The sequence below is a fragment of the Artemia franciscana genome, chromosome 6, assembly GCF_032884065.1.
Source record: "Artemia franciscana chromosome 6, ASM3288406v1, whole genome shotgun sequence".
In the NCBI taxonomy this organism is placed as follows: Eukaryota; Metazoa; Arthropoda; class Branchiopoda; order Anostraca; family Artemiidae; genus Artemia; species Artemia franciscana.
In genome coordinates, this window is record NC_088868.1 from 1560095 (window position 1) to 1612959 (window position 52865).

Here is a 52865-nt window from a genome sequence, read left to right on the forward strand (position 1 = left end):
GAACAGCGGTCCAACAAGCCACGGCTTGAAGGCATCCGTACTTTAAGCGGTGAACCTAGGCACCTTGATATGTGTGTAGCGGAGGGTTATTACCACTTGAGCAATGGTCTAACCATAGAATGTTATAGAGCGTTGGTATTTGCTTAGAGCAATGGGTTACCGCTATAGCGACGGTCTAAATAGCCTCTAACTTAAGCGGTGGACATAAGCTAGATGGGATGACTCTGTGTCTGTCTGGTATATATTAGCAAGCAGCGGTCTAAGTAGCCTCGGCTTGAAAGCATCCGTGCTTTAAGCGGTGAATATAGTGTTGGTATATGCTTTGAGCAATGGTTTACCGCTAAAGCAACGGTCTAAGAGCAACTAGGGTAAATTGTCAATTATAAATGACATTTAAGCTTGAAAGGAATATAGCGTTGGTATCACCCGATTGGACACATTTTATGACAAATTTCGCCCCCCCCCCGCTAAAAATACGCTAGTGTGTTGAATTGCACGAAGTTGCTCATCTTTTGTATGTGACTAAAAGGATTTAACAAGAAGATGTTTTCTTTCCTATTAGAAATAGAAGAAGTAAGGAAAAACAGCTGTTAAAACAGCTGTTTTTTATTTTAAAAAAGCTGTTTTCTGTTTTTTCGAAAAACAGAACAGATTACAGAAACAGGTCACCTGTTTTTGTTTGACCTGTTTCTGTTTCTGCTCTGTTTTTTTTCTAACTGTTTTTTTCTGTTTCTGTTTTTCTCAAAAACAGAAACAGTGCCGATGCTTAATTTGAATCTACTCTAAACTGAATTTATCACATAGTTACACAAGGCTTACGAATTTTATCACCAGCATTAAACTAGAAATCAAAAGTACAGAGGCAAAACGCAATTGCAATAATCGGTGATAACAAAACATACAAAACAATGTTGCCAACAACGACAAATAAAATAACGGGCTTCTCAGATTTGGCGTTCTTTTTGAGGCACTGCTGAGCAATAAGTCACCTTGACACTTTACTACTACTACTAACAATTCACGGTATCTACTACTGACAATTCACCGTAGCATCAAGCTGCATGAGGCCAATATAGCTATGCGCGCTACTCCTCCATCTCAATATTTTCAAAGCCTCCCTATTTTCACCCTCACTGGAAGTCCCTATTTCACCTAAATTTTCCTGCTTTCCGTTTAGCCCTTGTCGGTTTCTGAAAAAGGACAATGTTCGGTAATCTGCTCCTCTTCATCTGCTAAACTTGCCCAAGCAACCTCAATTTCTCTCTCATTGTAGCCACAGAAATTGGAATTGAACCACGCTTTTTGTACAGCCTACTGTTTGAAATACGGTTATTCAGTCGGGTAAGAACACCTTGGGCCTTTGGTTATTCTACTTTAAACAACTTTACTGCTCCCGCCGTCTTTGCTAATAAAGCCCCCAAGGTAAGTAAACCTGTCCACTTCATCGATCTTTTCGCTACCCAACGTCACTTTTTCATCTTCACTTATTCCTAGCCTTAGCGATAGTGACTTAGTCTTCTTAATGTTAATTTCGAAACCCAAATTTTAAGGTTTTCGCCTATTAAGAAATGAGTTTTTGGGTTTTTTCTGGTTGTTTTGTGGGGAAGGGAGTCTTGTTCTAAGTTGCACCTCATTTTTAGCTGGAATTTTTTTTTCTATTCGATTATGCTTGTAAATCTCCCTCCGTTGAAGATTTTTCCCAAAAAATTCCTGCCCTAGAAAATTTCCCTCCTGAAAATTTTTCTCGCATAACCCCTCTCCCCAGACAATTCCCTCCTTGCTGAAAATCATCCTGGAAAATTTTCCCGGGACAACACTACGTGAAAATTCTCCTTAGTTTTATTTGAAAAATATTTTTGTTTGTTTAATTTCTGATCGTCTTCAAATCATACCACTCATGTACTCAGCAATACACAGGGGACGGACAACGTCGACGTACTTCTTCGAATTACGGTCCCAGCGTTTGCAGTTATCTGAAGGTTCGGCGCCGACAAATGACGAAGCAATGCAGACGCTCTTGTTGTCGAACCACTTCGTAACCACTATACCGCTATTGGTCTCAACTCTGTAGTCAAAACTTCCTCTTCCCTTTTTTTCAGTAAATCGTCAGCTTCGATATTGCAACCTTTCAGTCTGTTTGTCCTGACGGTGCCAGCTGAATGAATCCCGTGTAAAAGGAGCTCGCGAATCAGTGGTATACTTGTGTAATAATTGTCAAAAAAGAGCTTGAAGTTTTTGTCTCTTGGAATCTACTCTGCTAGTCTGAGCACAACCTCTGATTTGCTCGCAGTCCGTCTATAACCGGCCGAAGTTTAAAAAGAGAGTCATAGCCGTCTTGACCTTTTGGAACAGCAAGATGGTTATCGTTTGCATGAAAAAATCTTCGAAGGGTTTTGAACCTGTCTCTGGGCATGACATCTGCAATGAGGGGAAACCTTGTAGCTCTATTCCAGTGTTGAGACATTGTGGGCTGTTTTATTAGGCCCATGAGCATGTGGATTCCCAGGAACTGTCCCATCTCTTTATTGGTGACTTTCAGTTGGACACCCTCCTTCTGCATCGCATACAAATTGAACTGAAAAACAAGGCGTTCGACCATGTCATCGTCGAACATCTGCTTGAAATATTCAATAGGGATTGGAATTTCCGGAGGAGGTGGAGGAAGAGAAGACTTCCAGGTTACATCGGGGGATTCAAAGTTTTGTTTTCTCCATCGAAATTCTCTGGAAGATGAAGATTGGAAAGGTGTTGCTGTACCAGAGGTAGATGGGTCACTAATGACAGAGGCAACCAAAGGGTATGGTGGTGGAGATGCACTTCGGTTGACGATGTGTACGTGAGTCAGTGACGATAAAGGTAAATCATCTTCATCAACGTTGTATTCAAGGGAGGGGTCGACAGGGGGGTTCCAGTCAGGATCGTTATCATCTTCCTCGTGGTCAAGGTCCTCATCGTCTTCTATTTCCAGATCAGACAGTTCTCCATCTGGTTCAAGAATATACTGAACAGCTTCGTCCCGTGAAAAGATGTGGTTCGCATTTCGTGTAGTCTGGCTTCTGAATAATCTTTCCTCCCTCTTTGACATGATAGCACTAAAAATAAAAAAATCATTAATTGTTGAAATTAATTTAAATTGTTGTTTGATATAATGCATGTCAATAAAAAAGTAGGTGTAATATTTATCATTTTATTGAAATTTACAAATATCAGGCCGGTCTCCATCAAATTTGACCAAATATTTGGATAAGTATGGTTTCTTGGACAAAAGAATTGTTTAGGTTTTCTTAGCTTTCTCTATATCAAACACTATATCTTTATATCTTTCATCAGATTCAGCACACAGATAATAAAACAACAGAAAAGAATCCAACTTTTTTGCTTTTCTGCATCCAGACATTTTCCTTCAAGTCAAAAGTTTGATAACATTTAGTCTTCTTAGCTTTCAGTAACGTTTTGACTAAAATATCCCTTATCCTATAATTAGATTCAGGGCTAATCTATTTCACTAAATTTTTTATGCTTTACCATTAAAAATTACCAGAATCATGAAAAATCACTTGTTTTTTGAAAAATAATCACTAAAAGTCACAAACTAGGTAGCACAACTACAAAGCTACCACAACTAAAAATTCTAAGGTTACAAAGAAATAACAAAAACATGCGAACAAAATGATAGCCCCCGTAACACAAAACCGACTATTAAAACGTTTGTTTTACCTTCATGGCCGGTTGATGCCTTATGGGATCAAGACAAATGAGTGGCCCTACCGGTAAACCAGAGACCCCCCACCTCAAATAATTAGTCTTATTTGATATTCTAATCATTCTTTATCTGCCCAATTTTTTCTTTAACTGTAACGCTCCAAACAAAGAAAATAAAAAATAAAATATTTCCCTTACCTTCAGTAGTTCCTTCAATTACAAAACAAAGAACTGAAATGACCCGGGTAAAGCCCAACAGATGTTTGTGCGTCTAAACGGGTATTTATTCGAAAGAACTCGATGTCCGCTATCTGATGGTATAATTTACGATTCAATTTCTTATAACTAGATGGCACTTATGCTGCAGCAAAGACTGTGATTCCAATTGTAATCACACGCCATGAAAGAAAGCCCTTCGATCAAAGTATAAGGAAAGAAGAAGAAATGACACGTTCAGACAAGCGTTATTCATTTAAGAACGGAAACATCTTGCCTGAGAAAGAATGGGGCTGAATGTGAGAAGATTCAGGCGGAACTTAGACTCTCATGTGTAAGTTATCAACTGGCCATTATTAAGTTAGCCTAGTGTTTTAGATTAAAACGTTACTCAATTTGTTAGTAGCATGTGATTGGAGCCTAAAGAAATGTAGTCACCACCTTTTGACATGGAAAAAGAATAGTATATAGGCTTATATAAAAAGGTACTATCCAATCTCCCTAGAAAGACAAATAGGGCAAATTTTCTTGTCAACTAGTTGACAAATTTGATTATTGCTAGCCTATAGGACTGACCAAATTATCCAACTAAATGGCAAAAATATTTTTCTTTATAGGGAGATTAAATAGTACCTTTTATATAAGCCTATATGCTTTGTTATCCATTTGTCAAAGGATAGACATCCAAAAAATAGACCTATAACCCAAGATAGGGTAAAATTCTAGTTTAGCTACTTTTTGCCATCTATTTATAAGCAGATAAAATCCATTAATTTTTATAAATAAATAAAACAAATGTTTTATCCAATTTATATGTCTTAAACTAAGGTTAAAATTATGACAGTTCATATAACTGTCATGTGTACTTACCAATAAAGTGAACATACCACTTGATGCCTTTTTTATGCTCTTTACAAATATAATAATTGTTTCTATTGTAAATTTGAATTGAAGCACCTTTTGGGCTCTTAAAAATGACAAATTTTGTATTAAAGTATAAGCTATTGCTTGTTTTCCACAAAATAATGCTACATTTTCTCAGCACCTTCTTTTTCCATTGTCATAAAAAAAATGATGCTACATTTTCTCTGTGCTAAAACTATTTAGAATAAGATTAGTTAGGGTTAAAAAGTGTTTAAATTTGAATTTATGGTAGAAGCAATTATTATATTTGTTAAGAACATTAAAAAAGGCATTAAGTGGTAATTTCACTATATTGGTAAGTCAGTTATATGAACTGTCATAAATTTACCAAACTAAGTAAGCTGCTATTTTAACAAAGCTTGATTTCATTTACAGTAAGAAAATTTGTACCTATTAGTTTTCTAGATAGAGGAGGGGTATTACCTTTTTAAGCCTAGGAAGGTCAAAATTGTTGAAAATTTGATTAGAAGCTTAAAAAATGTTTAACAAAAAAAAATGCTCAGTTGATATTCTAACTACAGGGCAACTCTAAAACAGTATCTGGTATATCTTTACCATTTTTTGTAACTTTTAAGCTTAAAAAAAAGATATCCTTATATCTAAGCTTATTTATACCCACAGTAACATTCAAGTTTCACAGCACTTTTTTTTTTATTAAGCTGTTTAGTGCTGTAGATGGTTGAAATATTCAAGCTAATCATATACTTATTCCAATAAATAGCTTGCCCTATGAAAGACTTTTTTATGTACAATAAACAGGTGTAAATTCTAAAAATACAAAAAATTATTGATATAACTAGCCTATTTGTGATCACTCTTAGCAAGTGATATTTACAGCTCTAAGACAAAGAAAAAAATCTCATAAGAAAATCAGTAGAGAGGAAAAATATGCTGAACCCTAAGTGTAACTGTTAGAATTTAACAACTTATGAAGGTCTCTTAAAGTATATTGATGTAGAATGTGGATATTGAATATTGATGCAGATATTTGTGAACATGATGCAGAACATGATATAGGTATCAAGAACATTGATGAGGGTATTTCAGCAAAGATATAGAATGTGCAGATTAATGCATAGATTAGGCAAAACATAAATAGCATTGGATATTTCCTATGTCAAGAATATGAACTTGAAATATCTGTCTCTGCATGAATATGTATTTTTGAAATTAATAAGATTTATCAAAAAAGGCATTTTCTAGGCTAAACCAAAGACAACAATAAACATGAAGAATATGCACATCATCTGTGTAGTAATAGCTTGCTACATTGCTTATATATATGCATATGACAAGCTGCTGGAAGGAACAATTTTGCCACCAAATATCTCTGATCCTATCCTCACTGTGCTCCTGGTATTGGTTCTTCTCAGTTTTAGAAGAGAACAATTTCGGCTTAAACTAACAATACATCTTGTACTACATCTTTCCTTTGGTAAGTGTTGCCATTTTTTACCTTGATGAAAAAAAAATTAGGGCTTGTCTGCCATTTCCTTCTGTTTATTAGCAATAATGCCAAATTCAGATTCATGTATTCCCTATTATTCTACTTTTCAACTGATCTACTACAAAAATAAAAAGTGGCATTTTAAAAAGAATTAAAAGTCCTTCCCTTTCTTCAGTTCAAATTTCCTTCTATTTTTTTGCAGTAAACATGTTAAAAATGCTTATGGTTATTGATGCTAAAGTTCAAGGAGTACATACAGGGCTACACTAATCTGCAGCAAAACACCAACTGGTATAGATCTGCTAAACATATGTAAACTCAATGATCTGTAGGACCATTGGTGGATTATTCCATGGGGAATACATGGGATATTTGCTCAGAAAATCTGCTGGGTCTTATCCATGGATATCACCCAGAGCTCAGCTTTTTGAATCTACTGGAGCTTGGCTGAGGAAATAAGAATTTGAATTGGAAAATCAACTGGGATTTGAGTAAAGAATATACCAGGTGCCAGCCACTTGGGCTTTGTTCAGGGAATCTATAAAATTTTCTCTCAGAAATCTAAAAAAGCCTGTTAGCATTGCACTGTTAGCTGAGTATTATCAGTAATCTCAAGGGATGCAACAAATACAAGACTCCCTGTTCTGTCCCTGATTCCACATTATATTCTGAAACAATTCCTGATTACAGGAATACAAAGTAGGAATTACTTTTTTTGGTATCCATAAGATTTACCAGACTATAAATAGCCATGTCATATAATCAATTAATCATGTGTTCTTTTTAAATGTTTCTGGTGCATTTTTGAATATCAATAATTTGCTGATTCTGAATTTTAGGGTTTAAAAACAAATAACAAAAAAAATTCAAACTTAAATCAAATGTCAGCAATTTAATCATCGTTTTCATCACTGGTATAAAGAGAAATACGACAAAAAAAAAATAATGTATACCTTCTAAATGACCTTACCTTTTGCAATATTTTTCTCTCCAGTAAATTTGCTTGTATTTTTTGCTGAAATTTGCTGTGACTCAAGGCTATTCAAATGGTTTATAATGTGTGTTCAATAGTTATAATTGATTCCAAGGATAAATTTATTATATTTTAAATACCAGAGGGGTTTGGCAATACTTACCTCAAATATGAACAATTTGCAGAATAGTTCATAGAACTATGTTTTCTAGTGTGGAGCTTGAGATTCTGAAGTGTAAGTTGATCCCCAGCTTCCTTTCATTGGATAGATATGACTCTGTTGACTGGACCATTGTGTGTGCAATAGCCTTATAGATCCAGTGATTTCAGAGAGACCAGTCCCAAGCCCCTCTCCTGACTACCCTGAGTGTCAATAGACACTTTTATTTTGGATGATTTTGCTGGCTTTTTTCAGCCTAAGAAAGTTTTATTAGTCACTCACATATACTTTAATTATATACTATTTTTTATATACATTATATACATATACTATATTTTAATTCCAATAAATTCTCTCAATTTTATGAAAATACAATATCTGCCACAATTCTCCAATATATTTTTATACATTCAGGCTTGTTTATATGAACCCTAAATTAATCTTAAATCTGGTGAATTACTTAGAAGAGCAGTATTTATGGAAAATATATTATTCTAATCATTTAAGACTGCAATAATTGGTCCTTCAGCTTTGGAAGCCTTAGGCCATAGCAATGGTGATTCTGGCCCCTCTTATGTCTGGGCAAAATCTTGATTAGCCCCCTCCCCTGTCTCCCACAAAATTTTGAGGCCGAACAAAAAAGAATTATCAACAAAATTATTTTCAATTTATTAATCAATTAATATTTTTTTTTATTTGTTATTTATATTATTCAATTATTTTTAGTTTAATTTTATTTTGCTAATTAATTAATTATTTATTATTAAATTTCATTTATTAACTACATCCTCTTTTTTATTAATAAAATTTCAAAATTAAAAAGTGATTATAATCATTAAATTATTTCTTTGAAATTTTGCACCCCTAAAATGTCGGTCCCCAGGGCAATTGCTGCTTCTGTCCGTTTCCGGAAACTGTTTCTGGGCTGTAGCTATAAGTATATGCAAAACTTTTTGTACAGACAAGGGGGCAAATTAAAAGAATACAATATATTATAAATATGAACAATCAGTGAAATTCCAAAAAAACTTCAAGATATGTTAAGAGCCTTTTCCTAAAGACCCCTTACATATGTCTAATGTCAAAATTAAATAATACCAAAAGAAGAAAATCAAGAATGTTAGGTTGATTAATGTCACTTTTTTCACTTGTTGGTGCTATATAACACAAGGCTTTAAAAGTGACAGAAATCAAAGTAAACTCAAAATGTACATTCACACATTGGTAAAATGAGGCAAAAAAGTGAAACAAAATTAGTCTCTATACCAAGACTTGTCATCTGGCTGATTAATAGTGAATCAGGAACACATGAAAGGATGCTGAGGCATGTGGTCCCATGAATATTGAGTTGTTTTTTTTTTTATTTAATCTTTAATATCTTAAATTGTCTGTGCAGTTACCCATTTTTCAAAACTGAATTCCCGCAAAAAAAAAAAAATGGTGTTTGTGCCTGTTCACGGTTGTGGATTTTTCAATTATTGAAACCAAATCCAACAATAAAATATGTATTTTCCAACCTATGTAAATGACTGATTTGCTATCTACCTGCTTCTACAGCAAGTTTATATTGTATTACACTTCTAGTTTCTAAAATGATAAATGTTCTATCAGTTTCCTTGAATAAGTGAGTAATTTAGATAAATGTTTTAATATTCTATATAAACCTCTTCCCCATCCATATTATTTTCTCAACAAAATGTCAAAAACGTACTTTAAAATGAGAGATTTAGTAATTCAATATACTGTTTCTACACCACTCTCCCTCCCTGCCTCTCGTCTCTCTATCTTCTTCTTTTCTCTTTCTCTCTGCTACTTATTGATATTCTGGCTTGTTAAAATTTTGTGCTCTTATTAACTCTTTTAAGGTGCGGTTACCCTGATTGTTTTGCTGTTCAATGATCCCTTTTCAATTGCAACACCTCTAGGAAAACCTCTTTCAACCTGTCTCGTATCAGTAACTTTGGCGAGACTCTTCATGGGAGGAATCATGGAAATTGAGGTATGTTTATCTTACAAATTGGTAATCAGATCTTAATAAAACTTGATATGTAGAAAGATCTCATGTCTGAGATGCTCAGTTTTCAATTTAGATTGAATTTCGGGGACATTGGGGAGTGGGGCTGGGGAAATGAAAATGTTGGGAAACGCTTAGATTGGAGAGATCAGGATGAAACTTTATTGGAAGAATAAGCACAAGTTCTAAATATGTGAATGACATAACCGGACTGGATCCGATCTCTTTGGGGGAGCTGGAGGGATTTCTAGTGCTTTAGCAAGTTTGGTGCTTCTAAACGTGTTGATGATTAAAACAGAACAGCAAAATCGTAAACTCTAGTACAGAGTCTAATTTTAGGTTCGGACCTCATCACAAGTGCCATATGAGCTCTTGGCTCTTGTTTGTTTAAGAAAAGTTTCAGCATTGACAATTAATTTGTTTGATTCTTGATTATGGCTTATGTTCCCTGTGCAAATTTTGACATGGAAATTTCTGCTCTCCTACAGTTTCAATGCATCAAGAAAAGACAACAGTTTTGCCGTCATTTTATATCTAATACTCAGCCCTGTTCATTCACCAAATTATGTTTTTCATTTTAATGCTAATGTTTTTTTTTTTTTTAAATATGTCAAGTGCTCTTTTGTGAATATTTTGAAAAGTCTCAGTTTTCCTATTTTAGATCAATATTAGCTCTTATTTCATACTCTTGTACACTATCAGAAAATATTTATGAAATCTCATTATACTATGATTCTATATCAACCTATCACTGCTCTGTGGTGAATTGGAACGATTTTGATGTTCTAACCTTTGGGAAGACCTATTGTTGCAGCTATCTTTATATTTGAAGTAAGGATTAATTAATTAGTCGTTTTCCCAATTTGACCATCTGGGGGGGGGGGCAGTGGGGGGCCGGTTAATTCGGAAAAAATAGAAAAAATGAAGTAATTTTATCTTATGAATGGGTGGATGAAATTTGATATTTAGAAGGATCTTGTGCTTTAAAATTCTCATTTTAAATTCCGACCAGATCCTGTGACGTTGGGGGGAGTTGGAGGGGGAAACCGGAATTCTTGGAAAACGTGAAAATTGGGGTATTTTTATCTTACGAATAGATGATCGGATCTTAATGAAATTTGATTTTTAGAAAGAATTCATGTCTCAGAGCTCTTATTTCAAATCCCGACCAGATGGTTTGACATTGGGTGGAGTTGGAGGGGGAAATCTTGGAAAAACACTTGGAGTGTAGGAATCGGGATGAAGCTTGGTGGATAGAATAAACAAATGTCCTTGATGCGTGATTGACAGAATCGTACTGGATTCGCTTTCTTTGGGGGAGTTGGGGGGAGGGGTTCAGTGATTTGGCGAGTTTGGTGCTTCTGGACGTGCTAGGACGATGAAGATTGATAGGCGTGTCAGGAAGCTGCACAATTTGACTTGATAAAGTCGTTTCCCCAGATTCGACCATCTGGGGGGCTAAAAGGGGAGGAAAAAATTAGGTATTTATAACTTACGAGTGGGTGATCGGATCTTAATGAATTTTGATATTTAGAAGGACATCGTGACTCAGAACTCTTATTTTAAATCCTGACCGGCATTAAGCCTCTTATTTTCCTTTTTAAATCAATCTATTGATTCATAGAATTTTGTTAGAGCTCATACCATATGATCTCTTGGCTCTTAGCTCTTCTCGCCTCGTCACAAGTGCCATATGAGCTCTTAGCTCTTGTTTCTTTGTCACTAAGAATATATCTGTTATTAATACATATATCGTATTTCCTATCATCAATAGGTTTATTAGAACCATTCAGTAGGCTGATATAATGGTGGACTTTTGCTAAGGCTGTTTGGGAGTCAATCTGGGAGCGAAACCTATCCCATGCTATCTTTTTTTACTTTCTGCATATTCTTTTGAGCTTTGCTATTGCATGTTTATACTCATGATGTGTGGTAGGTGAGGGATGTTTCTGGAAATGCTTTCTGGCTTTTTTTTCTTGTTTTTTTGTTGTTGCTAATTCAGTCATCATCCCACCATGTCTTAGGCAGCCTCTTAAGATTTAGCTTTTTCTTATTACGTTATTTTGGAATGGCTGCATCAGCAGCAGCAACCAACCATGATGATAATTTCTCAACTTTTTTAGCTATATTTAGAAGGTTATATACCTCTGAGTAATCAAAAGATACAAGTATATCTTGGAAAAGTGACCAGTTTGCTTTTTTGGTATTATACTTTGGCTTGGGATTTGTGGACATAACTTGTGCGTTACTTAATGAAGTAAGAATGGTTCTATGATCTGTTTACAGTTCAGGGACCTTTGAAATTTTAATCATTGCATAAAGATATGTGGGACCAATCTGGAGATCAATTGTAGACGAACTATTATTACGAGAATCAAATCTGGTCTAAAAGTTATAAGGAGTAAAAAAAGAGAGATTAGTATCATTTATCAGAAGTCGTTCTATACTTTTTCCAGCCTTATTTTCATAGGTAGTTAATTCCCATAATGGACTCTGAGCATTAAAATCACCAAGTATAAGAGTTTTTCCTCCAACTGTTTCTTTCCCAAGAATATTAAGAATATTCACCTCGTGTTTTATAAAAGGATTTGATATTGATATGCTTACCAGTATTTAAGTTTACAGATACTCCAATCACATCTATTTCAAAATCGTTGCAAACTGTAGGCAAAGGGAAATGGATAATATTATTATCTATAAAAATTGCTTCAGCACCGAATTTCCTATTTGTACCCTTGTCTTTACGATAGCACTTATAACCAGCCAGGGTAATCTTTTTTTAGTCTGTGTAGATTAGTTTCTTGAAGACACACAATATTAACATTATTCTGTGTTATGTAATCAAATAAGTCCACTAGTTTCATTGTATTAATTGATGCACAATTCCATTGGAGTATCTTTAAAGGGACAGAAATATCATTAGTCATATATTTTTGTCAGATAATGGAGAGCCTGACATTGGTTGAGGATATTAATAACCTCACTCTGTTTCTTCAACAACAGATTTAGAAAATAGTGTACTGCTATTTCTATCAAAATGGTGGCCTTCAGATGTTTTGGTATATCTATTTGGGGAATAAAGGTGACTGAGATGAGGTACTGTATCAGCTTGGATAGAGCAATATGATCCTTGGCAGATATTGCAGACTTGGGCAGTAGACTAGGCATGGGGGTAGTGTTTTCCTTTTTTGAGGCTTGTAGTCATTATTTTTAGATTTGTTACTTCTTCCTGGAGGGGTAAAATTTAAATCAGCCAGAAGAGGTTTAGGGCTAGTCAATGGAGATGCCATACTACTTGTTGGGGATCTTTGCTGTGGTGTACTACTTATACTAGGGCCCCATTTCCATGGAAGAGTCTTAGGACTTTCCTTTAAAGTAGGAATGTTTTCCTTGAGAATACTGCCGTATGATTTTGCAACTATTCCCACTGGTAGGTTTTCTTTCCTGGCAATTTTCAAAACTTGATGCCTTTCCAAATATTTGGGTGTTGTGATCGCACGATCACAATGAGTTGTGATCTCCTTTACAATTGGCACACTTAGGCTTAGACCTGCAGGATTGGTGTGAGTGCTCTTCAAGACAAATATTATATTGGGTCTTGGTGGACTTGTAGTTTTTAGAGACATGACCTAACTTCATGTATTTGGTGCACCGTATAGGCTTTTCTTGGTATAATCTAAATGGCTTTGGCTGGCCAAAGAGAAAATTTTTTTCCACCATTGTTGAGAGAGTTAAAATAAACAAGACACTTTCCTCAGTACAATTCCAGCTTCATTTGGCCTACCCAGTCGGAAAGCCTCTAGCACTGGTATTTCTTCACCTTTGGAGTTCATTAGACCTTCTTTAAGATCTGCTAGTGGGATTTCAGTGGGGACATTGTAAATCACAATTTTTTGTTGTTGATTTTATGTTGATTTTAATGTGTATTTTAAACTAGCTGATTTAATAATGTTGATTTTAAACTAGCTGTGACATATATATTATTGATGCAGCTAATTTCTAGGGCTTTTTTGGTGTCTTTACCATCCAGTAACAAAACATCTAGGGCTCCATTTCTTGTAATATTTGCAATAAAGTTGCATTTCAATATTTTGTAAAGGTGTATCCTGATCTTTAAAATTTCTTTAGTTGTGAACATCTCTGATTTATTAGTTGGGGTCAAATGCACAAGAGGTTTTGGTAGAGGGGATCTTGTAGCTTGTTTCAGGTTTATTCTCAGTCCTTCTGGCTCAGGGGTAATTTCAGGAGGAGTATTGGAGATTTTCTTTCTCTTTCTGCTTTCAACTAGTTGAAAATTATCATTGGAGTCTGATTGACTACTAGTACAAGGTGAAACATCTTCAACAGCTAACATCATCAGAGGTCATCACCATCATCAGAGGTCAAACAACATCACCAGGTTTCATCATCATCAGAGGGATGTACATCCCCCCAGGGCTGGCCCCCTTCCAGAAGGGGGCCAGACACATCTAATTTTGACATTCAGTCAAGGAAGGAAAAAGGAGAGTAAACTATGTATAAGGCACTATAACTTATATACAGAGCTAGAAAATACTCGACCAAAAAGGATATTTGGTCAGCTTCTTCCTCCCTGTACTACAAGATTAAAAAAATTTCTCTAGTTCTGTAAACCGGTTTTAAACAGAGTCTGAAGAATTACCAAGAATTAGAGTAGTGTGGAGACATCAAACTCTGCCGGTTGATAAATATATAAAAGAAGATAAATAAATATATAAGAAGTGCTAAAAATAACCCGTACCTAATACTTGAGATAAAGTGAACGCAACACAAGAGTTAAAAAAGAGCAAAGGTTTTATTTTTAAAAGAAGTTTAGTTTTTGGATTTAATAGTATCGTTTTAAAAAGATAATCAAGTAAATCAAAAGAGTTTTACAATTTGTAATATAAGTACAATCTTGCATAGTCTTCGTACTGAAATAAGAATTTAAAGATATTAAAATAAACTAACTAATATGTGAGCAAACAAAATGTTCCAAGGTATTTAAATTATTTCAGCGAGACTGATGTCACGCTGTAAAAACTAGTAAAATAACATTATGAGATTGAGAAGCAAAAATGTATTGTACTCGCATCTAAGCAAAGCTACCCACACTCGCGAAGCTCCCAGCACCAACTACCCTCTTCCTAAACCCTTTTCGTCCTTCTATACAATCCTTATTTACAATTCGCACTTGTTATTTAACATGATCAATTCGTACAAATAAAAACATTTCCAAGGCTATACCAAGAAGAGGTTTAATCCCTGGTAAACAACTCATAAATCTAATAACAAGATTCTTACAGTACAATGATTGGAAGCACGTGTTGAAATTTTGAAAATGAACCGAAAGGAAAATATAGTTCGCAAAAATTGTAATTACTGATGATGGTGAGGAAATTTAGGGAAGTTATTCAAAAACTGCAAGTGGTTCAGCACTTGTGTATGGCTAGTTTGATGCAAACATCAAAGATACAAAAAAGAAGCGGATAAGGAAAAAAGAAAAGGACCAACCAAATTTCATTGGAATTTGTGACCAATTTTTCTTTTAAAGCTAAAAGGGACACATGTGAACCAACCCAGTAATTGGATTTTAGGCAATATGACAAGTAATCAAGGGTCAAAACCCTTCTAGCAATAATCCAGAGACTACGAAAAATGTCCTACAAATATAATTTCCAACTAACAGAAAATACAGAATGGATCCAAACAGCCGTTAATAATGCTAATAAAATAAAGGATATTTATTTTAAAGCCTCGAAAGGCTGAATTTGTGTTTCAGGATAAAAAAAGTTTAGAAACAAGAAAACGCTTGGAAACGTTATATTTATCTTATTTGTGTATTCATTTAGGCTGCAATGGACTTGAGCCTTGGTTTCATCTGTGCTTACATTTTGTATGAGACTCAGCTGATAATTGAGAAGAAACGCACAGAAGACACGGATTTTTTGTCTCACTGTCTGATGCTATTCGTTGACCTCTTGTATGGCTTCATCGAACTGCTCCGTATATTGCTAGAGCAAGGTAATTGTTTAATCTTTCATCTGTTGAACCAAGATTTTTTCGTTTGTATTCAGATATCTGATCTTGCTCCCTTTCCATCACTAAGAAATTGTTCAGGGCGGTTTTTTTTGCAGCTTTTTTCTACTTTCAGCCAGTAGACACATACTTTACCTTTGTCTATTGTAAAGAAGCATTTGCCTCTCGTATGTTTTTTCAAGGTCACTTCATTTGGAAGGAGTGGTTGTGGAGATTCTGGAAGGGGTTCATTCAGTTAGAGCATATAGTCTCTGTTCCTGGTTTAGTTGGTAATAGATTTCTTTTTTAAGCTCGTAAGAATTCAAAACAATTTTTTTTCATAATATACAAGTTTAGAAGTATTGCCTCCCATAAGAGGTGAAAGTCTAAAAATGTAAACTAATAAATGATAATGATTATACTTCTGTAAAAATAAATTGAATTTGACTGCACAGATCGTAGGATGATGTATTCTATGATTAGCATTATATATGACTAATTTTGTTTTATAAATTGTTTGGTTCTGTTTATTATTCAGCTTCTCGGGCAATGATTAGGTATATATGATAATTTCAACTGGTTCAGCATAAGCTTAATTTTCAGCTCCCATCAAAGTTCGAAAAGCAATTACTTCTTCAAGACATGCTAATGATAGCTCCGGCTATTGTAGTGAATAAATATATTCTATTCTATTACAAGTTGTATTTATTATTTTATTTATTGCTGTATATAATCTTCAACCAATTAATGATTGTCTATGGAAGTCCTGGATCAAGTTTTGATATTCGATGTTTTTACTTTCCTTGGGCTCAGAAATAAATTAATACAAAAATAGGTGTTCTTGCTGAACGTGTTAGATTCCCCCTTCTTTTTTATGGCACTTGGTATTAACCAAGTGACATATAGCAATCGCCAATTCTGTCGGTCTCGGTTTTGCTACTTTAGGCACTTCCAGGTAAGCTAGGACGATGAAATTTGGCAGGCGTATCAGGGACCGGACCAGATTAAATTAGAAACAGTATTTTTCCCGATTTGACCATCTGGGGGGGGGGAGTGGGGGTCGATTAATTCGGAAAAATAGAAAAAATGAAGTATTTTCAACTTATGAGCGGGTGATTGGATCTTAATGAAATTTGATGTTTGGAATGATATTGTGTCTCAGAGCTCTTATTTTAAATCCCGACCGGATCTGATGACATTGGGGGGAGTTGGATGGGGGGAAACCTAAAGTCCCGGTTTTGCTACTTTAGGTACTTCCAGGTAAGCTAGGACCATGAAATTTGGCGAGAGTATCTGGGACCGGACCAAATTAAATTAGAAATAGTTGTTTTCCTGATTTGACCATATGGGGGGGGGGGTTTCCGGTTAATTCGGAAAAAATAGAAAAAATGAAGTATTTTTAACTTATGAGCGGGTGATTGGATCTTGATGTTTTGAATGATATTGTGTATCAGAGCTCTATTTTTAAATCCCGACCGGATCTGATGACATTGGGGGGAGTTGGAGGGGGGAAACCTAAAATCTTGGAAAACACTTAGAGTGGAGGGATCGGAATGAAACTTAATGGGAAAAATAAACACAAGTCCCAGATACATGATTGACATAATCGGAACGGATCCGCTCTCTTTGGGGTAGTTGGGAGGGGGGGGGGGTAATTCTGAAAAATTAGAAAAAATGAGGTATTTTTAACTTACGAACGGGTGATCGGATCTCAATGAAATTTGATGTTTATAAGGATACCGTGTCTTAGAGCTCTCATTTTAAATCCCGACCGGATCTGGTGACGGGGGGGGGTTAGGAGGGGGAAACCTAAAACTTGGAAAACACTTGGAGTGGAGGGATCGGGATGAAATATGGTGGGAAAAATAAACACAAGTCCTAGATAGATGATTGACATAAACGGAACGGGTCCGCTCTCTTTGGGTTAGTTGGGGGGGGGGTTATTTCTGAAAAATTGGAAAAAATTAGGTATTTTTAACTCACGAACGGGTGATCGGAGATCAATGAAATTTCATATTTAGAAGGATATCGTGGCTCAGAGCTCTTATTTAAAACCCGACCGGATCTGGTGACATTGGGGGGGGGGGTTGGGAGGGTGAAACCTAAAACTTGGAAAACACTTAGAGTGGAGGGATCGGGGTGAAACTTGGTGGGAAAAATAATCAAGAGTCCTAGATACAGGATTGACATAACCAGAGTGGATCCGCTCTCTTTGGGGTAGTTGGGGGAGGGGGTAATTCTGAAAAATAAGAAAAAATGACGTATTTTTAACTTACGAAGGAGTGATCGGATCTTCATGAAACTTCATATTTAGAAGGACCTCGTAACTTAGATCTCTTATTTTAAATCTCAACCGGATCAAGCGTAATTGCGGGGGGGTAGTTGGGGGGGACCGGAAATCTTAGAAAATACTTAAAGCGGTGAGATCAGGATGAAACTGGATGGGAAGAATAGAAACCTGTCTAAGATACGTGACTGACATAACTGGACCGGATCTACTCTCTTTGGTGGAATTGGGGGGGGGGGGGTAATTTTGAAAATTGAGGTATTTGTAACTTACGAAAGGGTGACCAGATCTTAATGAAATTTGATATTTAGAAGGATCTTGTGCTTTAAAGTTCTAATATCAAATTCTGACCTGATCCTGTGACATTCGGGAGAGTTGGAGGGGGAAACCGGAATTTTTGGAAATTGGGGTATTTTTATCTTACGAATAGATGATCGGATCTTAATGAAATTTGATTTTTAGAAGGAATTCATGTCTCAGAGCTCTTATTTCAAATCCCGACCAGATCTTTTGACATTGGGGGGAGTTGGAGGGGGAAATCTTGGAAAAACACTTGGAGTGGAGGAATCGGGATGAAGCTTGGTGGATAGAATAAACAAATGTCCTTGATACGTGATTGACAGAATCGTACTGGATTCGCTCTCTTTGGGGGAGGGGTTCAGTGATTTGGCGAGTTTGGTGCTTCTGGACGTGCTAGGACGATGAAAATTGGTAGGCGTGTCAGGGAGCTGCACAATTTGACTTGATAAAGTCGTTTTCCCAGATTCGACCATCTGGGGGGCTAAAGGGAGAGTAAAAATTAGAAAAAGTTAGGTATTTATAACTTACGAGTGGGTGATCGGATCTTAATAAATTTTTATATTTAGAAGGACTTCGTGACTCAGAGCTCTTATTTTAAATCTTGACCGGCATTAAGCCTCTTATTTTCCTTTTTAAATCAATCTATTGATTCATAGAATTTTGTTAGAGCTCATACCATATGATCTCTTGGCTCTTAGCTCTTCTCGCCTCGTCACAAGTGCCATATGAGCTCTTAGCTCTTGTTTCTTTTTTTTATCACAGACTTATGCCTCATGCTGCTTTACTGGTTTTTCGTAATATTTTAACTCTGATGCTGAAAAACGCATTGGTTCTGAAGAATAGAGAGAGAGAGAGAGTTTATTATTAAATACAAGACAATACAAAATGCAATTCAAAATTGAATCACAATACACTTACTCCCTCTCGAAAGGCTGAATGGCCAGGGATACAAGGGGGATTAAAATACAAGCAACAGCAACAATGTAAGTAATATATATAAGGGGAATACAATATAAGAAATCAACTACCAAAAAAAAAGGTTATTCTATTATATTCTTTATTAAATAATCCTTAAGACACCTTTTAAAAGTCCCAAACGAGTGGCATCTATTTACTGAAGAAGGTAGCGAATTTCAGACCTGTTGACAAGCAATGAGGGGATTGAAATCTGATTCAATAGTAGGGGTAGGTGGAATGTAGATATCATTTGAAGAGCGAAGGCTGTATGGAGCTAAATCAGAAATAAACATTGGAGTTTTCCGAAGAGATTTTGGAAGATTGCCGTGAAGCTGATGAAAGACAAAAGAAGCACAAGAAATAATGTAAATAGGCTGTAGACTTCAGACCGGTGTTGGTGAGGAACGGTTGTTTTCCATAACCAGACGGTGTGCTTTATTATACATGACAGAAAGTCACCGCAGCGTAGACGGAAAAGTAGATATCCATACAATGGGGCAGTAAGAAACATATGACTGGACAAGACAAGAAAAAAGAAGTTTCAGAATAGATCCAGGAAATGTGTGTAAGTTTTTGAATGATACCTAAACTCTGTGACACCTTAACCTTAATCACGGCTATATGGCTTCTGAATGCAAGATTCTCATCAGGTAGGATACCAAGAAACCGGACCACCCGATTCTCTGGTCTACACAAGGAGCCTTGTGACACCTGAAGTTGTATAAAATGAGGGAAAGCTATACCAATTTGAGAAAATATAAGAAAATCTGACTTACCAACATTCAAGACCAAGTAATTTGCAATAAACCATGAAGTAACTCTCTCGAATAATGCGACAAGATTAGACTTTATATCACATTCCGTCTTCCCAAGGGTCCTAAGAGTGGTATCATCAGCAAAAGCAACAAGAAAATCTTTGTTAGGAATAATACTGGAACACGAAGCAGCATCCGGATGACACAGCTTGCAGCATTCCAGAGGCCTGGTGTTTTTCACCGCCGAAATCAGATCATTAACATAAATCAGAAATAAAATGGGTCCAAGAACAGATCCCTGAGGGATGCCAAAATATACTTCAAAAGGGCTCCGGTAAATCGGATAAATTGAAATAATTCTACCAGAAAGATATGAATCAAACCAAGGCAAAGCGTTTGATCTTCCAATACGCGGTAGTTTACAAAAAAGAATGCGATGAGTCACGGAATCAAAAGCTTTACGAACATCTAAAAATAAAGCTGCCGGGATAGGACCAGAATCTATTGCCGAATGAATGAAATTCGAGAAAGCTACGCAAGCATGCTCTGAAGAGTGACTCGCTTGGAATCCAAACTGGAAATCATGCAAAAATTCTTTTGCATCCAGAAAACTAAGAAGCCTGGACAGCATAGCCTTCTCAAAAATTTTGCTGAAAACAGATAGGAGAGAAATTGGTCTATAATTAGCAGGATCACTCCAAGAACCACCTTTATAAAGCACTATAACCTTAGCTCGCTTGAGAGATTCAGGTAAAATTTCATCCTCGAAAGAGAGATTGACAAGCTTAGTCAATGGTGGCATGATAGCAGGCAGAATGGCACGGATAACCCTTGTAGGAATTTTGTCTGATCTTGAAGAGGATGATCCTTTAAGAGCATTCACCATACGAGCTACCTCAAATTCAGAAAAAAATTCAAGACCATCGACTTTAAACATGATGGTCCAAGATAGGCTCTGAAATCGCAACGAAAAGTTGTAGAGCTTGCAGAGGAAGCAGTTGCCTTCCCTATATTAGTAAAATAAGAGGTAAGCTTTAGTTGAACATTTGTATCTCCTTGGATGGTTTTACCATCGAGTATCAGCATTGATGGAACTGAAGGCAGAGGAGGAGTAGGTCTAAGAACTGAATTAATTAAATGCCATGTCTTCCTAACATCCTTCCCACATTCAGAAAATTTCCTATGATAATACTGAGACTTTGCCTTCCGACACAGAGAATTAAATATACTCCTATTGGCCTTGAATCGTTCAAACTACAGATGATGAAGCCTTGTAAAGTTTCCAAAAATTATTTTTCCTTTTCCAGCTTTTATGGAGACCTCAAGTCATTTTTGGATTCAGTGGTGCTATCCTTTTCGGAGTATGGGGCGCTGGACCCTGATTGCAAATTTCCAGGATTCCTTCTTCTACTAAATCATAAAAGGAATCAAAAGAGCGGTTAAAATCTGAATAAGAAACCAAACTATCCCATGGTAAATCAGCCAGATGAGAATTAAGTAGACTTAGGTCAGTATCACCATAAGGGAAAAATTGGAGAATAGATGGTGATGCTATACACTGCGCTTGATCAGCACTCTTATATCGGGAAATAGTGGGAAAGCTAGACCTACGTTGCCCGGGCAACGTGAAGTGTTGCGGCAACCTTTGTCCGGCTTCGCCGACTAAAGTGTTGCAAGAGCAACATTTTGGTTTTGCTTCTTCGCTATCGATCAGTAATCACATGATCAAAGGCTATTCCTCAGCGTTGAAAAAACAACAACAAAATAGTATCGAAAGAAGGGACTAAATTGACTTTGCAGCTAGTTGAACTTTATCCTTTTCAATCGTAGACATCGTGACGAATGAAAACTCGGAACAATATCTTATATAATCTAGTTGGTATCCTAGAGCTATCCGTAACTTTTCAGGATAAAAATACTGTAGGTGACACTAATTATTACGAAACTACCTCATTGTTTTACGTTATCGTTTGTACCCGTTGCGTAAACACTTAATTCTGCAGATCTATAAAGATCGAATACAATTTACACCAATTTGCACAAATTTCTAGCCCAAAGTGAACAAATTCTTACTTACAAGTCCCTCTCCCGTGATAGACATCAAGTTCACCGGAAACAAATAAATGGGTACACCAACTAGCATAGTTGCAAACCCCTCATCGCTGAAGTTGACTGTAGCCTAACAGCAGATTATTACTTACAAGTTTTCTACATGTCTTACCACTAGAAACAAATAATAGATACACCAACTAGCAAAAGTTGCTAACCCCTCATTGCCGAAGGTGATTATTACCTAACAGCCGACTGTTGCTTACAAGTCCTCTATATGTCTCAAAATCTGTATCGGCCTTGATTTCGTTTTAGTGGGTACCTTACTACTGAAGCTGTCAACCCCTTGAAACTTTCAAACTTATATAGCTCATGAAGGAATTTTTGTACCAAAAAATGGATGTCATATACTTTGATCAGCTCATCAAGAGCTATCGATTGCCGTCGAAAAAAAATTATATCTGTCTTAATTCGAAAGTTTTTTTTGCCGTAGGCCAACTTTCTAACGTCACCACTTAACTCGAAAGCAGCAAAGGATAAGCTCCAATTTCTTTAGCAATGAGAGAACTTTTAAAGTTTATTAGGCACATCTGATACCATTTCTCTACCGCAATCCCAAGTCCGGAAAACCGAATGATAAACTCAGCTGAAATCACGAACAGAAATGGGTAAAAACAATAGATGGCAGCACTTTCGGACCCGTGGGAAAATGCCACATTTTTGCTTCTGTAATTTTTTCTATTTATCACTCAAAGAAGATATATTGGCTGTGGGGCCGGGTAACTGCCGCATATATTTAACACTTATAGATTTTAGTCCATCTTCAATTTGAAAGTGGTGCCTGCCTGCTTGCCTGCTAGAATGGAGCTTTCCACTCGAAAGCAGAAACATGGTTTGAGGAAACGAAAGCTTGGCTGCACAACTTCAGATACTCCTCTCTGACGTAGGCTATATAACTCCATTTCACTTCGCACACCATAGGCTCTGGCGCGTGGACAAGCAAAAACCATCCTTTTTGGCCCCAGGCAAGAGTTCTGCGGAGCTTTCCAAAATGGAATGTCATATTCATCAATCCGGCCTGAGGTCCACACTTTCCCTAAAAACCGCACAGGTTGGACCCTTACCAGTTTCAAGGAATAAGCTGATTGGCGGCACAGAAAAAAAAAAGAAAAAAAAGGACAAAACCAAAGTGGTGTTCTCGCGACACAATGATCAGAAATATCACTAACCAGTACCACATTATTTAAAACATCTAGTGACGAAGAGACGCATTATTGATAACTAAAATCATTATTGATTATTTAAAACATCTAGTGACGAAGAGACCCATTATTGATAAGAGACGCATGTGTGTCAGTAACTCGGGTTGGTATACAAACTGAAGGTAGAGTACCTGAAGAGAGCATCATCGACAAAAAATCAATAGCTGAAGCAGAATTTTGATCCAGCAGGTTGAGGTTACAATCTCCCATAAGGATTAGTTCATAAGGATGTTTTTGGACTGAGTCCAAAATTTCTTCAAGAATTTTCATAAACGAAGGAATAGACCCATGGGGGGACCTATAAACCAAACCCACAGCCAAATACTTTCACATTGATTTAATATCAATAAAAAGGGATTCAAAGATTCCTTCCTCATTTCTGCTCAAATCACTTCGGACATTATATGCAAGACGATCAGCAATATAAAGGACAAGGCCACCTCTCGCCATCTGTTTCCTATTCAGCCTCTCTATCCAATATCCTGAAATATCTAAAAGGATATCCTTTTTTGAATCCAGGAAAGTTTTATGTAATCCTATAACATCAGGAGTTCCACCACTAATGATCCGTTTCAGCTCATCAAAAGACGAGCAAAGTCCCTGAATGTTAAGATGAAACTCAGAAAAAATATCATCTCGTTTAGAGGAGGCAGAACCATTTAATTGCGAAACATACCTACTTATATAAGCCAAATTAGAATCATTATTCTTCCGATTTCTACTTCCAATTGAATTATTAATTATATTTTCAATATCTAAAGGATTATTTTGTAATTCAAGTAAACGTTCCCCAAAAGAGTTGATACCTACCTGGCCACAAAATAGAAATCGTTGATAAACTCATGGTGGATTTTAGTTCCGCTCCATGACCAAACCCACCAAACCACAGGCATAAGGAAAAAATATCAGGAAAAAAAAATTAAAAAATAACATAATTAAGGTAAGGATAAATAAGAAGAAGCGGGGAAAGAGAAGGAAAATGAAACAAGGAAAAACTAAGAAATAAACAAATAATCAGCATTGGTAAATTAAACGCGAAAGAACCATATATTTCACTAACAGACATGAAACTTTCTAATAGGGGCATTTTATCAACAGCGCCACCGAATATTTAACAGGGATCGAATATGTTTCTACTGTCGTTAGACAGAAAGTGTTCTTGGAGACAAATAATTTCTTCGGTGTGGCATAGCTGTTCAAGCACGGTAATTTTGGTACTAAAACCATTATTCATATTCCAGGAGACGAAACGCTTGTCAATATAAAATTCATTCATTTTGGGCGTTTGAGGTCATTGATTTCTCTGACTTGTTAGATGGTCAGCTACCATGATAGCATGTGTGTTGGGTGCTTGTACAGCTTAGGCATCGCATTCTGGTAGGGATTCTCTTTCGTTGCACCATGTTTTTTGAGCACAATTGACACACTTCGATACGTTTTTACACTGGGTTGCTATGTGGCCAGATTCATGGCAGTTGTAGCAACGTTTCGGAAAAAAGACGAATTCTTGAATTCTGAAACTTTCAAAGCCCGCTTTCATTGACAATTTTGTGGCAGTATCGAAAGATTCACGACATGGAAAATACAGCTTGAATGCGTGTGATTTTCCACATTGTTCGGCATTCTCACATCCAGAAACTAGACTGAATGACCTCTGCGTCAAAGGGATCAGGAATCCCTTAAATCAGTCCTATGTACAAAGGGCTTTTTCTTTGGCATCGGATTCTGGATTTTATTTTTAATCGCTAGTGCTATTTTTTCCGCCGTAGCCTTGTGAGCTACAGCCATGCACCAACCGTTCATTACAGGCCTTAGTTCACTTTTGGTGGCGTCTAGAGTTTCGCCACATGCAGATTCGATAAAGTTCTTTTGTTCCAGTGGTGTTTTCAAGGGTGGAGGGTTTTATACAACGGAGTATGATACCCTTTGCGGAGCGTAAAGTTTACTAAAGTGGCTGGCATGGGTAGAAACGTGGAACTCACCGTAGTTAACACATTCCATAAAGCCATCAAAACTATGACACATGTCGTTTACTCTAGTAGTTATACAAGCATTTATCTCCTCTATACAATCCGGGACTTCTGCAGGTTCAAAATAACGAAGGTAGGCAAGGCACGATTTTCCTTTGCTGACTTAACAAATAATTTGGCTACATCCAAAACGTTTTCATCAGACAGTTTGTGGTAACAAACTGAAGTAAGGAGCGACCCGGCTCAATAGTAACTAAAACTCTAAAATACGGAATTTTGATACCAATAGTTACATCAAAAGAATCGCATTTTAATGTAGATTTTAAATATATAAGTTTCATCAAGTTTAGTCCAACCTATCAAAAGTTATGAGCCTGAGAAAATTTGCCCTATTTTAGAAAATAGGGGAAAATACCCCCTAAAAGTCATAGAATCTTAACGAAAATCACACCATCAGCGTTTCAGAGAACCCTCTGAGTTCCAAGCTCCTGTCTTCAAAAACATGGAATTTTGTATTTTTTGCCAGAAGACAAATCACGGATCACGGACAAATCACAATCACGAATGCGTGTTTTTTTTTTTTTTTTTTTTTTTTTTTTTTTTTTTTTTTTTTTTTTTTTTTCAGGGGTGATCGTATTGGCCCAGTGGTCCTAGAATTTTGCGAGAGGGCTCATTTGAACGGAAATGAAAAGTTCTAGTGTCCTTTTTAAGTGACCAAAAATATTGGAGGGCACCTAGGCCCCCTCCCACGCTAATTTTTTTCCCAAAGTCGTCGGATCAAAACTCTGAGATAGCCATTTTATTCAGCATAGTCGAAAACACTTATAACTATGTCTTCGGGACGACTTATCCCCCCCCCTCCTCCCACAATCCCCGTGGGAGGGGCTGCAAGTTACAAACTTTGACCAGGGTTTGCATATAGTAATGGTTACTGGGAAGTTTACAGATGTTTTCAGGGGGATTATTTGGTTGGGAGGAGGGGTTGAGAAGAGGGGCTATGTGGGAGAAATTTTCCAAGGAGGAATTTGTCATGGGGAAAGAAGATTTCCATGAAGGGGGTGCAGCATTTTCTAGCATTATTTAAAAATAAACAATGAAAAAATAAATATAAAAATGTTTTTTCCACTGAAAGTAAGTAGTAGCATTAAAATTTAAAACAAACAGAAAATATTACGCATATAAGGGGTTCACCTTCTCCTAATACCTCCCTCTTTACGCTAAAGTATTTTTAGTAATTCCAACTATTTATTCTACGGCCTTTGTGATTCAGGGGACAAAATTAAGCTTTAGAGTAATGAGAGAGGTATTGACGAGTGGGCGAACCCTCTCATATACGTAATAAAAACATCCGAATATAGAAGTTTGTTACGTAAGCTAATTTGTAAGTTACGTATTTCATTTACTAATGGAAACCTTCGTAAAAAACTAAAAGTTCTAGTTGCCTTTTAAAGTACCCAAAAAATTATAGGGCAACTGTGCCTCCTCCCCCCTCCTTTTTCTCAAAATCTTTCGATCAAAACTATGGGAAAGCCATTTAGCCAAATTAATAAATATGCAAATTTCGCTTTAATTATTCATCTGTGGAGAGCCAAAATCAAAACATGGATTAACTAAAAAACGTTCAGAAATTAAATTAAAAAAAGTTTTTTTTTTTTACTGAAAGTAAGGAGCGACATTAAAACTTGAAACGAACAGAAATTACCCCGTATATGAAAGGGGCTGTTCCCTCTTCAACTCCCTGCTCTTTACGTTAACGTTTTTACTGCTTTAAAAAGTAGAGTTGAGAGAAAGAGTCAAACTTCAGCGCAAAGACCGAGGCGTTGAAGAGGGAACAGCCTCTTTCATATACGGGGTAATTTCTGTTCGTTTTAAGTGTTAATATCGCTCCTTACTTTCAGTTAAAGAAAACTTGTTTTTATTTATTTAATCAATATATAGGGTTTGGGGGAGTCTACAGGGCACATGTACCTACCCCGCCTGCGCTAGTTGTTCCCCTTTACCTGATAATAAAATAGAAGTAAACCTACTGAGCACTACCACAGCAGTTTTTATTCATAAACATTTGGTTCATGTTTTTTTTCATTTACTTTTGTTTTTTTGTTCATTTACTGGAGTAATTCAATGGAATTACTCCAGATTTAAACAAATTTGTCGCTTTCGTCAATTGTTGGAACCCTTGTCACATTGGGCCTCCAAAGAATTTGCTTATTGGCGCCCTCGTCAGATTCCCCCCCCCCAAGATTCTGCTTTAGATCTGCTCTTGGGAAGTTGAAGGCACAAATTTAACGTAAAACTTTTTTGTCAGAGTTCAGATCGGTGCAGACCTGTCACTTATGCAAATGTCTAAGCCTTAGAAATAAGAAAAGGCACATTATTTTAGCAATACCTTGCCGGGGTAGATTTTTGGCGATAGATTCAATTCTTAAAATTTCATTCACTTAGCTCAACCACTTTCCAAGATAGTTAGAGTCCCCTAAACTAGAATTTTACCAAATAATCTATTGAATTATAAATTATGAATAAATTAACACTTTTTTTAGAAACTTTTAGTTATAACAGTACCAGTAAAATGTGGATGATTTTTTGCGTAAGATGGAGAGATGCACAACAAATTCTGTTTTTTAGCCAAACATATTTACAAGCGTACAATCTAGCCTAAAATAACAGAAAAACACCTTGTTTCCATTTTTTATTATATTCTGTCAGTAAAGAACTGTGGAGTTTGCCGTATCGCTATTTCCTATCTGTGATTTGTTTATTTTGTTCGGAAGTCATCCTGAAAGAAAATTTGCGATAGAGTTTTACATAATTTTAAGTTTTGAATTAATCTATTGAATTATAAACAGATCACAATTATAAACAATATAATTAATTAGTTAGTAGTGGTAAAATATGGAGACTTCTTTTGTATCAGATGAATAACGAAACTTTCTTGAGCTAAATTTATTAGTGTGTAACATAATAGAATTATAGACTTGAATGGATAATAAATAAAGACTAAGTTTTTTTTTAACTGAAAGTAAGGAGCAGCATTAAAACTTAAAACGAATAAAAATACTACGTATATGAGGGGAGTTCCTCTCTCCTCAACACTTCGCTCTTCGCGCTAATGTTTTGTAGCACTTTTAAAAAAGCTTCTTTTTGTTCTAATTCAACTTTTGTTCTAACTAAAAAAGCTTATTTCGTTCTAATTCAAATAATAACCAGTTTAGTACTGTTTGTATTCGCAGACAATTAGCTTTGGCTCAGTGGAAAACAACGTTGTAGCTATATTTTAATAAATATTTAGTTGGTTTTTTGGGTTAGGTTAGGTTATATTTTGCATTCATCCCCGCTATACTTAACCCCCCAGCCCCCTACTGTCCAAATATAAGCACAAATTATATATATATATATATATATATATCCCATCTATTTCCCAAGCGTTTCAGTTGTTTCAGCTCTGAACCTGTGGATCCAAATTCTCGAGTGTGTACTGGCTAATAGATAAGCACCTTTGTTCTTAAGGTGCTTGTACAAAATTCAAACTTAAGCGCAAGAAGTGCAGTGTTCAGGAGAGGACAATCACCCTTATATACGTAATAATATGAAAAAAAAAACTTCGTTTTCTTAAAGAGTTAAAGAGGCTGCGTCCCAAAGTCGAACCTTAAAACGTACAGGAATTAGAAGAGGCAGTTGGGGGGCTGCCGCCCCCCAAACCCCCAGCTTTTAAAGACTCTTTTGTACAGGTTTTTTTTGTGGGGGGACTTCATTGTTACTAATTACTAGTTTCGGCGCAATGGTTCTCCTGTCCTCTTGTGTTTAACATTTTTCGAAGTTATTCCATTATTCATTCATTTCAATGTTTTGTTTATTAAAAGAGGGCCTTTCCCAAGCCAAGAGCGGGGGGTTAGCAAAAAAACAAAAAACCCGTACAAAAGAGTCTTTAAAAGCTGGGGGTTTGGGGGGCGGCAGCCCCCCAACTGCCTCTTCTAATTCCTGTACGTTTTAAGGTTCGACTTTGGGACGCAGCCTCTTTAACTCTTTAAGAAAACGAAGTTTTTTTCATATTATTTCTGTACGTTTTTCTACAATCCATGGTGGATGTAATTTAATAATTCCTGTACTCCTCGTACAGGAATTAGGAGAGGAACCCCCCCCCTCCAGCTTTTAAATCATTGTATAAAATAGAAAAAAAATAGATAGAATGACCGAAATGTTTCTTTTGCTCATAAAAAGCTAATATTCTGTTATCTCTCAAATGATAAGCTGTCCAGGTGTTATCAAAAATTTTTTGATGTTGTGAAAAAAAACCGCCCGTAAGGGACTTGAACCCTTGACCCGAGGATTAAAAGTCTCACGCTCTACCAAGTGAGCTAATAACTTGCATGTGTCTAAATATAACTTCTCAATAAATTTTAAAAATTTCAAATTAACATGGGCTCTTATGGAGAGAAATCCGTTAATTAATAGCTAATGCGTGGTTTCTGCAAAACAGGGAAGGAGTTATCGGATCGAGCTGAAATTTCGCGGATAAGCTCCTGGGCCATAGGGGACCTTAACTTGTGAATTTCAGCCCGATCGGACAACGTTAAAAGGGGGGGGGGGTTGGAGGGTCGAAACTTTCGGGGGGTTAAGATTTTCCTATGAAACTTTCCAGGAAAATTACTCGGAGAATTCCGCATCGAATGAGTCTTCGTACACCCAGATCCGATGTCGGATGTGACCTGTAGGCGTCTAGAAAAAAAAAGTAAATGAATTTTAAGTGGCTATGCGTGGTTTCTGGAAAACAGGGAAAGAGTTATCGGATCGAGCTGAAATTTCGCGGATAAGCTCCTGGGCCCTAGGGGACCTTAACTTGTGAATTTCAGCCCGATCGGACAACGTTAAAGGGGGGCTGGGGTTGACGAGTCGAAACTTTCGGCCAGATTTTCCCTATGAAGGAAAAGTTGGAGGGGGATGAAATTTTGCAGGTTTCTTAGTTGGAGCTCGGGCTACGAAATGCATCCCTCCCCATCCCTCTGCGACCACTGGAACCGAAGATCGCTTAACATTGTCGTGTGTCGCCTCTTTATAGAGGCACGAGTGTGCCTCCTTGATAATTTCTGTTCGTTTTAAGTTTTAATGTTGCTCCTTGCTTTCAGTTGGGAAAACTTGTTTTTTTTTTGTTTTGTTTTTTTTTTTTCATTTAATTTCTGATCATTTTTTAAATAATACCGGGAAATCTGGCTGCACCTTCACGGATAAACTTCTCCCCATCTGGTGAAAATGTTCCACATAACATCTCCATGCGTAAAATTGAGTAGGCAAAGCGATATCAAGACACACAAAAAGAATTCTTATAGGAACTCAGGGAAATTCTCTCAGTATAAAATTTCCGCAGAAAGTTTCACCCCATGGAAACTTCCCCCTCCACGGAAAACTCCCCATGGAAAATCTCATCACAAAATTTGCCCCCCCCCCGCACCTGAAAAATGTATTCATACTTTCCAATAAAAAATGCTACACGTAAACAATGGGCAAATTTTATAACTTAAAGACCTTTCCCCGGGGGCTGTGGGGGTCATGTTATCTCCAAAGGCATACTTATTGGGGGTTTAAACTATGCTGAACAAAATGGCTATCTCAAAGTAGACGACTTGGGAAAAAGGGGCGTGGGATGGGGCCCTGTGTGCCCTCCAATCTTTCTGATCACTTAAAAACGACACTAGAGCTTTTAATTTCCGTTCTAATAGCCCCCCCCAGATATTCTAGGACCCCTAGGTCGATGTTATCACCCCTGGTATAAAGCAAAACAAACACGCATCCAGGTTCTAACTTCCGGCAAAAAAAAATCTACATTTTTGCAGACATGAGCTTGAAACCTCTACAGTAGGGTTCGCTGATACGCTGAATGTGGTAGAATGATATTCATTAAGATTTTTTTTACTTTTAGAGGGTGTTTCCCTCCTTTTTGAGAGTCGGAAAAACTTTCCAAGGCTCGTAGCCTTTAATGAATAACACTAAAGTTGATAAAACTTATATGTTGGAATCAGCATAACAAGCTGATTCTTTTTATATATCTATTGGCCGTTCCTTACTTATGGTTCGTTACCACGAACTGTTTGAAAACAAGATTAAATAACCAAAACAAAATCGTATGTGTCTTAATAAGAGCCGTATTAGTCATTTTGTTTTACTCATGTGTAGGGGAGTCAAATTATGAAAAAATCTATTTTAGACATTACTTATTCAAAATATACATTTTTATTTAACCGCAACCTGTTACACACCTCATTCCAACTCCAGACAAAGCCTTGAATTTGCTACTATTTTTGCTGTGTTTAAACAGGATGGTATAATTTTTTGCGATTCTTTTCTTCTATTTGCGCACTTTCAAATAAATGTTTAAATTAAAGAGTCTGGGGAAAATTTTTCCCCCGAGGCAGCTTTTGTCCAAAATTTTATGGTCTACCAAAATTACATAAGCAAGGCATTCCTTTAAGGCCAATTGTAGCTTGTACGAAAGCCCCCGCCTCCAACATTGGAAAATGGTTATCTACAGCCTTCAAACCTTTGCTTTTTTCTCAAAAATCTTATATATGTAATTCGGTCGATTTAGTTGAAAAACTCAAAAACGTAAATATTTCAGAAAATACAATTACCAGTAGCTTTGACGTTGTGTCTATGTATACAAATATTAATGTAGCAGAATCCAGAAATTATTAGAAAATAAAATAAATGAAAACTACGACTTAATAGAAGTTTCAGCAACAGGATTAGATTGCGACGTTTTAATGACCTTGGTTAAACTTTGTAACAAGTATTCAATGTATTTCCAATTCCGAAATTCTTTCTACCAATAAATAAATGGCTTACCCATGGGTGCGCCTCTTTCCTTGTTACTGGCGAATATTTATGTAGAGCATATTGAAAATTGGGCATTAAATTCATATCTTTTGGGGACGTTACATGGATGACGTAATTTCATTTTGGAACTATGGGGAAAATGAACTTAGGGGTTTTTTTAGGTCACCTTTCACATATGATAGGAATTTACAGTTTACCTTAGAAATTGAAATTGCAAATAAAATCTCATTCCTAGATGTTCTAATTATTCGTAACTTAGATGGACTCAATTTTACTATTTACAGAAAACCAACACAAAACAATAGATATTTACATTTTGAATCAAACCACCCCCCACAATTTGAAAGAGGTGTCGTAATATCTCTCGTAGATCGTGCCCGAATATTTGTTCTGATTCCTACATCACAGCTGAACTAGACTTTATCAGGGACATACTTTTTGGAAATGGGTATCCTCTTTTATTTATTAATAATACAATTAACCGTAGAGTGAAAAGACACTCCCTTAAAATCAACGATAATTTACCATGTGAAAATCCCGATAAGCCCCAAAACGTAATTTACCTCCCATATATCCCAAAAATCACTAGAAATCTTAAAAAAGTATGCACACAAAATAATCTGTATGTCGTATTTGCTAATAATTTGAAAATCATAAATCTCCTAAATTCTGGTAAAGATAAGACTCTAGTTATTCGCCAAAGAGGTGTCTATCAAATACCATGTGACTGTGGCAAATTCTATGTATGGAGAACCCACCAGAATTTCGAGAATCGTCTACAACAACAACAAGATGTTATCACCAAAGCTCTTAATTCTAGATAATATTACTTCTGTTTCTTTTGATTCTGCTTTAAGTTGCCATGTTTTCGAAAATCCTAGCCACAAAATACTTTTTGAAGAATCCGCCATTATTAGCAATGATCTAGGCATAAAGCAAGTAGTTCGAGAAGCAATTGAAATCAGATTTAAGATTAGTAATAATATTTCCTTAAATAGGGATTTAGGAGAATATTCACTGAATGCTTTATACACAAATTTAATTAAAAATGACCTTACATAATATTTTCAAAAACCAATAGATATTAACACAGAACCTGTCACATATAGACCTATAAGATCAGCAGCGAAAAAAGCTAGGCTGGCATTAAAACCTGTTTTTAAATCATTTTCTTTCATTTCATTGAATTGCCTCGTTTCATAACAATTTATTTTTCACTCCTGGTTGAACTTCGCTGAGGTAAGGATGCTGGGACTGTTTTGAAAAACTGTTCATTTTAGTTTTATTGATTTTATCCTCTCGTAAGTTGTTTTTTCTTATTTGTATTGCTGAGGACGGCCCTTGGACATAGGGCCGAAGTATTCATTCTAATTTGTTTCCTACTGTCTTAAAAAATGCCCTATTGTTCTTCATGTTTTGGGTGTTTGTGATGGAAAGGCAGTGTGGTCTTCGTCCTTATTTATATTAATTCAAGTTCACAGCACTTAATTAATACAAGTCCAAAACAGGCTTTAAAATCCAATAAATCGAAACAGGTGTTCGCACTTGGAAGATTGAATGAATACCCATTGTCAGAAGTTCAGAAGAAGTAAAATAATTTTTTTTTGTATTTATTTTTCTTCTTCTAGAAGAAGAAGACGAGGAACAAGAAGAAGAGGAAGACGAGGAACGAGAAGAAGAGGAAGACGAGGAACAAGAAGAAAAGGAAAACAAGGAACGAGAAGAAGAGGAAGACGAGGAACAAGAAGAAGAGGAAATCGAGGAACAAGAAGAAGATGAGCAACTAAAAACTCTTTGTCTGTTTGTACAATCCCTTTTGGCATAGGGGACATGGGGGACATTTTATCATAGCTAATGACCTAAACTTTATGACCATATCTGAGATTTTTACAGTTTTACAGCCAGAGGGACACATGGTATCTGAAGCTGTTCATTTGGGCATTTTTTTTGGGGGGGGAGGGTTTGAATTTGGTTGGCATCACTTTGGATGTAAGTTACCGTGAATGTCCAAAATTGGTGAATGTCACATTCACTGGTGAATGTCTGAAATATCTTTTTTTTTCCCTTGGATTTAGTCAGTGTTGCCAGTCAATTTTTCAGTTTCATGAAAGGTTTGATGGTGATATGTAAGGTTAAATTGGGTTAGGTCGGGTTAGATTAGATTAGGTTTTTAGCCCATTTCTGAGATTGTTAACCTAATTTAGCCCAGTATAACTTTAACTTTTACCATTAAAGCTCCAATAAGACTAAGAAAGCTGATTCGTAAGGCTAATTGAATCCAAGCAGAGAAAAAGAAATGTGGACATTTACCGTTGAATGTCAACATTCACCAGATTTCGGACATTCACAGTAACGTACATGTTTATTTCATTTTTTGCCCACTTACAATGAAATGCAAAAAAATTGAGTAAATAGTAAACAAAAAATTATAAAGTTTTTAACACTAAAGTCTTAAAATATAGATTTTGGAATCACACAAATTGTCGTACATAAAAGTATGTAGTTATTTAAATTACACTGCTTTTTCGTTTGAAATGAAATAAAATCTAAGAACTCATAGTTCGAATAATATAAATGAATTCATGTGCTTTACTTTGACATAATTTTGTACAACTATTACATAAACTGCTTTGTTTTTTACATAAACTGCTTTGTTTTTTACATAAACTGCTTTGTTTTTTACATAAACTGCTTTGTTTTTTAAATACCGTCAATCCCAAAAGCAAAAGATGCATCAGACACTATTTAAAAATAATTTAATCGCTGGGACTCCATGGGAGTCCGTGAACTCTATGAAAGTCAAAATGGGATCCGCTAAGGCTCCAGTACTGCATATACGTCTATGTATAATTAAATAAAAACGAGTAAACTTTGTTCTTTTTTAATTTCATTTCAATTTTGAGTTTCCCCATTATTCTATTTTGATGACATTTAAATTACAAATGCAATTATAAATTGTCCATGGAGTTTCAATGGATTCCATACTGACTTTCATTGAGCTCATGAATCATGGATTCTAAACGGAGAAATTATTTTTAAAATGTGTCTGATGCACCTTTTACTTTTGAACTTGATGGTTTATAAGAAAACGCAATAGCTTATTTAATAGTAAAATATAATACTTGTTTATATTGTTTGATACATTATTATTATTTTAAAACAAGCTCTGAACCTTAAGCTTTTTCTCTCAGCATTAAAAACTAGTTCTCTGAAAACTATGAAAATTATTTTTTGTAATTTTTTTTATTGCTATGAAATAATAATGGTAAATAGAACATAAAATAATTTCAGTAAATACATAATTATGGAGTCACACTTCTACTTCAGTTTTATTAAATAAGCAAATTTAAATAAAGAAAGAACAGATACGGCCATTGAGCATGGGCACGGTGATAATTACAAAATTTGTCTGTGATATACATTTTGCCTGATTTAAAAGTAGCCTTGCATGTAGTGACTTTATACCGTTGCTCTAGTGATATGTGAATGGTAAAAATTTCCGTCTTGTTCAATTGGTAGAAACCAAAATGATTTTCTTCAAATATGCTTCTGTTAAACGTTTAAAATACAATGTTAGTGTGTATATATCTTCAAATCCACACTATAAAGTTGTATCTAATTTATTTGGTCTTGTTCAATTGATATAAACGAGAAAATGCCTGTTAAATGTCTTTTGACAGCATCTATATTTCTGTTCAAGTGCGTGTTTTTTTCTGTTCATACGTATCCTTTAACGCTGTACCTTTTTATTTGGCTTCTTTTTCGCATGTGTGTCAGATATTTTTGATAGGTATAGGGTCTCCCATCATTTCCGTTGATATGTGATATTAGTGATATGTGAATGGTAAAAATTTTCGTCTTGTTCAATTGGTAGAAACCAAAACGATTTTCGTCAAATATGCTTCTTTCAAACGTTTAAAATACAATGTTAGTGTGTATATGTCTGTTCAAATTCATACTATAAAGTGTTGTATCTAATTTATTTGGTTTTGTCCAATTGATATAAACTAGAAAATGCCTGTCAAATGTATTTTGACAGCATCTATATTTCTGTTTAAGTGTGTGTTTGTTTCTGTTCATACGTATCCTTTAACGCTGTACCTTTTTATTTGGCTTCTTTTTCGTATGTGCGGCAGATATTCAATGCATTCAATGGCAGATTTAAATGGCAAAAGTCTCCATGTGGTTCAATTGATAGAGAAAAAAAATGTCTGTGAAATATATTACCTTGCCCATTTCTACCCATTTTTAATGGGTAGAAATTCTACCATTTTTAATTGCTGAAGTACCAACGGGAGAAACAATTTCCCCTTGCCCTTGTTTGCCAATTTTGACAGGAGCATTTTTTGCCTCAAACCTATTTTAAGCCCATTCGTACCTGAAAATCGCGATTTTTTTTTTTTTTTTTTTTTTTTGAATTGTTAATTTTAATTAAATTTTAATTTAAAATTAACCTTACATATCACCATCAAACCTTTCATGAAACTGAAAAATTGACTGCAACACTGACTAAATCCAAGGGAAAAAAAAAGATATTTCAGACATTCACCAGTGAATGTGACATTCACCAATTTTGGACATTCACGGTAACTTACATCCAAAGTGATGCCAACCAAATTCAAATCCTTCCCCCCCCCCCCAAAGAAAAATGCCCAAATGAACAGCTTCAGATACCATGTGTCCCTCTGGCTGTAAAACTGTAAAAATCTCAGATATGGTCATAAAGTTTAGGTCATTAGCTATGATAAAATGTCCCCCATGTCCCCTATGCCAAAAGGAATCGTACAAACAGACAAAGAGTTTTTAGTTGCTCATCTTCTTCTTGTTCCTCGATTTCCTCTTCTTCTTGTTCCCCGTCTTCCTCTTCTTCTCGTTCCTTGTTTTCCTTTTCTTCTTGTTCCTCGTCTTCCTCTTCTTCTCGTTCCTCGTCTTCCTCTTCTTCTTGTTCCTCGTCTTCTTCTTCTAGAAGAAGAAAAATAAATACAAAAAAAAATTATTTTACTTCTTCTTAAAATTAAAATTAACGTGTGGTTTGTAGATCTGCGTGGTAAAAGAAATCCTCATGTTTCAAGTGAGCCATGTACTTGACAAATTGCCAAAAGTCTTAAAATTATAAACCAAGAAGCTTGGAAACAAAATGTGTTGTTGATGTTATGTTAAATTTATTGTCATGTGGAAGGAAAATGTTTTTTTTTCTGTTTTCTTTCTTACCCAGTGCAAAGAGGATGTATTATTTATAAGAGTAGAAACTGGTGTTAGTGTCAAGAAAAAAAAAATCAAAAGAGCCTTCTAGTATTTTAAATTTCTTGGCATTTGTTCAAGGTTTGCACATGTGTTTTTTCCAGAAACTTTAATAAGGCACGTATTAATACTGTAATTTTGCTAATCTTTACTTGATGAGGTGAATTATACACATGACAACAGTGTATGGTGAATGCCCCCCTCGCCTGCGAATCTTTTTTTCTAGGTGTAGTTTTTCAAACAAAAATACAAAGGGAAGGTGTTTTTTGAAATGAAAGGGTAAATTTCCTCCTCCCCCCCCCCATGTAACTGGTATACCTGGTAATTGTAGAAACTGGATTATGTTTTTTTAATACTTGGTTGCTTTGAATAAATGCCATGGGGTTTTAGAAATGACAAAAATAGAGCCAAATTAATGCGCCCTTCAGAAAAACTATCGAGTCGTTTTCGAGAAAAATATATATGTATATGTACATAAATACATACCCAAGTATTGTTCCTTTAAAGATGTAAGTATTTGCCTTGTTATTACACTGTTATACACTGAGTTAAGTACGACAAAAACCGAAATACTAGATGGCGTCGTAAGTTTTCTTGATGACACTACCAACAGCCTCCATTCTTGTATCTCACCTATACTCTTTAGTATGGTGTTCAATTTAAGTGGAAGCTAGTCAAATTTGCTTCTGGAGAAAATACTCATTGTTCAATCGTCAAATTATTGGAGTTGTGTATTAATCCTTATTTTTAGAATAATACATTCAATGACTGAAAAATGATGTTTTGAAACGTGCATTGTCTTAAGTTAAACGTGAGAAAGTTGGTTTTTACTAAAGCCTAACCAAAAAATAAATAGATAGAGTGAGCTAAGAAATTAAATTTACTAATGAAATGTCATTAATTTAATTTTTTTCAAACAATTACTTTTGCCTCGGGCATAAATAACTTCTTTCAGTAAAAATTTTTTTATTTGTGCGTTGAAAAGTAGTTTACAAGTTTAATGGATTAATCCTGGACTCTATGTATTTAAAGTATTTCAGCTGGATATTAAGGTATATGTTCACTCTGAAATTGCGATTTTCTGGTATCATACATCTGTAATAATGCGATTTTACGATAATCTGTTACTTACACAATGAGAATTAATATTTATATCACTGGATTCATTAGTCTCAGGTCTATCCATTCACCGAGTTAAAGTTTTAATATTACGTGAATTTTTTATTGGAAAAGATAAGAAACTTGGTCTAAAAATAGAAAATTGTCCTCTTTGAACGGTTTTTAATTAGTTTTCAGATATTTTCAATTTAAATACCACGTACGCCAAATATTTAAAATGAAATTTAGCGAATGGACAGAATTAATTTTGAGCTATGGAATAATATCAGAATTTTCTTTTTTATGAAAACCGTAAAAGAGCAGAAAGATAACATACTAAAAATTGCTCAGTGAACATAAACCTTAAAAATAATAATCGGACATTTTTAACCCACTATTGAAGATTAGAAGTGGAGTAGTACAGAGCAACCAAATTTACAGCAACCAAAATAAAAAGGCAAACCAAATGAATTCAGCTATAAACTTAAACTTTAATTGAATTCAGTTCAAAACTAGCAACACTTCAGTTCAAACTACTACCAGTCGATTCAACAACTCCAAAGAGGGTTTTTAGGAGCTCAGGATTCTACAAATTTATAAGAATGTTACCTGGGTTCTGTAAAGTTTTGCCCAGTAATTCAAGATTCTACATATTTGAATTAGTGAAAAGTAGTTTACAAGTTTTATTGATGAATTCAGGATTTCATATTCAGAAACCGGAAATTCAGGCTCTTTTTTTCCAAACTAAATACATGTACAATAAGGGTATGTCTGGCTGAGAGTCTAGCTCGTATTAATATACGAGCTAAAATTCTAAAAGTATTTTACCTATGCGTTAGAAAATATCTTAATTTTTCTTACGAATCAGCGTCTCGTCAATTTGCTCTCTGTTGCATTCATTTTACACGAAATATTGTATATTTATATTCTTGTAAAAATTTTGTTTTACATGAATAAATGCAATACAAGTTCGATTTTAAAAAAGTTAGTTTATTTGCACAATATTTATAAATAAAAGGGGAGAATTAATTAAACACTTAACTAGAAATTTTTAAACCATCTTGCATCTTCATTTCTTTTGTGACGATTTATAATGTTACATTTTCATCTTTTTTCTTTAACTTTTCTTCTCAGAAAAAGAATTTAAGTCAAAAGAGTTACAGGAAATTATAGCAGAAACTGGCGTCGTGTGATTTCTTTGGCTTAATTTTATTGTGATTTAAAGCCTTAAAGACAATTGAAACTTAAAGGTATGATTGTTCAAAGCTTCAAAATTACCAAGTATATATGTCGCATCCATGGAATATTGCTAAGGCTGTGTTCAGGAGGTAAGGTACTATTGCGTAAAACACTCCAAGGAAGGAAGGAAGTAAAAAAGGAATGGGAAAATTATAAATAAAACACACAAATAATGGTTTTTATGGCACCTGGTATCTACCAAGTCCGATTTACGGTTAAATCGGAAAAATAAGAAAAACTGAGGTATGTTTAACTTACAAACTGGTGATTGGATATTAATGAAATTTGATTTTTGGAAGGATATCGTGTCTCAGAGCTTTTGCTTTAATTCTCGACCGGATCCAGTAACATTGGGGGGAGACCTAAAATCTTGGAAAACGCTTAGAGTGGAGGGATTAGGATGAAACTTGGTGGGAGAAATAAGCACAAGTCCTAGTTATGTGATTGCCATAACTAGAGCTGATTCGTTCTCTTTGGAGGAGTTGTGGGGAGGGTTAATTCTGAAAAATTAGAAAAAATGAGGTATTTTTAACTTTCGAAGGAGTGATTGCATCTTAATGAAATTTCATATTTATAGGGACCTCGTAACTCAGATCTCTTATTTTAAATTCCGACTGGGCCCAGTGTCATAGGGGGGGTGGTCTTGGAAAACGCTTAAAGCAGAGAGATCAGGATGAAAATTGGTGGGAAGAATAAGCAGAAGTCCTAGATACGTGATTGACACAACCAGACTGAATCCATTCTCTTTGGGGGAGTTAGAGGTGGTGTTATTTCGGAAAAATTGAGGTATTTTTAACTTACGAATCAGATCTCAATGATGTTTAGAAGGATATCGTATCTCCGAACTTTTATTTTAAATCCCAACCGGATCCGGCGACATTGGGGGAGTTGGAGAAGGGAATCTAAAATCTAGGAAAACGCTTAAAGTGAAGGGATCGGGATGAAACTTGGTGGTAAAAATAAGTACAAGTCCTATATACGGGATTGACATAACTGGAACGGATTCGCTCTCTTTGGGGACTTGGGAGATGGTTAATTCTGAAAAATTCGAAAAATTATTTATTTTTAGCTTACGAAAGAGTGATCAGATTTTAGTGAAAATTCATATTTAGAAGGACCTTGCAGCTCAGATCTCTCATTTTAAATCCTTACCGAATCCAGGGTCATTGGGGGGGGGGGGTGGAAATCTCGGAAAACGCTTAGAGTGGATAGATCAGGATGAAACTTGGTGGGAAGAACATGCACAAGTCCTAGATATGTGATTGACATAAGCGGACCGAATCTGCTCTCTTTGGATGTGTTAATTCAGAGAAATAGAGGTATTCTTAACTTATGAATGGGTGACCATTCTTGAGGTATTTTTAAATTTGATATTTAGAAGGAACTCATGTCTCAAAGCTCTTATTTTAAATCCCGACCAATTTTGATGACATTGGGCGGGGGGATTTGGAGGGGGAAACCGCAAATCTTGGAAAACGCTTAGAGTGGAGAGATCGGGATGAAACTTGGTGGGTAGAATAAGCAAATGTCATAGGTGCGTGATTGACGTAACCGGAATGGATCCACTCTCTTTGGGGGAGTTATAGTGAGGAAAAATACGGTTTGACCTCGGGGAAATTGCAACAGAATTTTTTTTACACCAAAATGTTCAGAAAAATCAACTTAATCACACAAAAAAAAATCCTCCCGAATCCCCCTTGCACAACTACCCGAAACCCTCCTTGAAGGGGGGGTAAATAGAAATTTCTATTTGGACGTATATTTGGGTTTAAGTGGTCGTTTTCTATCAAATCAAGCATGACCAATCCGAATCTGACGTCAGAAATCAAGTGCTTCGTACCCCAGTATAAACTTTCACCTTCACGGAACAGGGGAGGGGAAGGGGTAAAGTATGCAGGTCATTATTTGCCAGATTCCTATCGTTAAAGAATCATTTTATATCAAATAAAGTACCGTATTGCCAGATATGAGGTCAAAAAGCAGTTTTTTTTTTTTTTTTTTACTATTTACCTTATTTTCACCTCTAAGCGGCCTGTAATATGAGGGGTTGCTAAGTATAACATCTTGAAAAACCACTTCTTCAATCGAGATCAAAACTTCAGATCAATCAGTTATAAAAAAAAGAACGTTCAGAACTCAGGTAAATTAATCACAAGAACATTTTGATTTTAAAGCACAACCTAAAGCTAATTCTTCTTCCTACTCGTCTTCGTTATCATCCTCATCCTAATTTGCTGCAGCGTTAGCATATAACGCCCCTTTGCACTCCCCGCAGGTAAAGCTGCTGGGCAAACCGTTCCGACGGCAGCCGCATCTGAGCGACTCGCGCCCACTGGTGCACTGGCACCGCACCATCTTCAGCAGGTTTTCCGATGCTGGTGAAGCATCCGTCATTATGGGAAGATACATATTCCGTGACGAAGAGAGGTGCCAACCCCACTCTTTGGGCTTTAGCGAATCGGCCGTATCTTGCCACTTCATTATTTGCAAATAGCACCTGTAAAAGTGGTACTTTGCGACAGCCAAAGTAGGCGGAAGCCCCTCTGCCTGAATGAAAGCAATTGCACTTGCAACCCGCATTGTAAATGATCGCACCCGAAGATCCTTCAGGGTCTTCTCATTGCTTTTTCCTGTGTAGATGCGGAGCAAAGATTTCTCTCCAGCTTCTGCAGTCTCCTGGTGGTTGGATCCTGTTGTCATGAAGGTCTTAAAAGCATCTTTAAAAATCCCATCTTTAAGTGACAAGGAAACATCTGCTGGTTTCCCTACGCCGTGAAGTCTAAATGTTGTATCGCAGCCAGACATTGCGTGGCAAACGAGTCTATTTTCTGCTGCTTCGGTTCCTAGTTTGTTCTTGATCCTTTTTATGTCGTACACTCGTCAGTTATTTCCATATGTGTCTGTCTGCATAAAGATATCACATGCATTAAGCTTGGTATGGTACAGTAAAAGGACTAATAGGTCGGCATCATTCCCAATCAAAGTGGTCGACGCAGTTTCAGTGCGACTGACTGCAGTTAATACAACTAAGACATCGCCATAATCCTGAGCGTGTAGAATGTTGCATCCTGAGTTCACCAGCCTCTCAGCAAGTAGGCTGATGAAGCGTTTGTTTTTGTGGTTTCTCAGAAATTCTTCCTTACTTTTGACAATCTTCATGTTAGGAGAGAATTGAATCGTTGGACACGACAAGCCTTTGGTTCTCTTCAGTTGTGTGCAGTTTTTCATCGTATGTGTATCAGTGTAAGAGTCAAAACTACCAATGCCTGGCCGAAATGTCTTGCGAAATAATCTACGTAAGATCCTGCCACCTCAGAGTATGTGGATCCTGGAGTCCACGGGATTTTCTGGACTAGCCAGCCACCGTCCAAGACTCTCTGGGAGGTTGGCAATGTCACTGGACCATAGAGCCCCTCAATTTTTATCTGTGCATTAGTTAGAGAGGCATTGTCGGTTGTCCTCATCACCTCGAACGAACTAAAGAGCGATGGTGGAAAGCTACAGAGCTCGAACGACAGAACCTCGTCAAGTCAGAACCACTGGTGCTAGCCACTGCGGCAAGACGTTGGAAGATTAGAGCTGGGTTGACCATTGCCATTTCGCTATCTTTCACCACGATAACTATGGCTGAGCTGTAACTGTGCAGTGTGTTAATTAAAAATCAAGATTATAAATGGTGATGCAGCTGCGAAGCCAGTCCCATTTGTACAGGAGACATTGAACCGCGTGGTCTGCATGCCTGCATTATAGCCTGTCTTATAGAAGATATTAGACCAGGCGTGTCGACCCCCTATTGATGAAAGCAGTAGACAAAGAGATGGACACACGAAGTTCAAACACTACTCTACTGACGATATCTCGTTAAGAAATTCGTAGGAATCCTTCCTTGTCGTGATGGATTTGATTTCACTTCTTATTATCTTTCCAACGACTTTTATGAGCTGATCCCTTTCTCTTTTTTCACATTCTACTTTTTCCTCTTGGTGAAATTCTTGTAATATCCTGTCAACTGTGTCTCTAAATGTTACGAGTGTCTCTTTCCCATTTGAATCGGACACAACCACTTGTTCGCCATACTTACTGACTAGCAAATCCTTGGCTTGACGAAAGCTGTAGGCCAAACTATCACAGTCAGTTTCGGAGAGAATATGAGCCATCTTTCTTAAAATGATCATCAGAGGTACAGGTTCTTCACTGTTGGCATAGCACCAAAGCGCTTCTTCGAGAGTGGCTTTCCTTGCACTATCGCACGGTCTTCTCTTCTGTTTCTTTGGTGGAGGCACGTCACTCACTTCTTCTTGGCCACGGAATTTTTTGGAATCTCTTTTCCTGTCCTGAAGTTCACTGAGCATGTTTGATAATAAACGGCATCCTCTGCATGAAGGTCAGAAGTCTTTGAATTTTTCCGACCAAGCACTGTCATGGCCCACTGATCGTTCCTGCTCTTACACATTTCACTAATAGAGTAGTCGAAGCTATGAGTTCGTACTGCATAAGCTTCAGAGAACTCACGACTTGTGATCTTGCATAATTTCAGTGCTTGACCACAGAATAGGCAGTTCTTCGAAAAATCAAAGCGTGGAGCTGAAGATCTGGTTGGGGGGCTGTAACCGGTTCTATCTGCTCAAGTTTCCTTTGAGCGTTCTTGTCTCTGTCGATCCAACGTCTGTCAGAGAAGTTACGACGACACGCGGTATGGACTTCATTTCCAATTGTCACAGCTATGCTACTGCCTCTTTCTTTGCTTGCGTTATTCACGGCATCGGATAATATGCCAGTGTTTTCACCGGGTTTGATGCTGCTTGGGGATATCGGGCTCGCGGATCCCAGTTTATTATTTTGTCTTTTCTTTTTGGAAGTAAATAAAACGGCACAAACCTTGTATTTAGCCTTGAACACGCCAATCATCTAGTAAGTACTATGGTAGATGGCTCCACTGACTAGATCACCCAAAGAATGACACTAAGGAATGGAAACCGCAAACTGGAGGGGGAGTCTGGAATGCTGGTTTGAAATTAGACTGTTCGAGACTCATATTCTAAGGCGCCATTCCTAGCTTGATAGGAAATGGCGAATCAACTGACAAATGATTAAAATTACTAGTTCATGTAGGTCAACTTCCACAGCCGACTTGGGTAATATGAGGTACTTGACCACGTGAAATCAAGTTTTTAACTTCATTTTCGAATTCACCGCCATTGATTCCAAAGGAAACGACCGAATAATGCAACAACCCTTTAATTTCGAGATTTGCCCCCCCCCCTGCCCCTTAAGGATAGAAATGGGCATTAGGATGCGGGAAAAAGGAAAATCTGAATTCAGATTTGGAGTCAGCATACTTGATTTGATAGGAAACGACTATTTAAACTCAAAAATATTTATAAACACAAAGGTCAGGTTTTCCCCTCATTTTTCCCCTTCAAGGGCAAATTCGGGATACTTGAGCATTCGGGGGGATTTTCTTTGTGTGATTAAACTGATTTTTCTGAACATTTTGGTGTAAAAAAAAAAAAAATCTGTTGCAATTTTCCCGAGGTTTGGCCATTTTTTTCCGTATCTTTCCTCCACTATTAGGGGGGTCCAGTGCTTTAGCGAGTTTGGTCCTTCTGGACGTGCTAGGACGATGAAAATCGGTAGGTGTGTCAGGGACCTACACAAATTGACTTGATAAAGTCGTTTTCTCCCACTCGACCATTTGGGAGGGGGGCTGAAGGGAGATGAAAAATTAGAAAAAATGAGGTTTTTTAACTTACGAGTGGGTGATCGGATCTTAATGAATTTTGATATTTAGAAGGAGCTCGTGTCTCAAAGCTCTTATTTTAAATTCCACCAGAATTAGCCTCTGATTTTCCTTTTAAATTATTTATATTGATTCTTAGAATTTCGCTCGAGCTCATGCCATATGAGCTCTTGGCTCTTCCGACCTCGTCACAAGTGCCATATGAGCTCTTAGCTCTTGTTTAAAGTTAAAATGGCACTTTCTATTGAGGGACGTATCAAGCAAGACGGGGGTAGGAGCGTTGGTTTCTCGTTTTAATACCCTCCACACTTTCCTCAAACTGCAAAATTCGTCGAAAAAACATCTTTTATTAACATTCAAATATATTTCCTTGATCAGTAACGAACGTTTAAAAGGTTTTACTTTGGATTTTTTTTCCTTTACGCTAGGAATTTCCTTTACAATACCAAACTTTTTTTAAGTTAAGTTAATGAACTATTTTCTTTACTCTACTATTTCTTTCCCTTTAATGTACTAAAGGATGTCTAAGAAGAACGTAGGATTTGAATCTACTCTAAACTGAATTTATCACATAGTTACACAAGGCTTACGAATTTTATCTCCAGCATTAAACTAGAAATCAAAAGTACAGAGGCAAAACGCAATTGCAAGAATCGGTGATAACAAAACATATAAAACAATGTTGCCAACAACGACAAATAAAATAACGGGCTTCTCAGATTCGGCGTTCTTTTTGAGACACTGCTGAGCAATAAGTCACCTTGACACTTTACTACTACTACTAACAATTCACGGTAGCTACTACTGACAATTCACCGTAGCATCAAGCTGCATGAGGCCAATATAGCTATGCGCGCTACTCCTCCATCTCAATATTTTCAAAGTCTCCCTATTTTCACCCTCCCTGGAAGTCCCTATTTCACCTAAATTTTCCTGCTTTCCGTTTAGCCCTTGTCGGTTTCTGAAAAAGGACAATGTTCGGTAATCTGCTCCTCTTCATCTGCTAAACTTGCCCAAGCAACCTCAATTTCTCTCTCATTGTAGCCACAGAAATTGGAATTGAACCACGCTTTTTGTACAGCCTACTGTTTGAAATGCGGTTATTCAGTCGGGTAAGAACACCTTGGGCCTTTGGTTATTCTACTTTCAACAGCTTTACTGCTCCCGCCGTCTTTGCTAATAAAGTCCCCAAGGTAAGTAAAACTGTCCACTTCATCGATCTTTTCGCTACCCAACGTCACTTTTTCATCTTCACTTATTCCTAGCCTTAGCGATAGTGACTTAGTCTTCTTAATGTTAATTTCGAAACCCAAATTTTAAGGTTTTCGCCTATTAAGAAATGAGTTTTTGGTTTTTTTCTGGTTGTTTTGTGGGGAAGGGAGTCTTGCTCTAAGTTGCACCTCATTTTTAGCTGAATTTTTTTTTTCTATTCGATTATGCTTGTAAATCTCCCTCCGTTGAAGATTTTTCCCGAGAAATTCCTGCCGTAGAAAATTTCCCTCCTGAAAATTTTTCTCGCATAACCCCTCTCCCCAGACAATTCCCTCCTCGCTGAAAATCATCCTGGAAAATTTTCCCGGGACAACAATACGTGAAAATTCTCCTTAGTTTTATTTGAAAAATATTTTTGTTTGTTTAATTTCTGACCGTCTTCAAATCATGCCTAATCCCCAACTGTGGGAAATTTTCCCCAAAAAAGCCTTCCTTGGAAAGTTCCTGTCGTGGAAATTTCCCCATGGATAATTTCCCCCGTTGAGAATCCACCCTCCCACTGAAAAACACTATCAGATTGTTTCTTTCCCACTGAAAATGTCCCCCTGGCGATTGCCCCGGAACATTCTCTTCAAATGTCGAATTGAGCAGCCAAAGAGAAAAAAGATCACAAATCTTTCTTCCGGCAAAAAAAAAATACAAAATTCCACATTTTATAGATAGGAGATTGAAATCGTTACTGTAGGATTCTCAGATATAAGTCTGATGGTACAGTTTTCATTTAGACCACCTGAATTTTTGGGGGTGTTTTCCCTCTTTTTCGAAAATCGGACAAATTTTCTTAGGATCGTAGATTTTGAAGGGTAACATTAAACTTAATGAATTTTTCACATATGGAATCAGCATTAATAGACAATGCTCTTGATTAATTGATTGTTAATTGGCCTGGCCTGGTGGATGCATGTCGCATAAGCTTTTCTTTGTAAAAAAATTAATTAATGAGTTAATTAGGCACGCAGTTTAAGGGGCTGACAATATTTTTCATGGTGATGGAGACCGGAAAAAAATTGATATTTGACTTTTCAAAATTAGCTGTGGCAGGATGCATTGTGGAAACAAGCTGTTGGCCAGAGGTGGGGTCACTGACACCAAACTCATGAAACGATATTTAATTAATGTTAATTAATTTAATTAATTGATTTATTTAATTAATTTAATTTAATTAATGTTAATAGGAAGAACAAAGTACGAATTTGGTCCTGCCATTTCCTCTTCCTCCATCTAAAGAGAAGCAGGGATAGTGAACCCTGTTTAAGCTGAGCCAAAAAGAATTGTATTTTATATTCTTGGAAGCATAGGGTTGGTTCTTAAGCCCTCCCATTGCCTGTTTCTTAATAGAAAGATTGGCATATTACACCTTGATAAACATAACTATGCAAGGATTTGCAACCGGTATGATTTGACATCATAGTGGGCAATAGACTTTTCATTGTGGTCCCACACCTCCCACCTCAGACTTTAGTGGAAAGATAAGCATGTTATACTTAGTTTTAAGAGGATTATAGTACAATTTTAAATTTGCGTGATTAGAGGAAGAAAATGGGATCTTTGCCCCTCCGTAAATATTTCCTGACTTCTTTGCCAATTATGAAGAATAAATGTATGCTTTTTAACTTCTACGAGCGTATGAACAAATTAGACCCTCCAACACTACCTATTCCTCTTATTTCCAACTGTTTAGTAGAAAAATGATTATGTTTACACCTTGTTGAAATCGAAAACGTACATCAATTCGGGATCTGTATAATTTGAGGCACAAAGTAGGCCCATGGCTTCTTCAGCAATTCTTCCTCTCACCACCCACTTTTTAGGAGGCACAAACTGGAACTTTAGGCGCTACAACCCTATTTCTCCTCTATAATATTGGTATTTCAGCGAATATGTAGACATTTTGCGCTGTTTTAAAAAGGAATCAAGAACTTTCAGTGTATCTCATAAACATAAATAACAGTAATATATATCTAAAATAACCTGGTAATTTGTATCCTGGTTGAAATTCATTGAAGTAAGGATGCTAGGAGTCTTTTATAAAGTTTTTAAAAAAAATTTTAGTTTTAATTTTCGTATTGTAATGCAAGTATATATATATATATATATATATATATATATATATATATATATATATATATATATATATATATATATATATATATTTATATATATATATATATATATATATATATATATATATATATTTCTGGTGTTGTGCTGAAGATAGTCCTTGGACATAGGGCCGACATTCTGGCGTCTTGAAAAATTTCCCTGTTGTTTCTAAGTTATGCTTGTTTGATTTGATAAGCGAAAGAAAGTGGGACAGATATCCCATCAATACCTGCCACCCCTCCAACCTCCAGCCTCTCAGTGATAAGGTGGACATGTTCGACCTTTATAACGATCTTTTTCCTTTTTAAGGACCATTGTAAAAATTTTGGCCAGTGTACTAATTCAGTTTTACTTAAACAAATTGGAAAACCAAGTAAAAATTTACAATATTGAAAATAGCGAACAGGAATTGCAGACAAATCACAGATTTTAAAATCACAAAAAGAAGGGCAGTATAGAAAATATGCGGGAGGGAAAGTGCGTTAAAAAGAGAACCTAAAGTACCATGACAATAAATACCACAAAACCGTATTATTGAGCCAAATACCTTTCTAATTTTTGAAATATTTAAAATTAGTATAAAATTTGAATCTCGAGCTGAAACCCCATAAGGTAATCCCAAATAAAGAACAGCATTTTAAATCAAAAATGAACAAATAGAAACAAAAAGAAAGGCCTCTGTCCTTAAACCTATTGAAAAGGGTATCAACATTTTTAAATATCACTTAGCTGGTGAAAGAAATAAAATCAAATTAATTTCACTGAAAGATACTCAGTGTCAGTTTAAAAACAATAACATAGATTTTTCCAAGTTTTATTCTGTGGGACAAACTAAAAACTCAACTATTAACGAGATTGACTAAAGGCCAAGAAATAGGGAATAATGTGGTTTTAAGAGCGCATCATATTTTGAATTCATCCTTAAGAAACACCTCTTAGTTTATTGTTGCTTTTGTACTTTAAACAAAACATTCTTCTTGAGACTCATTGTTCTGCTTTTCTATCGTTTACCATAGTCAATTTATGGCAGAGAAATGTATTCAAAACGATATTTCCGCAATACTAGTCGCTGAACCTGACGAGCGTCTGCTAAAACTTTTCAAGTTGTCCTAGTAACGTAAATATAGTTTGAATCCTAGCAAAGCTATTTCCGCATATGTCCTTATCAGCAAGTTTATTTGGCATGTAAGCAATTGAAAAGGCTCATATACAATATTCGTCGCATTGAAAAGCCACGGGGAATTTGCACTCTATATTTATAAGAAATTCGGTCATTCGTTAAACATTGGAATGTCTCTTACTATGATGAATAGGCGTTTTTTAAGAACGATAAACAAAATAGATAATTAAACACTAAGTATAAGAGCCAAGAGTTTTTTCTTGTTAATCTTTAGAGCCAGAGTGGCCTCAGAACTCATTTAGTTGTCTTGATTTAAAATGTTTCATGTCAAATTTGTTTCTTACTCAGGACAACTTAAAATATAAGTTATATTCTAGTTCAAAATTTTCATTTTCAACATTATATTCTTATATCATGTTGGTGACATTCAGTCAAAAGATAAGCTATACATTTTTTTCTCAAACTTATTCCTCATTAATTCGTATACATCTAGCCTTTGCTTTTTAAAGGCTCTGACATACATTTCTCTTGGTATGTGAAGAAATTATCTCCCCAAGGGTTTGTTTGTAAAATCCCGCCTTAAATGAAAATCATAGATAGCATCCTGGCGCAATTTTGCTAATTATATCTTCTGAAAAGTAAATAGTTAATTTATTGTCTCTAAAGTATGTTGGCTGTGACTCACCTATGAATTCTCTTACAAAATGACTAATTCTTCATAAGAACTTATCCAACTATTCTTACCATGCGAAAGGTTTGCATAATTTAACATCTGCCATGCGCACCTTTTATTTTTTGTTAAGCACTTGCTTAATAGAATACACGTTTAAATTTATGTCTTTATGTCCATAAGCTTATGTCTCGGCCATTAATTTTTCTCTTTTAAAGTATGGTGCATTCATTATTAATTGCCCATATAACGGAACCTCAATAGGAAAAGGGTCCAAAACCTACAAAAAAACAGTGAGCTTAAAAAAGAGTATTCTGATCTTTCTAAAAAAAAAAAAATCAAAATACATGCCCTTCTCTAATATTTATTTGAAATTGATTTAATAGACTTACTTGAATTAAGTCTCCTGCCGGGCACTGCTCGGCGTAAAGAGTGACGTCTGCCTCCTCCAGCCACTTCAGTCCATGGCGAGTATTTGCTCTTCGCCCTGTCTGAGGTTTGCCATCGTCAAAAACTCGGATAGGCTGTTGGATCAACGTTTCTTCGGTCGGCCGCGAGGTCGCTTCCAACCAACTTTGATAGGGTCGAAGTCGTAGATCATCTTTGCGGGTAGATGTGGTGGCATTCGAAGCAGATGCCCAAACCATCGTAAGGTTCACTTGGCTGATTGGGTCGAAAACCAAGACTGCTTTGTGAGCTGCAGAAGCTTCTCATTGCTGCCGAAGTAGGACCATCGTAGGCACTCAATCCTCCTTAGGCTCTTCACATGAAATACGTCTATTTTCTTGAAGGTTGCAGGTGATGCTTGTCATGTCTCAGCCCTGTAAAGCATCATAGAGCCGACTAGAGGGTTTAAGATCCGTAGTTTTGTTGTGCAACTGATGTTTGGTTTTCACCAGAGGTGACGATTCAGTCTACCCGTGACAGAAGATGCTTTAGATAATCTCGTCTGCAGCTCGGGGAGAAGCGAGCCATTTGAAGAAATTATGGAGCCCAGGTATCTGAAGTCTTGAACAACCTCGATGCTAGTGGTGCTGTCCAGGCTAACTAGAGAGTTAACAGTAGGGGAAGACGGGTCTATGTCCATAATTTTACTTTTGTTCCAGTTTATATGCATTCCTACTTTGGCAGCCTCTTCTCACAGAATTCGAGCGCTTCCAGAAGCTGCTCCATGGAGTCCGCCAGAATAGCCAAGTCATCGGTAAAATCAACATCTGTGATGGTATGATCTCCGAATTTGAGCCCACAGCTGAGACGTGAAGTGATTTTTGTCATAACGTAATCTACAATGACATTGAAGATCTCTGGGGCCACTGCACATCCTTGGAGCACTCCTGCTGTGATTTGAAAGAACGGGCTGTGCCGACCATTTACTTGTACACAGCTTTCCGTCCCGTTGTACAGCGCTTTGAGAAGTCTGCAATATTTCTCGGGTAGGCCAATCAACTCTAGAATCCGCCAAAGAGCTTTTCGATCGACAGAGTCAAATGCAGCACGTAAGTCAACAAAGGCAATGAATGCTCTCTGTCGGAACTCTGTGTTCTTTTCTACCATTTGTCAAATCGTGAAAATCGGCTCGATGGTTGAACGATCCGACATAAAACCAGTTTGATCCGGTCACCGGATTTTCCAAATGATGTTCCGACATCGATCCAGCAGGACCATTGAAAACAGTTTGCCAGGGACTGACAGTAGGGTTATTCCCTGGTAGTTGGAGCAGTCACATTTTTCTCTTCCATAAGGGGATGATGACACCCTTCAGCCAATTCTCAGGAATTATCTCTGTTTGTCAGATTGTAGAGAACAGGGTGTGTAGAAACAGGAGCATTGCAGGACCTCCGTATTTTAACAGCTCTGAGTTTAAGCCGCAGATACCAGCAGCTTTATTATTCTTGAGCCTTTTTACTGCATGTCCAATTTCTGAGGGGCTGAAAGGGTCATTTGGAGGAGCATCTGTTCCAGGTCTTTGACTGCAAGGCTGGCTGGGACTATCATTAGGAGGCGCAGACGGACTAATATTGTTGAGGAGCGAACAGAAGTGATCCTTCCACCGCTCAAGACGAGAACATTCATCAGAAGGAAGTGCACCATCCCTGGACAGGACGGGTCCCAAGGTGGGAGTTTTATTTTCAGTGAGATCTCAGAGATGCTTGAATAGGCTACCCATGTCTTTCTTTTTTGCAGCTAGTTCAATTTCATCGGCTTTCCTTGCAACAAACTGGGTTCTATCCCGGTGAATGAGTCTGTTCCGCACTCCATTGAGCCCTCGATATTCGATCATGTCTGCAAGAAGTCTTGCCTTCCGTCTTTGCTCTATGACTTAAAGTGTTTCATTAGTTAGCCACGATAGATAGTCTCAGAAATCATACAACAAGACCTACGTTGCCTGAGATACGTGAAGTGTTGCGGCAACCTTTGTCCGGCTTCGCCGAATAAACTGTTGCGAGAGCCAAACTTTGGTTTTGTTTCTTTGCTATCGGTTAAACGCTGAGGTTGTCAGCCTATCGAAACTTTTAAAACGTT

At 36.5% G+C, this 52865-nt stretch overlaps 1 protein-coding gene across 1 annotated transcript; it reads left to right on the forward strand.

Annotated features, from left to right (window-relative positions):
- The first annotated feature begins 4081 nt into the window (after nucleotides 1-4081).
- LOC136027898 (ran GTPase-activating protein 1-like) lies at nucleotides 4082-39166 on the forward strand. Its single transcript, XM_065705328.1, has 5 exons — nucleotides 4082-4252; nucleotides 6046-6277; nucleotides 9288-9421; nucleotides 15286-15457; nucleotides 33488-39166. Exons 2-5 carry the CDS (start codon nucleotides 6070-6072, stop codon nucleotides 33682-33684), a joined length of 711 nt encoding a protein of 236 aa, XP_065561400.1. The 5' UTR covers nucleotides 4082-4252; nucleotides 6046-6069; the 3' UTR covers nucleotides 33685-39166.
- The last annotated feature ends 13699 nt before the right edge of the window (nucleotides 39167-52865 follow it).

Coding starts and splice junctions, on each gene's coding strand:
- LOC136027898 (XM_065705328.1), top strand. CDS start 6,070: ATGAAGAATATGCACATCATCTGTGTAGTAATAGCTTGCTACATTGCT. Junction 6,278..9,287: donor TGTACTACATCTTTCCTTTG/GTAAGTGTTGCC, acceptor AACTCTTTTAAG/GTGCGGTTACCCTGATTGTT. Junction 15,458..33,487: donor CCGTATATTGCTAGAGCAAG/GTAATTGTTTAA, acceptor TTCTTCTTCTAG/AAGAAGAAGACGAGGAACAA.